Below are 62,254 nucleotides of genomic sequence, written 5' to 3' on the forward strand. Positions count from 1 at the left end.
AAAATCTGTGTCTTCTGTAGACGTGTGTGCGTGGGTCTCCAGGAGTCCAGAGTGTGTGATAACACACAAGCTTTGTAGCTCATTGCAGCGAAACGTACGTTGGGGTTGTTTCTAGGTTTGGTTATTTACTTTTGAGCACTGATGTACCATTGCTGTATGTTATTTCATTTGTTCATTTTTACTTTATTGCTGTGGTCATCCTTGTGTTTCTTATTTGTGCCTTTATATACATACGTATTTCCATCCTAGTTCCTGTAGTCCTGTGCCCTTGTTCATAGGTACCTTCCTATATGTGTCTTGGTGCCGAGATGCTATTTTATTATATATATATATATATATATATATATATATATATATATATATTATATGTATTTAAATCATATTGTCAAATAAAGATTTTGTATATACCTTTTTTCCTTACGTGCTCTCCTTACATTAGGTTTTGGTGTTTATAACACACAAGCTTTGTCTAAAGAAATGTAATAAAATGTGTGTATTTAAATGTAAAATCTGCCTTTTTTTAGACTGTAGTGAAGTTAAAATAGGTTCATGCACTTTTCTTGGCGATACAGTCCGTTTAATGAAATAATTGGTTAGCATTCTCAAAGATAGCCCCAACTGATGACAATTGCTTCCTTTTGATCATAATAGTTAGGACAGCAGTACCTGTTCCATTGGCCATCACAATAGTCCAACAAGATCATGTAAAGCCTGTTTCCAAGAAAAATAAAATGTTGGCAGGTAGTGATGTGGCATCACACCTTCCTCTCATATTTAGCATGTATAGGAAAATTTTCAGTAGAGACCTGCAAGGTCCGTATAGACCACAAGTGGATTATCGCCATATGAAACGTGTGTATCTGTGTAATATATTACAATAGCAAAATATATTCGGAGTCCCTCAAGAAATGCCTATATCATGAATGAACTTTCCTACACTACATACATGCATTATTTAAAAAAAAAAAAGTCATCTTTCATTCGCAGTGATAGGCACCATAAAAAAAATCCTAACCATTACAGAAACCCCTGGTTCAACATGATACCTTCCCTTTCTGGGCTCTCCCGACACTTGCCTTGTGGCAGCCCATGGTTGTGGTGTCATAATTAGTAAATGAGAACACTATATTCCAAGTAAACAAAATACCCCCATCGTTAGGGAATGATACACCTGTGCAATAAATTTAATTACGGTTTGCTATCAGTAATAGGTTTACGTTAACCATAATCCTATTCTGCCCATTGTTTGCTTGAAGGTCAGTCCATCTGATATCTGGCAGTCTGCACTGCTGCGTTAACTATCATACTAGCTACAGGAAGGAAAACACTGCATGAGTTGCTATGGGAACAACCTATGCCCACCTCATTGTAGTAATGGGAAATGTTCATAATTGGATGATTAACAGGGGCAGCCCTGAATCCGGGCCGGTGGGCCGGCCGGATGGGCGGCAAACGGATATTCAACGCAGCCGCTTAGTTTGCGGCTGGATTGAATGCGGCCTTCGTGCCGGTAGCGTACCTGGCGCTCATCTGAGGGGTGCCAGCGCGGCACTGTGGCTGTGCGTCAGGACTTGTGCGCCGAGATTTGAGAAAAAAACTGAAGCCACGCCCACCATCTTCCGCACCGGAAGAACAGGACACAGAAGAGAAGAACGAAGAGGAGGAGGAAAAGTGACAGTGACAGAAGAAAGGTAGGACAAGATTCAGGGAGAGTGGATATTGTGTGAGAGTGATGGGTGTTATGCTGAATGTTTGTGAATGAGAGTTTCAGATAGCATGAATGTGTAAGTGTTGGGTGATAGCATGGCATAGGGAGGCTGTAATCACATTCCTTTCATGCCCAGATTCCAGCATATACTGGCTGCCTAGGCATGATAGGAGTGTGATTGCTGTTATCAATTTTTTTTTTGGTCCAACTTTGGTGTGTTAACAACACTTTTATTGGACAGAATAATTATATATAAATTGCAAACAGCAATCACACTCCTATCATGCTAAGTGAGCCAGCACATGCTAGAACCTGGGCATGATAGGATTGTGATTGCTGTTAATTATATATATATATATATATATATATATATATAAATTAATATTGTTGTTGATTTTTTTTTAGTCTAATTTTGGTGAGTTACTTTTAATAAAGTATTTTAAAGTTTTTTTTTTTGTTTTTTTTTTGGTTTTGACCAAGTGAATGCTGAATTTTCAGTTTAGGTCCAGAATTTTCATTTCGGTGCATCCCTACTATATACTAAGCCAGTCACTGACGTGGTAGGCCTACACCACATCAATGTTTGGCTTAGTATATAGTGATAGGGGTTGTAGTGCAGTATTGTCAGTGTCTGGCTCAATGTATAGTGATAGGCACGCATTGACGTCAATGTGTGCCTCGGTATATAATAGTTATGCTGTACCCCTGTCAATGTTTGCCTAACCATAGAAACTTTGCAGTTTTAAAGTGTGTGTGTGGGGGTGCCACATACAGTATATGCCACAGTTGCCAAATACTCTCGGTACGCCCCTGCATCATGCGGCAGTCAGACCCAATGGCTGTGCCTCAGCTCTTTGTCCCACGTCTTAAAAGGGGTGGGATGAAGAGCTGAGACACAGCCATTGTGAGGTGCGTGCACGCCGGCCGCTTTGATTTCATTAGGCGCCGGTGGAGTGACTGCCGCACGACAGCCGCTTTCAATGTCGCTCGCAGCCGCTTTGGTGGCGCAATGGGCTAGTTGACTAGACTTGCCCCCCAGGCCTTGGGCTGCCAGCCCTCCCCATATGATTAAAATGTACTAATCAGCAGATATATTCTATTTGCAGATATTTGTATTATCATTGCTTTCTATTGGTGTTAGAAAGAAATAGCATTATGACTCAATGTTTTTTTGTTTTTAAATATGTTCAGAACGTAAAAGACAAATTAATCTCTGGGTGTGAATTAAAATAGTGTAATGGCTACTAGAGCCTTAACTATTTTCCACCTCGTTAAAGATAAAACAGTGCATAATGAAGATTACTAGTCAGTAATATACTAAAGTACTTGACTCAAAACAATTGTTTTTGTTAAATGTAATCATAAAATACTTTGTATTTAGTAATTGGTTTCCCTTTAACTAGATGGATCAATATAATGTTGAGAATACTAAAACAATGTCCAGTTTTTGCTGAAGTACAAAATTATTATATATTTTTTTGTTGTTGTAGAGAATTCTTTATTCTCACACTACGGACAACCTCTCCCATGCACCATGATGGCCACAAAATCAACCTGGTTTTCTTTTAGCTCTGTGCTTCCTGCCATTTCACAAACTTCCCCTTCTTTTTGTCTAACTACCACCTCCTAACTTGTACCATACCCCAAACCTTCCGCTATCACAACCTACTGGAGCCTGCATGAGTTAAAGTTCCTTTCCAACATATCTACCTCCTGCTGCCCAGATATTACAACCACACACTAGGCTGTTATGAGTTCAGTTAGAGGACAGGTGGCATGTAAGAGTTAAGATGCCTTTTTGTGGTGATTATTTTGGCTATTTGACGAACACTCACCCTCTGTGCAGTGCTTGGTTATTGAAGCTGCAGTGATAACCTCTCTGTTTCACCTGACCTTTAAACTTTATGGACTGTATATTTTGATTTCAACTTCGGCTTGTACTGTATTTCGACTGGATTATTTGATTATTCTTTGTATTAACCTGCTGTCACATCACCTGGAGGAGCCGGCTGCATTTTTCTGAAAGTAGCCTGGATCACACACCGTTACACCGGTTAAGACGAGTTTTGGAACGATAACAAAGGTTAGATATACATTTTCTTTGCTCAAAACCTTACTATTACTTACTGAGACATGATTGCCCTCTCAGCCAGTGACATTTAATTACCTGTTAAAGAGAAACTGCATTTCACATTCTCAAGTACTTTTACCTGGCTATGTTCCAAAATTGCAAACCAAACAGGTTACACTTACACAACGCTTGAATTTCTCACCTACGGCATACATGAGTTAGTCTCATCAAGCACAAATGCAGTCGGGGTTGCAGAAATTATAGATAGACACAGAACTGACTTCTCCTTGATTCAGTTACTACTTTTCACCCTTACCCTAAGGTTCCTTTCCCAGGCAAATCATTCTGAAAGAGGTTCTTCATAAATACATGTCAATTACTTTTCACACAAAAACCTCTGAAGTACAGTATCATTTTAAAATGCTGAACTTCCTTAAGGGGTTGACTATGGCGTGGACCCATTCATTGCTAGAAAGGGAGGATCCCGCTATTGACTTTGGTAGTTTTTATTGAGCTTATGAACCTATTATATGAGGATTCACATTGTGAACTGAAAACCCAATTTCATTAAAGACACCTAGTACAAGTGAAGAGTCCTGTAGAGGATTATAACTAGGAATTTAAAAAAAAGTTCAATTCTGTACTCTATTACATGGTAATATAAAGGACAAACTCTCCAGGGATGGTTTACTAAGAACTCTAGAAGCCCTCATAAAACTCTCCATAATGTTAGACTGACATATAAGAGAAAGGAGGGCTACAAAACAAAAATTCTACCTTAAGACCTGTCATAGGTTACTGACAAATAAAGTTGCTATTAAACATAGGTATCAACCATTCCAATAGTTTGTGAAGAAGTGGAAGTTAAGGGGTGCTACAGCATTTCTCAAGCTTGACTTAAGAGGTGCCTATAACCTAGTACGTATAAGAACAGGTGAGTGTACAAAATACGGACACAATGAATATCTGGTGATGCCGTTTTGAACATAACACACCGATCAAGTGTGAGAGTTACCTGATTGCACAGTGGTTTTGGACATCCATTGTATACATTTCTATTCTTAATCTTTGGAACCACATAGGAAGAGTGTTGGTAGGCTAAGAATATATGGTTTTTACACAAAAGCAGAGAAATGTGTTTTGAAAGGAGAACTACACCCTTTCTAGGAGACATACCACCATCTAGGATAAAATTGAAAGAACAAAAAAAGTTACAGTGCTGTGGAATTATTTGTCCTTTCCCAATTTCTTCTATGTTTAATTATTTGTTATTTAACGGTTTCAGATCATCCAATTAACTGTAATATAAGACAAAGAGCAACATGAGTAAACACAAAATGCAGCTTTTAATTGATCACCCATGTGAAAAATGAATTCCCCCTAAATCTAATAACTGTAACGGCCGAAGATAGTCGGGGTCAGTAGCCGAGGATCCACAGCGCAGAACCCCTGCACGAACCAGAGGCAGGCGAAATGGTACTGGAGAAGTTCGGATAAACGTGAGACAAAGCCGAGGTCAAGGATTGGAGAAGTCAGGATAGCCGAGAGACGAAGCCGAAGTCAAGGGTTGGAGAAGTCAGGATAACCGTGGTACAAAGCCGGAGTCAGAACTGGAGCAAACACAAAACCGCAACTGAGCCCAGAGAAACAAAGCATGAAACTCTTTGACAGGCAGTGAGTGGACAGCTAAGGAGCCCTCAAATAGCCCCAGGCAGATAACCCCGCCTACAAACTATTAGCATAAATAAACAGAGAAAATGTCCGGCTATCTTAGTTGTGGCGTGCGCATGCGTGAGGGTCTCGTCCGGCAGTGTCTGCGGGAGGCTGCTATGGCTGTAGCAGCTGCAGGTAAGTTGTTACACCATCCCCCGCCACAAGGGTGCGCTCCGAGCGCCCAGGACCAGGCTTGGAAGGCCAGCGCAATCCTGGCCGGGGCATGGATATTGGAGACAGGCTCCCAGGATCTCTCCTCTGGACCATAACCTTTCCAATCAATGAGATATTGTAACTGACCCCTCCGAATGCGAGAATCAACGATCCGACGAACCGCATACTCCTCCTGGCTCTGAATCGCCACGGCCTTGGGAATACAAAACGGACCTGAGAATCTATTGGTAACTGCCGGCTTAAGCTGGGAAACATGAAAAGAATCAGATATCTTCATGGACACAGGTAGGTCCAGCTTGTACGATACTGCATTGATCCTAGAGCGAACCATGTAGGGACCTATGTATTTGGGACCTAGAGTTCTGGAATTCTGGCGTAAATGTAAATTCTTGGTAGAAAGCCATACTTTATCACCAGGCTGGAGACATGGAGCAGGAGAGCAATGCAGATTAGCCGCCTTCTGTTGTTTCTGTTTGGCAGCCGCGAGAAGTCGTCGAGTAGTCTGCCATCTAGTGACAATGTCTCGTGCAAAAGCGTCTGCTTCAGGTAAATCAGACGGTGTCTGAGCAGAGGGCCACATGGAAGGGTTAAATCCATATGAGACAAAGAACGGAGAATTCTGTAGGGATTCATGAAATGAATCGTTATATGAGAATTCGGCCAAATGAAGCAACTGGGACCAATTGGAGTGATCTTCGGAGACATAGGAACGAAGGTAGTGTTTGAGCACCTTGTTGGTTCTTTCGGTTTGACCATTGGATTGAAGATGATACGCAGAGGCGAGGTGCGTAGCTATGCCGAGATGAGTGCATAAGCTCCTCCAGAAACGAGATATAAATTGAGGACCACGGTCAGAGATAATTCTTTGCGGCACGCCGTGGAGTCGAACAATATCCCGCAGAAAAACGTTGGAGAGTTCCCTGGCGGAGGGCAACTTGGGCAACGCGATAAAGTGAGCCATTTTGGAAAAGAAATCGACTACCACTAAAATTGCGGTATTGCCCTGGGATTTAGGTAAGTCTGCAATAAAGTCCATAGCTATGTGGCTCCACGGTCTGTCAGGAATAGGCAGGGGGCACAACAACTCAGACTTCTTGGAACGTGGAACTTTGTGGCGAGCACATACGGAGCAAGCCCGGATGAAGTCTTTGATGTCTTGGCGCATGTTGGGCCACCAATAAGTCCGTCGCAGAAGGAACAGGGTGTTGCGAATTCCACGATGACCTGCCACAGGAGAAGCATGGAACCGGACGAACAATGGTTTATTAAATTGAGGCTGGACGATCAGACGTTGGCTAGGAACTTGGAGAGAAATGGGTCGCGGATATTGAGAGCTGGCAATCAGTTGAGTAAGATTGGTGCTGATGGTGCCAATAACGAGATTCCCGGGGATGATGGGATCATAGGTGGTCTCTGCATCTGAGTCCTCAAAATGTCGAGAAAGGGCATCGGCCTTTATATTTTTTGACCCAGGACGGTACGTGATACGGAAGTTAAATCGAGTGAAGAATAATGCCCACCGAGCTTGTCTAGGATTAAGGCGTTTGGCGTTCGAGATAAGTGAGGTTCTTATGGTCGATGTAGACCAGGATCGGAGTTTCGGAGCCTTCCAAGACGTGACGCCATTCTTCGAATGCCAATTTGATGGCTAACAGTTCCCTGTTGCCGATGTCGTAATTGCGTTCTGCAGGAGTGAAACGTCTGGAGAAAAAGGCGCAGGGGTGGATCTTATTGGAAGATGGGTGTCTCTGAGAAAGCACAGCCCCAACACCTAGTTCAGAAGCGTCCACTTCTAAGATAAATGGTTTAGTAGGATCCGGACGTTTCAGGATAGGAGCAGACGCAAATGCGGCTTTGAGACGGTGGAAAGCTGCGAGAGCTTCTGGAGACCATTTCCGGGGATTAGAGCCTTTCTTAGTAAGGGCGGTGATGGGCGCAATGATTTGGGAGAAGTTCCTGATAAATCGTCGGTAGTAGTTGGCGAACCCAATGAATCTCTGGATCCCTTTAAGGTCAGCAGGAAGAGGCCATTGAGTAACTGCGGCCAGCTTATTGGGGTCCATCTCCAGATGACCTTCAGAAATGACATAACCCAAGAAGGTGGTGCGAGATTTTTCAAATTCACACTTCTCTGCTTTGGCAAATAAGTTGTTCTCTCTGAGCCGTTGGAGCACTGACCGGACATGAGCACGATGTTCCTGTAAAGTCTTGGAGTAAACCAATATGTCGTCAAGATAGACTATAACATGAGACAACAGCATATCACGAAATATATCGTTAATAAAGCTCTGGAATACAGCGGGGGCGTTACATAGCCCGAACGGCATCACAAGGTATTCATAGTGGCCGTAACGGGTATTAAACGCAGTCATCCATTCGTCTCCCTGGCGAATGCGGATTAAATTGTAGGCCCCACGGAGGTCTAATTTGGAGAATATGGTGGAGTCTTTGAGTTGATCATATAATTCAGAAATCAGAGCTATAGGATATTTATTCTTTATTGTGATGTTATTCAGGCCTCTGTAGTCAATGCATGGGTGGAGGGAACCGTCCTTCTTTTTAACAAAAAAAAATCCTGCACCAGCTGGAGAACTAGACGCCCGAATAAATCCCTTGTTGAGGTTCTCCTCGATATACTGAGAGAGGGCGCTATTTTCAGGTTCTGAGAGAGGATAAGTTCTTCCAGAAGGTGGCGCCGTTCCCGGGAGTAGTTGAATGGTGCAGTCATAAGGACGGTGGGGAGGAAGTTTCTCTGCCCTCTGTTTAGAGAAGACTTCTAGAAACTCATGATACTGTGGAGGGACAAGAGCACAAGGGTCCTCTACAGGATGTTCGAGTACTGCATGAATTGTAGGATTATTCTGCAGACAGGAGACTCGGCAAGAGGCACTCCAAGCAGAAATCTGTCTTGCTTCCCAATCAATAGTGGGGTTATGAAGAGATAGCCAAGGTAATCCTAAAATCAATGGTATGTGGGGACTGTGAAGGACATCAAGGGAAATGGACTCCACATGAAGAACTCCTATAGTCATCTGGATGTGTATAGTGGAGTGAGACACAACTCCAGTTCCGAGAGGAGAGCCATCCAGTGCAGAAATTAGCGGAATACCCATGCTCTTAGCCCAGGCGGAGTCAATAAAGTTCCTGGCAGCACCCAAATCTATGAAAGCTTGTGTGGCCACTTTGTGGCCTGTCCACTGGAGAGTAGCTGGAACTAAAAGTCTGTTTTGGACAGGAGGTGTGATAGAAGAAATGCTCAGTGGACCACCTCCGAATTCCACTAAGCCCTGGCGTTTCCCTGCTTCCGGGGGCAGGATACTACTCTGTGACCCTTTTGACCACAGTATAGACAAAGTCCTAGAACTCTTTGACAGGCAGTGAGTGGACAGCTAAGGAGCCCTCAAATAGCGCAAGGCAGATAACCCCGCCTACAAACTATTAGCATAAATAAACAAAGAAAATGTCCGGCTATCTTAGTTGTGGCGTGCGCATGCGTGAGGGTCTCGTCCGGCAGTGTCTGCGGGAGGCTGCTATGGCTGTAGCAGCTGCAGGTAAGTTGTTAGCTGTTACAATAACTGGTTGTGCCACCCTTGGGGGCAACAACTGCAATCAAATGTTTGTGATAACTGGCATTGCTGTGGAGGAATTCTGGCCCTCTGAGGAAGTCTCACTTTTTGGGCAAAATGTGTAAGGTTCCAAATATTTTAACATAATCATTAGAGAGCAAAAAAAACTCTCAGAACATATAAATAATTCAGATACTTTTCTGAGACATGTACATTTTATGTGAAAATGTTTCACATTGCATACCCCATGTTATGTTTCCATGTTACATCACATTTAATGTACTCAGTTTTATGGGATTTGAGTATTGACTGTAGCACATACCTGGGACAGTAACCCTAAACGTGCTTTAGTGGTATAAGTTGTTTTAAGCGTTTTTTTTGTTATTTTAAGTTGTTCAATGGGCTGACTGAGGACCACAATTCTGTTTGGTGACAGCAGCCTCTATGCTTCACAGCCTAGGCCTAGATTATCACAAGGCTGTTTGATGCCATCTAGTGTTTGTTTGTGTAAGTACATAGAACATAAGTTGTGAAGTCAGATGTACTACCGTTGTGCCACAAGGTCAAATAACATAAGTTGTGGTGGAGTAAAGGTGATAGGAAAACCCCTCCACTTAACCTTAAGTGGGAAGAAGGAAGGGGCAATATTAAACATTTATCTGCAACCACCAGACTTGCTGTTCCCACAGAAATCTTGTAGTGCTGCCGCCGCTGCAAGGTATTCTCGGTAGGTCTGTTGGTGAAATTCTTTATATATCATACTGATTCTTGGCTTGGTCTGGCAGGACTATACCCTGTTAAGTCAATCAAGAAGGATAAAACCCTTTTATGTTTTTAACAAAAAAAATCTCAAATATCAAGATTTTGCACTATGGCATTTATTTGCAATGTAAGTCTTACATGGTGTCACATACGGGTTGGTCCTATGTTTTATTGGGATTAATAATTTAGAGGAAGCCATGCACATATAAGTGCACCCCTATCATGTACTATAAAGATGTTTTACAGCAGACTTAAATATAGCTTTAACATAGCATACATTAACATTTATCTCTGCTACCCCAGCTGCTGCTTGGTCTTAAAACTGGGGTAGCAGAGATATCCTGCAATTTAAGAGTGAAGTAGGCACTGTATAGAGCAGTGATGGCGAACGCGTGGCACGCCGAGCCGTCTCTGTGGGCACGCCGTGACTACAGTCATACACTGTAGTCACGGCGTCGGCTCCCGCGCAGGGCCGGCCTTTGGGGTGTGCGACCTGTGTGACCGCACAGGGTGCCACACTCCAGGGGGCGCCGCCGCGGGGTCCGACGCCGCCGCTCATCAGGGGGGTGCCAACTTGCGGCACCCGGCACCCCTCCAGAGACGGACAGTAATGTCCGCCGCTGGAGGAGCAGACTCGCAAGGGAGCGGTATCGAAGGTCTTTAACAGATCTCCGGCTCCCTTGAGTGATTTTAAGTCGTTTATCATCCCGACAGGAAAGACACGACCAGATCTTGGCCTCCCACGCCTCGCACCTGTTAACCCTGGAACAGAAGCTGCTGTGCCCCGGGGTTTGTTGTCAGATCCCGGCGCACAGCACTGAAGCCGCGCCCACCGCTGTCCGTGCCCTCTGACCCGGAAGAAGACAGAGAAGACAGAAGAACTGAAGAAGAGGAGCGAAGAGGAGGAAATGAAGCTGAAAGAAGAAAGGAAAGGTAGGAAAGAATTAAGTGAGAGTGGATTGGTATATGTGTGGATGGGTATATGTGTGGATTAGTATATATGCGTGGATTGGTATATGTGTGGATTAGTATATATGTGTGGTTTGGTGTAAATGTGTGGATTGGTGTATATGTGTGGATTGGTGTATATGTGTGGATTGGTGTATATGTGTGGTTTGGTGTATATGTGTGGTTTGGTGTATATGTGTGGATTAGTATATATGTGTGGATTGGTATGCGTGGGAATTGGTGTATATGTGTGGATTGGTATATATGTGTGGTTTGGTGTATATGTGTGGATTAGTATATATGTGTGGATTGGTGTATATGTGTGGATTGGTATATATGTGTGGTTTGTATATATGTGTGGATTGGTGTATATGTGTGGATTGGTGTATATGTGTGGATTGGTGTATATGTGTGGATTGGTATATATGTGTGGTTTGGTATATATGTGTGGATTGGTGTACATGTGTGGATTAGTATATATGTGTGGTTTGGTGTATGTGTGTGGATTGGTATATGTGTGGATTGGTAAGTGTGTGGATTGGTAAGTGTGTGAGAGTGATGGGTGTTATGCTGTACCATTTCCAATGTCTTTTTCATGATCTAATTATGCTCTAAAAGTACATCATAACTCCCATCACTCTATACCGTTCCATACAGTGGCAGATCTGGGAGGCAGAGGCCTTGCACCCCCACCGCAGGACTCCTGAAAGGTAAGTGAACTTCAAAGAGGGAGAGGGTAGATAGTTAGGAGGGGGTAGATAGGGAGAAGGGAGTGAGACAGGGGAAAGGGGGTAGATAGGGGAGAAGGGAGGGAGAAGGGGTAGATAGGGCAGAAGGGAGTGAGAAGGGGTAGATAGGGCAATCATACTCCTATCATGCCAAGTCTGCGAGTACATCCTGGAATCTGGATATGCCTGGGCATGATAGGAATGTGATTGCTGTTCCGGCGCTCAGCTGTGAAGCGTGCACCACGGGAAGACGGACGCCTCCCGCTCCCACCGCAGATATTGGAAAGAGCTAATACTTAATTCTCTGTTGTTATTATTTAAGCTCAATAGTTTGCATCTCTTGTTTCCCACAGTCCTCTGAAATGTCCCCTGGGTCCCACTGCCTTTCCTAAAATAATCTCTTTCTATTAATATGTTATATTGATGCATACTGTTGTGTATAGTCATTTTGTACCGAAAAAACGTCCTCTCCATGTTTAATATGCAGTGTTGGCACTTTGAGGTCTGCAACTTGTTTTGATGCACAAAAATGGGCACTCAGGCCCAAAAACGTTCGCCATCACTGGTATAGAGCCTGCTGAATAATGTTGCACTGCTGGCACATACTTACTTTATAGAAGCAGTCTGATCAAAAGGCAGGCTTTGCATTGCTTAGAGACCAGAAGCTTCCTCCGAGGGCTGGGTTACCAGTAGAGGTGGCTGTGCAGCAGTATCATGTCACACAAGGTCAGCCCCACCAACTAATATGGACGGTGCCAGGTGAGTTCTTTGGTTTGCATCAAACACTAGGTTAGCTGTCAAATGTTAGCATACTGGTGACAGACGTCTGTGTGATAGAAAAGTTGGCTTCCAAACCTTACCCCCTTATGTTCACTTCCATGACTTTTCACTACTCTTCTAGAACAGTTTATTTTTCAGCTTTTTAAACAATTTTAGCATAACATTTGTTCAACTCATGCTGTACATGATGAATGTGAATAGCAGGGCTAATGTATCCCTGCACACCCCAATCCATACACTGGCATATATACTAGTATAGGGAATCTGTTTGTTAATACACAATATTTGTAAGAAGAAAGAGAAAAATAGGGTGGGAGTACCAGAGGGCTTCCTAACTGACTACTTATCATTAGGTACGAACTATACATTATATTTCACTAGTACTTATATGGAGCCTTTTTCCCCAGTAGGACTCAAGGTGCTTTTAGCGCTGTCATACAGAGCCTCTGTTGGGCTACCACAGGGGGTTGGCATTGGAAGGGTTAACCTAGCCAGATATGTTTTACAACCAACAACCCTCTTAAGCCACCCAGACTGACCTATACCTTGTACCAGAGGCGTATCTAGGGTATGGCACCTATGGCTCGTGCCATAATCGCCATTTGAAAGGGGGGCGCCAGTGAGCGGCTTTCAAACGTTGTCTTTTTTTTTTATGCGGAGGAGAGAGAGGGGCGCCTAGCAATTAGTGAGTGACTGTAAAAGGGTTTGTGTGTATCATAGATGTATAATTGTGGAAGGGCAAAGATGGCACTAGCAGGAGGTTTGAGCCTTGGGGACCAAGATGGCACAGGCAGGGTGCATATGGGACAAAGATGGCACAGGCCGGACTGTTTGGGGACAAAGTTGACTTGTGCTGGGCTATTTGGGGACAAAGATGGCAAATCTTATGTGTGTTATCTGGGTGCTGGTCAGGTTCTATGTGGGCAGTGTGGACGCCAGTGCTGGCTTTGGGGTGTGCAACCTGTGATCTATGCCTGTACTTTAGGGGTTTTAAATATACCTTTTAATGCCGTGTTTTATGTGAATTCCAATTGATCTATACCTGCAAAGCTGGGTTTTTGTGTTATTCTGTAGATCCATATCTGCTATTCTATGTTTCCATACATTATTTATGTATACCTGCAAATACAGGGTTAATATGTCTTATTCAGTTGATTAATACCTGCAATGCGGTTTCCATGTATTTATTTGATCTATACCTGCAATGCTACGTTTCATATGTTATTATTGTATGTCTGATTCTGTTTATTTGATATATACCTTCAGTGCTGAGATCACAGGGGCTGATAAATGGGTTTTAGATATTTGGACAGGGGCGCAATTTCAGTGCTTGCCATAGGCGCTATTTTCAGTAGATACGCCTCTGCCTTGTACATACCAGAGCACTGCCATAAATTAATTGAGGTTCAGCCTCAGTGACCATCAGTGGTAGCTCACCTATGATATGGAATTTAGGGTGATGGTCTTCTATGTTTGGGTCATCTTGAGGACACATTCGGATCTGTCATTCTTAACAAATGTTAAGATGTAGTTTGATATGTGTGCGATACTAAGTGCTAGGCCTGGGATGTCTCTCTGTGACACTGGAGGGGCGGAACATCTTACCAGGGGATAAAATTAAATGTTTTTTGGAAAATCAGAGAACCTCTCCTGGAACTTTCTATGGATTTAGAATATCATTGAAAACCCTCAAACTCAACAAGGACATTGAGATTCCCGCAGATGACCTCTATGGCTTTTGTATAATTAGAATTTTCTATGTTCCTCCTTGCTTTATTTTTACATACTGTACCGTATACTGTGTGTCTAAATTATCAATTTTTTTCATCAAATTACACTACTTATTAATCCAGCTTCCGTCTGTGCTGTAACCAAACTCTGTCTTCTGAGAAAGCCAGCATAAACTACGTTATTTAATCGTTTTCCTTAAATTGAGTGTTATTCATTTTTTACCAGTTAAGTGTGGTACTGGGCGTTACCGAAGCGTCCATAAACTGTAGTCCAGCTTAAAACATAACTTAGTGGTGACAGTGTATTACCAGTCTGATGTGGTTTTTGTGGTGTGTTTAAGGGTTAAGTGAGTGAAACCCTATGTGTCCAGTTATCTGATAGCTAACTGTGACAAGTGCATAGGCAGTTGAATAATAGAAGTTATTTTTCTTCCACCCTTGCTAAGAAAAGCTACTTTACCTCTCTCATATCTTCCCTTTCCCTGTCTCATAACCCTAAACACTTCTTCAGTAAATTCAATTCCCTTCTTGCATTCCCTATTAGAACTACCCCTTCCACTAACCTTAATGCCTCTGACTTTGCCACATAATGTAAGGCCAGCAACCCTGCCTTTGGTACTATATCTAACCATTAGACCAGTAGGTGGCTTTAGGGTTGCGGGACTTTGTCTCCCCATTGACATTCGCTATATGCCTGCCTCTGCCTCACCTGAGGCTTCCTAGGTTATCATCCCTTCCTGGGTATGCTCCTAGCGAGTGCATTTTTTCTAGCCCTATTTGTCTAACCCTAAACACTTCTTCAGTAAATTCAATTCCCTTCTTGCATTCCCTATTAGAACTACCCCTTCCACTAACCTTAATGCCTCTGACTTTGCCACATAATGTAAGGCCAGCAACCCTGCCTTTGGTACTATATCTAACCATTAGACCAGTAGGTGGCTTTAGGGTTGCGGGACTTTGTCTCCCCATTGACATTCGCTATATGCCTGCCTCTGCCTCACCTGAGGCTTCCTAGGTTATCATCCCTTCCTGGGTATGCTCCTAGCGAGTGCATTTTTTCTAGCCCTATTTGCATCCATCTTACTTGATATTTCTGCTTGTTATTTTGGATTTGACCCTTGGCGTGGACTTTGAGACTGAACTAGCTTTGCCTCTTTGTATTGCATTGGATTTTGATCACCAGGATTTTGACCAGTTTGGCATGGACTTTGACTCTTCTCCTGGATCATCCCCGGGTACATTGCTACAAACCCCACCTGCAACCTGCATATACCTGCCTGGTCTGCAGACCCCTTGGTGCCTCAAAGCTAGTGTCCAGAGATGGACTAACCCAGAACCTGGGCCCCTGACAATACATAAAATCCAAACTATCATATATTATATATCTACACAGTCTCCCCCACCTTTTCCCTCCAACTATGCGCCCTCTCTCTAACTATGCACCATCCCATTCACGTAACCTTTCTTCCTTTTCTACATTAAACCAATTCTCTTCTGTCACTGATGGGAGATTCATGCTCTACTACTTTCCTCTTGTCCAACCACACATCCCCTCTACTTGATCCTTTCTCGTCTTACCCAGTGTCTTTTATCTACTCTTGTGCCTACTCTAGTTCATATCTACAACCTCTCCCTCTCTACTGGACGTGCCCCATCCTCCTCCAAGCATGCTACTATAACTCCTATCCTGAAAAAGCCCTCTGTGGGCCAGACTGATCTGACCATTTACCGTTATCTCTCTACTTCCTCTCGCCTCTAAGCTTCTTGAAAAACTTGTTTATACTCAACTAAGGTTCTTGATTCCAACGCCTTACTTGACCCTGGTTTCCACCCTCAACATTCTACCGAGACCGCCCTTATTAAAGTTACTAATGACCTACTCACTGATAAATCCAAAGGCCGCTACTATGCTAATCCTACTGGACCTTAGTGCTGCTTTCGATGCTGTGGACCACCACGTTAAACCCTTCATGATTTGGTCTCCTTGACACCGGTGTCTCCCGGTTAACATCCTACCTTTCTGATCAGACCTTCAGCATCTCCTTTTCCAGTAACACATCCTCTCCCTCTCAGTTGGGGTACCCCAAGGCTACCCCTTCTGTTCTTTACACTACCTCACTTGGCAAACTAATCTCATCCTTTGGCTTTCAATACCACCTGTATGCTGATGACACCCAGGAGAGACTTACACATTCTGCCTCTTATGACCTCAGGTAACCCCTCTTGACCTGCTACCGCCTTGTTCTCAGCCTACGTTAACTCAGAACTTTTACTTTACTGCTACCTAATCCTTGTCTCCTGATTTGGCTACCAAAATATCGTCCAATCTGACCCGGCTTCATCTGACCTTGCTTCTCTCATCTATATGTCTGGATTTGTCACCTCGTGTTACAGTTTTTAGCCTCTGTGCTGGCCCTACTCGGGGTCTGTCTTTACAGTGACATTACAAATGTAAAGCTATGAGTTATAAACCTAAAACATTTCTTTAAACAGGATTACAATTTGGTAACCTATTAGACTCATACATATTTCACACTCCTCTAGCACATAATTTTAGAAGATATGCCAGATGTCATATATGTGCATGTGGGTTGGGAAATAAGAATATTCCATACTATTGTGTGTCCATTTATCAAATCATATAATATACAGTTTATTATATACAGTACACAATTTACTCATCCAAAACATAACAGGTGTTTGTTTTATTACTGATACTGTTTTTACAAACACTACTAACAGTTTCTTTCTGGTGTAGTAAATCTCAGGGTCTGCGACGTGAATACCATTTTGTGGCGCAGTGTGAGTTTAATAAGTACAATACATTTCTTACTCAAAAGTATGCTACTTTCATCTTGGGACGCTACGTCAGTAAATTCAACATAACAATCTAGGCTGGTGTTGACCTAATGTCATCTGTAAGATGCTGGCTCATCTAAACTATATATAGCTTTTAGACAGGTTTCTTAGAGCTTTCAGTACATAGCAGATACGTAATAATTTATAAACCACACATTTCTATTTTATGTATTTTTACATGACATTTTCAATCCTGCCTACCCATCCTCCATTGCCATTCCTCAAATGATCTAATGAGATATTATGTAATACCATAGTGAAGTGAAACTAGATCTACTTCAAAATATCCACACTGACAATGCTGAACAATGTATGCAATTAATCTTTTAGTGTGCACATCTTCAATAAGGGCATGTTAGATTCACAACATATAAACCACATAGCAAGTGCAAGAATTCTCACACATTAAAATATGAGATGCTGTATCAATTCTTCATCCTACCATACCTTTATTAATGCCGATTTCACATTAAGAGTAAGCAAACATTTTTTATTCTATGAGGATTACTATTCTGCTATAGGAGAGACTGACAGAAGAAGATTAGTCTCCTGAGCAGAAAATATTAACATATCCTACTTCAAAATACAGTTATTTTTACTTTACGTAAGGACAGAGATTCCATATGTCAAAAGTAACTATGCACCTTAAAAAAAACAACATATGTGGACTCCTAAAATGCAAGATTATCTAAATATCATGATGATGTTGGCTTTAAGTACACTTTATAATCATATTGAAACCTTAATAACTAGAAATGGTTCATCACTTGTGATATTTTATACAGACATTTCCTCTCTTTAGAAGCGGTCTTTATACAATCTGTAGCTTTCACACAAATTCTGGTGACAGAAACATGATGAAGAGGGAATATTTGGTGTGAAATCCTTTTTCATAAAAGTTTATTTTTTTGGTAACATGAAGAATACATTTCCTTCATTTGTGATCTATACTAATCCCATCTAAATGTATCAAGTACCAAGGGAGATGACATTGAAACTACGGTATGAACAAACTGATTCAATATTTCCCAGACCTGATAACGGAAGGCTATAAAGGACTTATTTTTGGTGATAACCCAGAGCATACAGCTTCAAGGTGTTTCGTAAGAATGCTTTTTGTGATATATATATTTAAATAGTCGAAGCAATGTATAAAACTACATTAAAAAGGAAGATCTACTAAATCTATCATGTTTCTGTCCTAATACTGTGGATGAGAAATGATTAATATATCATAGTTTTAGTGAACTGACATTGTGTGTAAAAACTTTGACTAAATTGATTGGATACATGATGCATTTTGAAAAAATATTTTATACCATCAATGGTACATGATAATATTAAGGATATTTTTGTATGTATCTATGGACCTAACAATATAACCAACACTAACTTTACGTGTTCTGTTCTTTACGAGCTATTATACATATATAATTTTGCCAGAATCCTTTAAAAAAATTAAATATGAAATTAACCTATTTATTACACATCAAACACAACTTTATAAAGACCCACTAGTTTGAGGTACCCATGAATATAATTATAGTAATACAAAATAGTTCTGTTGAGATGGCATACATGTCAGTTGGAAAAGCATTATTTGTGTCTTCTTAACTCATTTTACAAGTTAACTTTAAAAACACTGCCACAGTTCAGAATTGTCTTTGTACATTGAAGTCTTCTTAACACTTAATGATGATGTACAAAAATGTTTGTATCCGGTATACTTGCTTTTCTGAATATTAACTCAGCAGAGCTGTAAAAACAGAGAAAAGAAAGTTAGCTGTAGACAAAATGAATAGAAACACTGTGACACATTAAACAAAGTCATGCTTTAACTTAAGTTCAGATCGGTTAGATAGATACCTTTTTATTTAATTTATTAATTATCTGGTAAGCGACCAGGATTTTAAGGATTGGCTGAGAACAATCAAAATTCAGCTTTCATTTTATCTGTGCTTCTTTTTATTCTTCTGTATTTTTCTGCCACTCAATGTGCACTTTCTTTCTTAAAAATTGGGGCTTTTTTTTACTATTTAAAGGACCAGAACCTCTGCATAATTATTCAAACTCAATGTGCTTGTTATACAAAATCCATTATACTACAAATAAATGCTTTAAACACATATGGCAAATCACACTGAACTGATTATTCTAAGATAACACAAAGTGCAACAAAAATATTGTTTTCACAAACAGGTAAGTTTGAAATTCACACATGCCAAGTACCATCAGCCATTTACTGTTAGTTCTACAGTGCCTTCCAAAAGTATCCACCCCATTGGTATTTTTCCTATTAGGTTGCATTACAACCTGGAATTAAAATGGATTTTTATTTGGATTTCATGTAATGGATATACACGAAATAGTCCAAATTGGTGAAGTAAAATGAACAAAATAACTTTTTTTTTTTTTACAACATTCTAAAAAAATAAGAAAAAAAACTTAAAAGTGGTGCATGCATATGTATTCACCGCTTTGCTATGAAACCCCTAACTAAGACCTGGTGCAACCAATTACCTTCAAACGTCACATAATTAGTTAAATAAAATCCAACTGTGTGCAATCTAGGTGTCACATGATCTGCCACATAACCATTATATATAATTCCAATGATAGTTACCGGCACTCCTGGGACTTGTATTAAATGATTGCACAAAACTCCAGGGGCACTGCTGCTTCTGCCTGCCCAGGAGTCTGGGCAGACAGCACAGCCACTCCGAGCCCGCCCCCAAGCCTGAGATCACTCCCACGGAGTGATTCTGTAGACTGAAAACGCGGTTGCAGGAAAACCTGCAATCGTGTTTTCCGCTGCCACAGGCAGCTTCAAGGAAGGGGGTGATGTGTTGATTGGGTCCCCACACAAGTGTGGGGACCTGACCCAACACCCCCCAGCTGCCTGATCGCTCCATGGGAGCGACAGTGCAGCGTTAACCCCTTCAATGCCGCGATCGCCCAGGCAGACCAGCAACAGCAAAAACGAGCCCCCACAAGCCCTTCGATGACTCCTGTAGGCATGGAAGCCTACAGCAGTCATCAAAGAGACTCCCCCCCCCTGCAATGGCTGGTCTGTAGACCAGCAATTGCGTCCCAGCTGCCAGAGGCAGCTTCAGGAACAGGGGGAGAGGGTTCTTTGGTCTCCACATGAGTGTGGAGGCCAGCCCCAACACCCCCCTGCTGCCTGATCGCTCCATGAGAGTGACAGTGCAGCGTTAACCCCTTCAATGCCGCAATTGTGTATGACACATTCGTGGCATTGCAGGGGTTAACATTTGTCCCCACAAGCTTGTGGGGACTAAATATCAGGCAATGCTGTGCTCCAATGGAACATCAGCATTGAAAGAGTAAAAATATATATATATATATTTTTAAAAAACAGCACTGACCTGAAAGTCCAGGGTGCTTCCAAGTCAAATGCTGTGATTTTAGTAAGTGGGCTGATGATCAGATCACTCCTGACCAACTGTTAATTTAAAAAAAATATCCTGGCTCCTAACTTTTTTAGCTGGCGCCTAGATTCACAACAAATTTGTCAAGCCCTGATATATATATATATACACCTGTTCTGAAAGGCCTCAGAGTCTACAACACCATGAAGCTCTCCAAACAGGTCGGGGACAAAGTTGTGGAGAAGTACAGGTCAAGGTTGGTTATAAAAAAAAAAATATTCAAAATTTTGAACATTCTACTGGAGCAACATTAAATCCATTATTAAAAAAAATAGAAAGAATATGGCACCACAACAAACCTGCCAAGAGAGGGCCGCCCATCAAAACTCACGGACCAGGCAAGGAGACCAACGATAACCCTGAAGGAGTTATTATATTATATGATGAGCAGGCTGTTGTCCTCATCACATCATCGCATATTTTCTGATTGATGTATTGTCATAATATGGAGCTTGCCAATGAAAGAAATTTGTGCAACGATAAATACAGCTAATATATAACTTAACTAACATACAAAGACGTGAGAAGACATTTGAAACAGAATGACCTGTCATACAGGAGCCCAAGGTAGTCAGAGATGGCTCCAGCCTGGCTGCCAAACAAAGATAGCACAGGCAGGAACTCCATTGTTTAATTAATCCCATCAATAGGTTTGCTGATTGGGGATTAAAGGTTGGGTTGAATGCATGTATCTGTTAATTTATGTTAATGCAGTTCTGTGGATATATATGAGTCTATGTTTTACATCAATAAACTGTTCATTCCTGCTGTACTCAGTTCAAGGTAGTTGTGTCTACTTATTGGGTACACATAGCAGGGTTCCAAGGTGCACATGCTGGCTGGTGCTGGAAGTGATTCCGGAGTGATCTCTGGGAATTACTACAGCTCTCTTGGTGAACCCGTTACAACATTCATAAAACGTAGGGATCTAGTCACCAAACTTAATTGTGTGTCCTTGTGAGTTGGCTAGAAATACTAGTTTGTCCAACTCGTGTGAGTTTGCTACTCCAAAAGTCCAACTTGCAGATTCAATAAAGACAACTCGCATTTTGACTTGCAAAGAATAATGTATACACTCGCCTCCTAGTAAACTGTAGGTAAAAAGCAGGCAACTCACAGATTCATTAACCTGCAAGTTGCAGGTGTCTTTTAATGGTGTCCTTTAATGGTGTCCTTTAATGGTGTCCACAGACTTGAATCGTCTAAAGACTTACAGATAAAAGGGTAGGGAAGCCCCCCCAGGGCCGAATGAAGGGGGGAGAGGCATGAGATCGGGTGCCCATCTGTGCCCCTCTAAAGGGACTTTAATGCCTTTTGACCCGAACAGCCCTGTTTGCAGAAATGAGGAAGTGAAGCTAAAGAGCTTTAACATTAATTTAAACCCCCACCCCACTAGGAAAGGAAGGGGATAAGTAAAGGGCAAGCACAGTGTGGGGTCCCTGCCTCCTAATTAAAATATTTATTTTTAGATATTTAATCCCCTGTCCCTCTGAGTACACTCTATACACCCTCAAGTTGATTTGCTGCCCAGCGTGCACTGGGTAGTCCCCCACTGCAATATAGATATATATATAGATACACAAACACTATATATAGTCTGGGGCTAGCTCAACATGCAACATCATCCAGACTGCCTACCCACATCCCGCAATGGGTAGCCAGAGCCTGAAAATTCCCAGGTATGAATATATCTTATTCCTAATTTGTAGTTTTACACGTGTGCTATGATTTTGTCAAAATGCTTTTAAGAGGAATTTTACTATTGAAAATAATATTCCTGTATTTTATGATTGTTTAGGTGGCCACTGTGTATTTGTGAATATTAGCCAAGTACTGTAGTTAGCATAAAGGGTTAGGATACATATATATTATATGTCATATTTTATATCTGATTTAGGTCTTGGTAACCTTTTGACTTCTTACCAAACTGAGCATTCAGTTAAAATTGGCCTAATATCGAATAACCCCTTAACATCATTATAGGCATGCTATTAAAGCCACAAAAAAGGTTTCAAAATGAAAAAGTGATAATTCTAGGGTCCCCAGTGATTTTACCATGATACATTAGAGATTCACAGAGATCTCTATACAAGTTGCACTGGATGCAATGCAAAAAATAGTAAAAACCTATTCAAAAAATCTGCGTTAATATTCTACCAAGAGAATTGGAAAATCACAACAACAAAAAACCCTCTAAAACATTAAAAACATATTGATATAGGTTATTACTTTAGGGGAGGTTGTTGAACATACATTGAGTTATTGTTCAGCATTGACACCTACTCTGTAGAAGGAATCTTAAGCAAAATTGTGTTCATTTCTATTTCTGCATACATTTTTACATATTAGCATTGATAATTGTACATTATAAATGTATTAATACTGTTTCAAAAGAAGACCCTACTTGTCCTGAAAAAAACAACGTATAGTTTGTGTGGGTAGAGCAAACATGCTAAACAGGAATCACTGTTTAATAAAACATATGGTAAAATTAGCTCTGGACTTTAGGGTATGGAAATCCCTTGACCTTGAAGGGATAAGCTTTATTTTATAACCTAAACAAAGAAAATAGAAAAACAAACTGGTAATGCAATTTTCAATTTTGTCTCCATTGGGTAAAAAATAACCTTCTATTATATTATTATTACCCTGGCAATATGTAGCTGGCTTAACTATTTATACCGTGTTTTTCCACTTCTTTTTTGTGAAGCCTTTTCCCAAAACTGTACTTACGGTTTGTCGCTGTTCCATAAGGGTTTTTCATGAACTTGTGATCAAAGTTGTAATGCATTACCAATGTTTAAGAAATATGTATTGTTGTGCTTAAGAGCTGACCTTTTTATATATGTTAAACATTAGAGCATTTTTTTGAAATTCTATACACCTGAAAAAACATAACATATACAATAAGATCTAAAAGTCTACCATCACCAAGTGGTTTTAGTTGATAATTTATTCAAAGTAGTATAATACTGTAATCGGTTTATACTTGATTATTTAGGAATATGTTATTTAACACTGAGACAAATCAATTCTTATCTCTTTGTTAAATATTTACGTAAAATATTCTATTCACACAACTGTGACACAATATATTTCCTTCAAAGGGTAATCCTAGCACACATCAATTGTATTTGTCTTTTAACAATTAACACCTGATATTAATTACATTAGTATGGTCCTTCTAGTGCTTCTACTAGTGATCCTGTTAGGGTCTTTAAAGAAAGACATCAGTTGAAATACCTTTAGTAAACTTGTCAAAGGAGCTTAGCGAAAGAATTTGCTGAAAACTCTCCTACTCCTAGTGCCAAATTGCAGCTAAACTAAAAATTGTAATTCAAAGGAAGACCACACTATCAGAAGTAAGTTTATCAAGCGAATATCATTACAGAATAGAATAGCCTCTCCGTACACAATTCATGGCCAGATGAACCAGGAATGAGGTCCTGCCCCAATAAGCAAAAGTACAGTCAAAAGACAACTGGCAAAGTACAGCTTCTGTGGGAAATAGAGAACCACTTCTAAACTTTTAAAATATGGAAATTTCACAGTATTACTGGAAAAAGGTCCTGCTTACTGATAAATCAAAATGTGACTTTTGTTCATGTAAGGAGATGGCATCATGAGAGGCCCACATCACAGTGTGTACAACCCATAAAGAAATATTGAGATGTGTGGATGTTTTGCCTATTCTGGAGTTGGTGACTTGCACCTGATCAACTTCACTTCGACCAAAGAGAAGTGTCACTCCATTTTGTAGAGGCATGCCATCCATTCTGGCGTACAATTTTGTGGCAGAAAATCCAGTTTCCAACATGACAACAATATTGCATCTGCCAGGCATATCTGAAATCCAAGGAACAGGAAGAAGTACTAATTTGCATGGCTTTCCTATCGCAATCACCAAACCTCAACCCTATTAAATATTTTTGGGAACCTTTGAAAAGTGAAAGCACACTGAAACATCTTTAAATGATACACTAAAGGAGTGTTGAAATAATGTGGATTGCTAAATTCTACACAAACTCGTATAATCAATTAATTTTTTATTTTTCCAAGTGCACTAACAAATTATTTTCTACTTTTTTGAAAAACAATATACAGCACTTCTAAAACAACAATACATATTTGTTTTTCTAACAAATTAGAAAAACTGAAATGCTGAAATAAAAGCAGATTGTGGTAGGTGACTAAGACATTTGGACCATATTGTAAATAGCATGGTATGTAATTGGAATGCACTCTCGGTTAACACTGTTTTTAATGTTAACATCTGCATCCAATTTCTTCTCCAGAGAAAAACATCCTGTTTAGTAGCTTGTATATCATTGCATTAAGTCAGTGCTTCTATTTCAATAATTGATGATATGCAAAGTAAACTGTGTCCTGTATGTGAGGAATCATAGAAACATAGAGTCTGACGGCAGATAAGAACCATTCGGCCCATCTAGTCTGCCCACTTTTCCTGATGTAAGACTCATGTCTAAATCCTTAGATTCAGGATACCTTTTTGCCTACTCCATGCAAAAAGCACACTATTCTGTAACTGACTTCTCAACCTAGTTGGTTTTTTATTATTTTATATGTATAATATATACAGCATAACACATACCAAAAACTGTAATCACAACAGAAAACATCTAAATAAAACCATGGAATTATGTCTTTATTCCCAATCTAAACAATCATGTGGACAAAACTAGAGTAAATCTATTGCTGGAGTAAGCCCCAAACTCCACCTACACTAATTAACAAAGGAGAACATCATGTTCTCAATTTGATCGTACACAGGGAAAAACCCAAAACAAAATAAAAAATGGGTAAATTCTTCACCAATTCTTCACCTAAATTTTAGTGTGCTTGTAATTGAAAATAAGCATAAAGTTTGGAGGTCGCTTTTACTGGACATAAAAGGCATAGCCTACGGAAGGGCAAATGACGCAACACATGGATTGCCTAAACATCACATTTTGGCAGCAAGAAGCCATGCAACAAGTTAAGACAAAAGCACAAATAGAAATGCCCACCTAAGTAACGGCCAACCTAAGTAACATGCGCACACACTAAGCAGCTTTACGCTGTACATACCTTATAATTATTAGGCATTTCCATCATCTGTAGAGAAGGGAAAATATGCTGGTTAAGGAAATTGTCAAAATATGAATAGACAACAAGATAATGGGAAACTAGATTTAAAATATGAGCAGAACTATGATTGTGTGCAAATGTTGGAAAAGATGTCTTTGTATTATACTGCCATTTCCTGCAACTAAGTATAGTCAGTTGCCATATATGTAGTAAATTATTTATGAACTAAAACCTGAAAACATTAAGTATAATACAAATATTGAATCAATACTATACAAAGATTTTTAAATAGCTAGGACATGATTAGGCTGTCTAACATTAAAATGAGAAACTAAAAGCAGAACTCCAATACCTAACATCTACCACTTGGTGTCATGTTCTAGGCCTAAAGTGGCAGGTCCAGCGAGTGGTGGTTCATCCGCCGCATGACAGAGGGCCAATCACTCTCTTGAGAGATCAGGCTCCCTGTAGCACCACTGTTCAATGGGAACTTTCAAAGAGAGATCTCCCCAACTGGAGCTTAGCAGTAAGGACGTTGGCCCCACCCTGGTCAATGCTAACACCATCACTATGCACTAATGGTACCCAAACACTACCTCTTATGCTATTTCCTCACCTAACCACTAGAGATAATGACTAAATTATTTTGTTAATTATTTATGTACTAATTGTTTTTGATTTATTTTTTTCAATCGTATTGCTGTTTTTTTATTTTTGGTTTAGTTATTTTCCTAGTAATGTCAAGTTGTTGATATAAGTTAGCTGTTTTTTTTTGATTGATTGATTGGTTTAGTTTGCAGCGTATTGCTTAAACTTTTACTGAAAATCGAGAGTAGGACATATGTGCAGATGAAGGCTATGAGTATTGTGTAGAATATGATTCGGACTCAAGACAAGTTTTAATTCACATTGTTCCATTGGCTAAATAAATAAAAACAGGTAAAAAAATTCAAAGTTGTTTCCGCCTCACTGCATTAATAAAAAAAAAATAGGTTGTGCTATTTGTAATTGCCTTCCATGTGAGTTTGCTGGAAATACATACAGTGCTGAGAAAAATTATTTGCCCTCTTCTCGATTCCGTCTCTTTTGCATATTTGTCACCCTGTTGATGTTTTAAATAAAACTAATTTTAATACCAGACATTTTTAATATAAGATAGCCCAGTTTTTAAATGATGATATCATGTATAGAGGGAAATAACTATCCATTCCTACCTGACCCTATGTGAAAAAGTACCGTATATTCCGGCGTATAAGACGACTGGGCGTATAAGACGACCCCCAACTTTTACAGTCCAAATATAGAGTTTGGACTATACTCGCCGTATAAGACTACCCCTCTACCCAGCGTACAACAACCAGCCAATCACGGCAAGCGATGTACCTTACCGGTGATTTGCTGGTTGATTTGCTGACATATACATACATGCACTGCCCTTACACACACACACACATATATAATATATATATCTATATATATATCTACACATATGCCTGTCCATACATACACATTTATACACTGCCCTCACCACAAACCCCTGCCTTTACACACACATGTATATGTATATGTATATATATATATATATATACACACACACACACACACACACACGTATGTATATATATATATATATATATATATATATATACACACACCAGTATATATATATATATACACACCAGTGTGTGTGTGTGTGTATATATATATATATATATATATATATATATATATATATATATTTCTCCCCCCTTTGTGCCTTTCTCCCCATCTCTTACCTTATCTTACCTGTCTTCTTTCTTCCATGCAGTTGTGGGAGCCCGATGTCTGGCACTTCAGACCTCGGCTTCCCTGCTCTCTAATCACTACGCGCCGGCTATTGATGCCGAGCGCCGGGACATGACGTCATCCCTGCGCTCGGCATCAATAGCCGGCGCCTAGTGATTAGAGAGCAGGGAAGCCGAGGTCTCAAGTGCCAGACCTCGGGCTTCCCTGCTCCCTCATCACTACGCGCCGGCAATTGATGCCGGGCGCCGGGACATGACGGCATCCCTGCGCTCGGCATCAATAGCCGGCGCGTAGTGATTAGAGAGATTGGTGGCTTCGTGGGAACCTCCGGCTTGGTAAGTACCCGGCGTATAAGACGACCCCCCACTTTTAAGAAGATTTTTTTTGGTTAAAAAGTCGTCTTATACGCCGGAATATACGGTATTTGCTAAGTTACTAAGTCAACCAAATGTAATTCATAATTGGGTTCAATTTCACTAGACATAGCAGGCATGATTACTGCCATTTTTGGAAGACACATTTTTTTCCATTTTGGTCAGTCTGTGCCTATGCCCTATCTTTGAACCTGGCGTTGGCGGCCCAAGGAGGGGCCAGACATGGCTCATGATGCCGATCTCAGTGTTGCTGAATGCCTCAGCAACAAGGCATTACAGCAGCATAATTTAAGCTAAGAAAGTCACAGATATAACCTGGCGGGAATTTAGGTCAAAATGATGGCGCTTTCAGTGACGTCTTCTTCACCATTTGGAGGATTAGGTAGATTATGTCACCAGAAGCATTTTGGCGGATGTTCCCGATGGGTTATGCCCAGGGAGATGCGGATGAAGATAGAATATAAAAGATAGAAGAGGAAGAAGGAAAAGATGGTAAAGTGGTCGGCAGAGAAGGTAGGGAAACATTTAGCGAGCATAAGGGAGAGCGTGAACCAGATAGAAAGTGTGAATGAAAGTAAACCCCCCCCTTGAATTATTGGCTGAACCAAATGGGTAGGGAAACAATTTGTTTGCCAAAAACAAACCAAGAAATATATCAGTCATTTTTGGCCATTTGCACGTCTAAAAATTGTCCTGGCCTTCAACACTTTTGTTAACAGCTTTCCTATAGATCAAAACTACAAGGTGGAGGAATAGTAACCACAATATCACAATGTAAAGTATGGTAGCTAATTTTTATTCTTGTAAATGCAGACACAGGCAGAACAGGCTATAAAGCGTAGTTAAACATCAAAGTTTATCTTAGTGTCAGCCAAATTCTGGCAGCTATTTTGCTGCTCCAGTTGCCACATGCTCTCTTCTTTTTAACATGTTCAGGACAAAGGCATTTTTACACTTATGAACAATAGCATTTTACAACATTTTTGCTATGTCCGTGTTTAACTGTAATTTCCCTCTTTTATTAAGTGTACCCACACATATTATATATACATATTATTTTTCAGGACAAGTAGGGCTTTCTTTCTAAACAATATTAACCATACAAAATCCATCATATAGCATAAAATATATTAACTTTTAATTTTGAGAAAAGCATTGTTTTACTTCTTAAAAATCAGGTAATGCAACTGAGAAATAAAATATATTCACATACCTTTCAATTTGGACACGCCTTATATGCCAAAGATTTTTATTTATTTTGGCAGTTATAGGGCAAATATTACAAGATGCACACATTTGTATCCAAATTGTTAATTTTTTCAAATTTGGACATATTGTGTGCAACCATTTCCTCAGCAACATTATCCAAAATAAGCGGTATTTTTTATTTCAAAACAAACTTAGTAATGTCTAGGGTTGCCACCATTTCCTCAAGAAAATACCAGCCATAGTTGTGGGGTTGGCGGGGGTGGCGCTACAAAAGGGCAGGACCACAAAGGGTGGAGCCATAATGCAACACGTTAAAAATAGTGAAGGTTTGCCTGGAAGACTGTAACACTGTGACACTGACTCTCACACTTCTGGAGACATCAGTTTTGGGGTCCCTTACAAAGCAAATGGTCTGTGCCCTCCTACTTAGCACCACCACCCATACTCATCTTTTTTGGTGGCTCAGACAAGCCGTTTGGGTGCAAATATGAAGCAGACTGAATGGGGGCATAGACATCATAAAAGCATTGCTAGAGACTATCGTCATATCTACCGGTGAGGGTTAGGGACTGATGAGATTACACATCCTGGCATTTATTATATTTCGGACCAATTTTTCATTCGTTTTTGTCCCATTCTTTTTTCAGACAACAAATTCTGTTTCCTAAGCCTTGTGAAACAGGTTTGGTTTCTATTTGCAAATGAAATTGGTTGCCCAAAAAATTCCTCTCTCGCTCTCTCTCACTTCCCCTCAGTCCTGTCTGTGCACCAATACACTGGCACCCTGCCTTGAATATGCCCCCCACCTGCTCACTTACCTTCTCCAGCCATTTTCTGGTCTCCTCTGATTCCTCTTTGCAGAAGCAGAGACCATGCTGACAGAAGAGGTGGGAGAAGTAAGTAAGAAGAGGGGAGGAGGGGAGTCAGTATGTGAGATAGTGTCCTGCTGCAGGGAAATAGACAACAGGAGAAAACTGTGTGTGTGTGTGGGGGGGCACAAATGGTTTTAATGTTCATTTGTGGGGCGTGGATGAACTGGTTAAGGGGTTGGTTAGCCTTCTGGTTTTAGGGGCGGACGGCTTTGTTAAAAAATACTTTATTTATATGGAAGTGAGACTCTGTGTTTGGGCCAAGAGTTTTGTTACAATTTGTTATTGTTTGAGCAATAATTGTTATGTGAAACTAAATTAAGGTCCACGACCTGAGAATCTGCCCAATCGCAGGAACATCTGCTAAAAAAAAATCCAGTTTGTAGCTCTTGTCAATTCTGCATCAAACTAGGGAAAAAAATCCTTCTTGACCCCAGAATGGCAGTCACATCGATCCTTGGATGAAGAAGCTATAAAAATGATATCCCTGAACATTATGTTTTTGCAAGTATTCATCCAGTTGCTGTTTAAATGTCTGTACAGACTCTGATAAAACTACCTCTGCAGGCAGAGAATTCCACATCCTTATAGTCCTTACGGTAATAATCAGCGCTGCGGAATCTGTTGGCGCATTATAAATAAAGTATAATAATAATAATAATAAAAAACCCTTTCCTTTGCCTTAGACTAAATCACCTGTCCTCCAGTCTAAATGCGTGACCACGTGTCCTATGCATAGTCCTGTTTATGAATATATTTCCAGACAATGGTTTGTATTGGCCCCAAATATATTTATATAATGCTATCATAACCCCTCTGAGGCACCATTTTTTCTAAACTAAACCGATTTAAATTTGTTAACCTTACTTCATAACTAAAGTGTTCCATTCCTTTTATTAATTTTGTAGCCTGCCTCTGTACCTTTTCCAGTGCTCAGGGGCGGGCTGGGCCTGGGGCAATTGTTCAATTATTCAAAGGGGGGGCTGCATTGGGACAACAATTAAATGCAAAATGGGGGTGGCTAAGGGGTATAAGTACACAACAGGGTGGTTGGGGCACCACATAAATCAATACACAAAGGTGGGTGGCTGGGTTCAATATACATGGGTCAATCATTAACAATGCAAAGGGGGGCATCAATACACAAGGGAGGGGGCTGGCTGGGGACATCACATAAATCAATACACAAGGGTGTTGGGGCATAATGAACAAAGAAGGCTGGCTGGGGGGCACAAATCCACATGGGGCAATACACAAGGGTGTGGGAGGAAATACATTAAAAACAAAGGGGGGGCTGGCTGGGACATCAATACACAAGGGGAAAAACAAACAAACAGCAAACCAGTGTGGAAAGCATTTTGGATGTGGGTGTCAGTGTCGCAGAGCCTGGTGTGTAGGTGTGGCAGAGCCTGTCCTGGTTTGTGTGTGTGTTTGGATATCGGTGTGGCAGAGCCTGTCCTGGTGTGTGTTTGGGTCTCGGTGTGGCAGAGCCTGTCCTGGTGTGTGTTTGAGTGTTGATGTGGCAGAGCCTGTCCTGGTGTCTGTGTGTGTTTGGCTGTCTGTGTGGCAGGGCCTGTCATGGTGTGTGTGTATGTGTGTGTTTGGGTGTCGGTGTGGCAGAGCCTGTCCTAGTGTATGTGTTTGGGTGTCGGTGTGGCAGAGCTTGTACTGGTGTGTGTGTTTGGGTGTCGGTGTTGCAGAGCTTGTACTGGTGTCAGGGCGGGCTGTTTGGGGACAAAGTTGCTCACTCTGGACTGTAATTTGTTAATGTTATCTTGGTGCTGGTCGGGTTCTATGTGGGCAATGTGGACAGCAGGGCTGGCTTTGGGGGTGTGCATCCTGTGATCTATGCCTGTAATTTAGGGGGTTTTATTTATACCTTTAATGCTTAGTTGTTATGTGATTTCCAGTTCATCTGTACCTGCAAAGCTGGGTTTGTGTGTTATTTTGCTATGCTATGTTTCCATATTTATGTACACCTGCAAATACAGTGTTTGTATTTCTTATTCAGTTGATCTATACATGCACGTGCTGTTTACATGTGTTGTTTATTTGATCTATACCTGAACTCCAGGGAGTAAGTAAAACAGAGGTGTGGCTTAGTGAATGAGGGACAAAGGAACTCTGGGGATAATTACAGACAGGGGCCCAAGGAAATGCCTAGGGTCCATTTTTTCCATATTTAAATTTTATTTTGTTACAAAGATTAGCTGTCCCATCACATTACATCAATATGCGTTAGAAAATCAGGAAAAGATGGGCATGGATGGTGTGCTGCTTTGGTGGCGCAACGGGCCACTTGACTAGACTTGCCCCCCAGGCCTTAGGCTGCCAGCCCTCCCCTGCCAGTGCTATAATATCCTTCTTTAGAATAGGTGTCCAAAACTGCACTGTATATTCAAGGCGTGGTCTTACCATTGATTTATAAAGGGGCAAAATTATATTTTTAATTATCCCACGAATTGATGCCCCTTTTTATACATGACAATACCTTACTGGTCTGAGCAACTGCTGACTGACATCGCACATTGTTGCCTAGTTTGTTGTCTATAGCAATTCCCAAATCGTTCTCATTTGTTGTTATCCCTAACTCACTACCATTTAGGGTGTAAGTTGCTTGTGTATTCCTTACCCCGAAGTGCATAACTTTGCATTTATCTACATTAAATTCCATCTGCCATTTGTGTGCCCAGTCTATCTAAATTCCTCTGCAGCAAAGTGATATCCTGCTCACACTGTATTACTTTACAGAGTCTAGTGTCATCTGCAAACACAGAAACATGACTTTCAACGCTTATTTCAAGATAATTTATAAATATGTTGAATAAAATTGGTCCCGGAACAGAACCCTAAGGGGCACCCCTAACACTTTTGTCAGGCTTGAAACTTTTATTAGGTACACCTGTTCAATTGCTTCTTAACACAAATAGCTAATCAGCCAATCACATGGCAGCAATTTAATGCATTTCGGCATGTAGACGTGGTCAAGACAACTTCCTGAAGTTTAAACCGAGCATCAGAATGGGGAAGAAAGGGGATTCAAGTGACTTTGAACGTGGAATGGTTGTTGGTACCAGGCTGGTCTTTTACAGAGAATGGTCCGAAAAAGAGAAAATATCCAGTGAGCGGCAGTTGTGTGGACGTAAATGCCTTGTTGATGTCAAAGGATAACATGGCAGTAACTGCATCTCACGTGAATGTCCTAATCTTGATTAGTATACCCTTGCAATCTACTTATTGTTTATTTGTTTTCAAGTGCACATATGGCTTTCTTTTATATGCATAGTCCAACAAACAGTGTCACATCATGTGATATTATAATAATAATGCTACAAAAGCTTTCCCTGTACATGGCAAACAAAATTATAAATAAAGACTAAGTTGTTTTATTTTTTTAATGCAAAAAAACCCAAACCACTTAGTAAATGTGCCATATGCTTTATGGCCAAAGTTATGTGGACACCTGACCATCGTGCATATGAGCTTGTTGGATATCCTATATATCCCTTTCCAAAACTATGGGCATTAATACGGAGTTGCCCACTCCCCAGCAGCTAGCCTCCACTCTTCTGGGAAGGATTTCCACAAGATTTGGGGAATTTTTCCCCATTCATCCAGTAGAGCATTTGTGAGATCAGTCACTGATTTTGGACTTGAAGACCTGGCTCGCTATCAGCATTTCAATTCATCCCAAGGGTGTTGTGACAGGGCCAGGTTAACAAAGTTGGCCTGGACCTCCTGTCCCCGGCAGACACAGACATTTTCGTGGAACTCTGAGTCGGGTTTTCAGGGGGCAGTTTGCACAAAGTGTTTTGTTGTGTGAGTGTGTTTTGGAGATCTTTGTTGGGGATTTGTGTGCGGTTTAGCCGGGTCATCGAGCGCGTCTGTGTCCTGTTTCTGATCCCAAGGCCCGGTAATATTTTATAGGATGTTTTTAGGATAAGTTATAGCCGGACTGAATGTGGCTGTAGCTCCAGCCCTTCAAAAGGGACAATCATGTAACCTGGCTGAAGCTCTTAATCGGCCAGCACAGACCTGTTTGTCCGGGCAGCAGCCTCACTACAGGGGGGATAACACAGGTGGGATTGTATCCCTTAATCCCCTCACTTTATCCATTCCCTGTGTACTCCCCAAGCTGATGGGATTTGGAGTTGGGTTCTGTCTAGTAAAGGAATGTTGATAAAATTAAGGATCTATATAAATTCTATGTTTTTGTAATAAAAGTGGTTCTCGTTTTACTGCACTAATTGTGGTCGGACTGTTCCTTGGATAGTAGGAGCTATCCGTATAACAGGTGTTCAATGGGGTTAATGTTAGTGCTCTGTGTAGGCCACTCGAGTTTCTCTTGCTTTGTACACAGTCATGCTGGAACAGAAATGGGCATTCCTCAGACCAGTGCCACAAAGTTGGAACCATACAATTGTCTAAGATGTCTTTGTATGGTGTCACATTAACATTACTATTAACTGGAACTAAGGGACATAGCCAAGCACCGAAAAACAGCCCCAGCCCATTATCCCTCCTCTTCCACCAAACTTTACAGTAGGCACTATGTGTTCTGGTAGGTAGCGTTCTCCTGGCCTACATATGGCATTGCACATAGTAACCTTTGGCTTGTGTGTAGCTGATCGTCCGGGGAAATATATATATATATATATATATATAAATGGCATAGTTTGGATGGCATATTAAACTGCCTACTCTATACACTGATTGTTGCCTTTATATTTGGCCCTGAAATATGCCAACACAAACTATAGCTTAATCTCCACATACTTTGCATTCAAACAAAGCATTCTAACATTTTTCTTGGTGGTAGCCGGATGATTAGTAGAGGAGCCAGTAGTCTTTTTGCTAAAGAGCTTGAATGGAAATGTTGACACATACACATATTAATATTTAATTATAACAATTAAACTGGTCTGGATATGACATCTAACAGCATTTTGAGTTTGTTCTTTGTCACTCCATCTGTTACAATGTTTGTTGACACAAAGTGATTAGAGTGAAACATAAAACGCCTATATATTAATTTGTATTGCCCAGCTGTGAATTATCTACCACCGTCTGGGAGGAATGCACATTCTTGCATTCAAGCATATCAAATCATTTTTAACATGTTTATAATGAGAATGAACTCAAATTCAAGGAAATAAAAAACATAATACCAGCCGGTTTCTGAAGACCTGTTCATTAATAGGATTATGCAAAGAACAAGAGGTCATCCATTCAGATTGAAGAAAGGAATTTTCACTTAAAACACTGAAATGGGTTCTTGACAGTAAGAACAATAAAGATGTGGAATTCACTACTGTTGAATTCAATAGATGTTTTTAAAAATGGGCTGGGTGGTTTCACAAATAAGAATATACAGGGGTATAATCGGTTATAGGATTAGTTACAGTTTGTCGATCCAGTGAAAAATCAGATTATGTTTTGGAGTCAAGAAGGATTCCCCCTCAGAAATAGAAATCACTTTTATATGATTTTTTGCCTTCTTCTGGATCTACAGCAAGATTAAACTTGGACTTGTGTATCTTTTTAACCTAAATTACCATAATATGTTACTATGAGTGTCCCTTTTTTTTTTTTTTTTTTTTTAAATAAGATTTATTGTTCACGTATAGAAACAAATACATAGTACATGTGTACATTTCAGAAATCACAAACGTTCAATAAAGCACAGTACTGGTCAAAGGAACATCTTGTCTGAAATCATTCTTATAATATAGATAGAGTGATATCTTTACCAAACGGAGAAGGCTGTGTAGGTAACGTATCATATGAGTGTCCCTTTAATGTTTTAGCAAGTAAATGAACAATTCCTCAGTCTTACACTGCAGCATATAATAAAGCAAGCATTAAGGAAAAATAAATACTATTTTTCTGCTGTTTACATTCTTCTTCTTTGCAGCGTCCCCTTCAGCTCCTACTGCTTCCGAAAAGTGTGGACAGAACCAGAATGCCCTTGACCTTCAACATTTTGTGACATCACTCACTAAATTACCCATGGAGGGGATGTGATCTGAATTTAAATCATACCTTTGTCATTATCTGTCATTTCCAACACCAAGCCTGGGCTAATGGATTGATCCATAGCTCTGCCCTTGAAATTTGGCAAGATTGAGAACATAACGGTGGCAAGTGCAATAGGGCTATATATTAGTTCTGGGATTAATAGCTACTATATTTTTCCATATTCTTACTTCATACGTTGGGACCTTTATATGAAGCTTCTTTCAATAATGGCCTATTGGGCAACAGTATACGTATTACTGCATAATTCTACTGTATAAATGAAGAAAATGACTGTGTAGTTAAAGATGACAAAATAACAAAAAAAATAAAACCTGTTTAAAACCCAAATTTTATTAGGAATCAACTAGAATAGAAGGATTTATATTATCCAAAGACCATGGATATGCAACATTTGTATCAGATAAACATCCCATTTGTATAAATCATTCCATCAATTTGGAATGAGGTCCCCTTTTCATAGACAAACTGATATTGTATTGTGCTAGCTTTTCCTGTATTTTAATGTATTTTCCTAGCTAAAAATCACAAAGGAAATAGTCTCAGTTTCGTCTTCTATTTCTTCCTTTTATGTCACTAAACATAACCATCTCAGGACATTACGAAGGTTGATAAAGCTATGTATGTAATATGAAGCAATATTAAAAAAAATACTACCTAAATTAAATTAGACCTTTACTGTGCTAATAAGTCAATGTTTAAATGCAGAAGTCTTTATAAAAATGCTGCTACTCTAAAACACTGGATGTCAGGTCTTGCAGGGGGGGGTGTGTGTCATGGGGGCTCTGGTAACATTCAGCCAATGGCGCAAGTCTAAAAAAGTTGCCTAATTATAAAGCAACACCTGTAGAGCTACCCAAAACACAAGTTAATAAAAAAGAAGTCCTACCTTTACTTTCCAGCTTGAGTTGCTCAGCCATTAAGCTGTCCAATCTGTTACCAAGAACAAAGGCTAGAAATGAGAGGATGAGGGCATCCAGAATCCCAATGATTGCCAGAATGTATGCCCAGCGCACCGAACATGCACCCAGAGAGTACTTGTCTGTCTTTTCACCACACATACGCCGAACCTCATCTGCATCCCAACCATCAGGGAAGATCATACATCCTAGTACAAGACAGGCAGCTGCAGGAAAATAAAATGGACAATGTATAAAACGCTCAGACGACATATATAAAAATAAATTGTTAGCGGAGCAAATAAACGTGTCAAATACAGTAGTTAAAATACTCATTATAGGAATTGCATTTCAGTGTACAATCATGGACATATCATCCACTAACTCATGATTTAAGCATGCAATTTTATACAAAATGAGAACGCATGAGATCTATGACCATTTACAGACGCCTGCGACTTTATACATAGCTTTGCACAGAACATATGCTAGAAATTAAAAGGTCAGAGAGTTCTCTTCGGCCCAGGATCTGCTGCCAGACACAAATTAAGGGCATTTATGGTGAGAAGAAAAGTGACAAAAGCTATCCATAGTCAAAATGTAGCAGTCCATAAAGAAAACACCATAGCACCTAATAAGGCAGCTTATACATTAACACACACAGGGGAGAGAGATAGAAGAGAAAGGGGGATGGCAGATCTATAATAAAAATCTTCTTCATCTGGTATTAATCATATTTTACTCAGCAGGTACAATTTAACTGAATCAAATTTCCTGATACATTATACTTCTGGGTTTGTATTTCCATTTAAGATGCTACTACTACTCTTAAATAAATAAAAAGAAATTAGCACAGTATAAGCACTTCCCATATACACTATATGGACAAAACTTTTATGACATTGCATTCTAAATACATAGACACTGATATATAGTTGGTCCATCTTTGCAGCTATAACAGCGTCCACTCTCGGAGGAAGGTATTCCACAAGATTTCCACAGTAGAGCATTTGAGGTCAGGCACTGATGTTGGACGAGAAGGCGTGGCTTGCAGTCTCCGTTCGAGTTCATCCCAAAGGTGTTTGATGGTGTTGAGATAAGGCCCTTTTCCGGGCCAGCCAAATTCTTCCACACAAAACTCATCCAACCATGTCTTTATGGGACTTGCTTTGTGCACTGGGGCACAGTGGTGCTTCCCCAAACTGTCCCCACAAAGTTGGAAGCATAGCATTGTCCAAAATGTCTTGGTATGCTGGAGCATTAAGATTTCCCTTCAATGGAAGTAAGGGGCCTAGCCCACCCCCTGAAAAACAGCCCCATACAATTACCCCTCATCCACCAAACTTTATAGTTGGCACAATGCAGTCAAAAAGGTAACGTTCTCCTGGCATCCGCCAAACCCAGACTCGCCCATCAGACTGCCAAGCAGAGAAGCGCGATATGCCACTCCACAGAAAATGTTTCCTCTGCTCCAGTGGCGGTGCGCTTTACGCCACTCGATCGGACACTTGGCATTGTACGTGGTGATGTAAGGCTTGAATGCAACTGCTTAGCCATGGAAACCAATTCCATGAAGCTCCAGCTACACAGCTGCTGATATTAATGCCAGTGGAAATTTGATACTCCTCAGCTATGAAATCAGCAGAGCGTTAGCGACTTTTACGTCCCATGTGCTGCAGCACATGGTGACCCACTCAGTGACTTTACGCGGTCTTCCACGTGGAGCTGCTGCTGCTGCTGTTGGTAAATGCTTCCACTTTCCAGGAATACAACTTGCAGTTGACTGTGGAATATCTAGCAGGGATGAATTTTCACGAACTGACTTTTTGCAAAGGTGGTATCCTATCACAGCACAACGTTTGAATTCTCTGAGCTCTTCAGAATGACCCATTATTTTCATAAATGTCTGTAAATGCAGACTGCATGGTTGAGTTTTTACAATTGTGGAAATGGGCCAATTAAAACTATTTGGGTGTGTCCCAATACTTCTGTGTATTTATACAGTATATACAGAAAAAAACAGGAGGTGTAGGTTTATTTGTATTTATACTTTTTAAATTCATGTATTCATTAAAAACAATCTGTATTAAATCATATACAGTTTGTAATTCAGTAGCATAGTAGTTTTGCAGTTTTGTTAAAATACTGTGCTTCAGGCAGTATATTTCTAAGAAACAAGACAAACCCTCATTATGTTAACGTTACAAAACCAAATAAATACATTTAAAACATGTCAAAACTTTTTCAGTGATTTAATGCTAGGTCATCTATGACTTTATTCTGCATTTCCAGTTTCGTACACCATCTAAAAATCTCAGACCAAAGAGATTATTTCCATCTGCCAAGTATTAGGTATGTAAATTACTTCATTTTTTAACTTCACCTGTCTGGGATTAAGGGGTGTGTGTGTGAAATAATATTTGTCATTGGCAAAGAGGGGAAATATTTATCCAAAGTAGTTTATCTTCCTAAAATAATCCAATTAAGATTTCATGTGTTGATCATATATAACGTAAAATATTTTCTTAATTTGAAGAATTAAAACTGTACATGAACAATTCAGTTAGCAATTGTTTCCACTGAGTTTGATGTAGCCAGTGGTTTCACCATCAGTCTTTGCAGAGATTCTGACTGTATTCCCTTAAAAAACTAAACTATTTAACATTATTAAAAAACAAACATATTTTCTAGCTGGTTTATTTGCGAAAATGAAATGAGGCCCTTAGGACCTAGGGTACCATCTCATTTGAGTATTCTGGAGTCTTTATGCCTTAAAAAGGAGGTTTGTTGTTTGATTGTAAGTGTTATAATGGTCAGGTTTGAATTCAGATGAGCATGTGATAGTGACATGTTCTCTACTTTCTTGATTCTCTACTGAAAATGAAATGGAGCATGTTAACATTTGTGATGTTTCTCCACAAGGTTCCTAACTCCGTCTTTTCAAATAGAGCCTTCATATTAAATGTTGTTAATAGCATGAATCTGTACTCTATTACCTTAAGTATTCAAGCATGCTATAATTACAAAATTAGATGCCAACAGAATACTCACTTAAGTAAAAGATTCTGCCAAGCACAACAAAGTGGCATGTTATGTAAAACTTTTTTTTTGGTACCTCTGTTGCCCATTAAATTCTAGAGGAAATGCCAATGCTATCAACCTGTTAGAAACATGGTAACCCACATTATAGTTAGAACAGGGTTTAGGCAATCATCACAAATTTTGAAAGGCTATAGCATAACGTGGATCTCCCTAACTCAAGGTTTCCGTAGTAGTAAACCGTATACAAACTGGGCCACAGGGTTATTATAAATGTGTGTGCCTTTACACAGTGTATATCTATCTATCTATCTATCTATCTATCTATCTAACTATCTATATACAGAGGCGTATCTAGGGTATGGCACCTATGGCTCCTGCCATAGGCGCCATTTGAAGGGGGCGCCAGTGAGCGGCTTTCAAATGCCGTCTTTTTTTTTTTTTTTGATGTGGAGGAGAGAGAGAGGCGCCTAGCAACCGCTCGGCGCCCTTCATTCTCCTCCACGAGGCACTACCTCCGTCCCGGTGCCGGCATTTCACGCTGTCTTTTTTTGATGCAGAGGAGAGAGAGGGGCGCCTAGCTACCACTCGGCGCCCCTCGTTCTCCTCCGCATCAAAAAAAGACAGTGTTTAAAAGCCGCTCGCTGGTTCCCGCTGCTTCACTGCTGAGCGCCGAAATACGACGTCATATTACGGCGCTCAGCAGCAGTGAAGCAGCGGGCAGTGCAGGAAGACAGAAGCCTCGTGCTTCCGTCGTTGGACCTCAAGGTGAGAGAACTACAAAGGGGGAGAGGGATTAGACAGTGATAAGGGAGGGAGAGGGGTTAGACAGTGATAAGGGAGGGAGAGGGGTTAGAAAGTGATAAGGGAGGGAGAGGGGTTAGAAAGTGATAAGGGAGGGAGAGGGGGTAGATATAAGTAAAGAGTGTGAAATAATGTGTGGATGCATTGAGTGAATGAGGGAGAGCATGAGTTAATATGTGAATGTATTGTCTGAATGAGGGAGAGCATTAGTTGTCTGAATGAGGGACAGCATGAGTTAATATGGGGATGAGTTGTCTGAATGAGGGAGAGCATGAGTTAATATGTGGATGAATTGTCTGAATGAGGGAGAGCATGAGTTAATGTGTGGATGAGTTGTCTGAATTAAAAAGTGTATTAGTGACTGTAAAAGTGTTTGTGTATCATAGATGTATAATTGTGGAAGGGCAAAGATGGCACTAGCAGGAGGTTTGAGCCTTGGGGACCAAAATGGCATAGGCAGGGTGTATATGGGACAAAGATGGCACAGGTCGGATTGTTTGGGGACAAAGTTGACTTGTGCTGGGGTATTTGGGGACAAAGATTGCAAATCTTATGTGTGTTATCTGGGTGCTGGTCAGGTTCTATGTGGGCAGTGAGGACGCCAGGACTGACTTTGGGGTGTGCAACCTGTGATCTATGCCTGTAATTTAGGGGGGTTTTAAATATACCTTTAATGACGTGTTTTAATGTGAATTCCAATTGATCTTTACCTGCAAAGCTGGGTTTTTGTGTTATTTTGTAGATCCATATGTGCTATGCTATGTTTCCATACATTATTTATGTGTACCTGCAAATACAGGGTTAATATGTCTTGATTAATACCTGCAATGCTGTTTCCATGTATGTATTTGATCTATACCTGCGATGCTATGTTTCATATATTATTGTATACCTGCAAATACAGGATTTGTATGTCTGATTTAGTTTATTTGATATATACCTTCAGTGCTGAGATCACAAGTGAATTTCAATTGATCTGGGTTTGTGTGTTGATCTATACCTGCTATCAGCAGCAGGGACTAATATTTATATATATATGGGCAGCAGGGGCTAGTAAATGGGTTTTAGATATTTGGACAGGGGCGCAATTTCAGTGCTTGCCATAGGCGCTATTTTCAGTAGATACGCCTCTGTATATATACATACATACATACATGTCATTGAAATGATGTGCTCAAAAGTCTATTTTTCCTTTTCTCTCCGCCTCCTTTCCTTTTTCTCTATTTCCCTTCTCTACCCCTCTGTCCCCACCTCCTCTCTTTCCTGCTCCTCTTTCTCTCCCATTTTTCACTTTCACTCTTCTCTTGCTTTTCTCCCTTGACTCTCTTTGTCTTCCATCCCTCTGCCAGGCTCCATGTTTTGCATGCTTACACAATAGTGTGCATTCAGTTCCCTGCATGTCTGTGGTGTAGTAGCTTCTCTGTTCTTTGGATTTAACCTTCCCCATCCTGTTCTCCTGTTTTCCTTAACTGCTATATGGTAAGCACCTTGGTTTCGGTTCCTGGTTTAGTTTTTAGAATTTTGCTTTTTAGTTTAAGGTTAGTGTTGCCTGATGTGAAGTACCTCTAAAGTGGTGGTAAGCTTACATTCTATGGCCATATAATTAACTGAACCATCATAAATTTTGAATTGTTAGATCATGGTGCTAGTTCTATTTTTGTTTGGTGCTTTCTTGTAACCCTGATCTTTTCTTTTATTTGCCATGCCTCCTGAAGACATGGTCGGATGGGTTTGTTGTGGATGAACTTGACTGGCCCACCACAGAGCCCTGACCATCAACACCTTTGGGATGAACTGGATCGGAGTTTGTAAGCCAGGCCTTCTTGTTCAATATCAGTGCCTTCACAGTTCAAATACAGATGAATGGACAAACATTCCCACAGAAAACACTCAAAAAGTGGAAGCTGTTATAGCTGCAAAAGGGGGAGCAACTGCATATTAATGTCTACATATTTAGAATGCAATGTCATAAAAATCCCTGTTGGTGTTATTGTCAGATGTCCCAATACTTGTATCCATACTCTGTGTGTGATATATATATATATATATATATATATATATATATATATATATATATATATAATTCTCTCTCATTTTTTCCCTATTTTTCTTTTTCCCCCTCTTTTCATTCTCTTCTTTTACGCTCTTTCTTTTTACTCCCCCTTTCTTTGTCTATTCTCTTTCTTTGCGTGTCACATCTCTCCTCATCACACATCGCTTCCATCCCACCTATCACATGGCACACCTCACTACCATGCTATATCTCTCCCATCACAAATCAATATCGTTACACCTTTCAATCATCACACATCACAAACCATCACACATCACAACTCAGAGACAAAGGCAGACATGAGGGTCACGTCCGCCTACTCATGTAAAGAATACGTTAGGCAGAGGGGGGGGGCAAAAAGGAAGGAGGGGATAGCGGAGGAGTAGTGGAAGCCACAGTAAGACAGAAACCTTGGGAGCATCATGGCACCATCGGGAAGCGGCGGGCAGCAGAAGACACAGTATGCAGATGCAAACAGTGGAGGACAGCACTGAGACCTGAGGTATGTAAATGGTCATGTTTTCAGCGATGGCAGAGTAAGCTTCCTACTTCCTCTCATATGATGCCTATATCAGCCTGTGACAAGCTCCTTTTTAGTCACATGTTGCAGTCAGCGAGTGGAAGCTGAATTGATCTCTGCTTGTACTGAAAATGCAGGAATCATGGTTACTGTGTGAGGGCCCCCAGCTACAGGAAGATACCGTATTTGCTCGATTATAAGACGACCCTGATTATAAGACGACCCCCCCAAAATCTGAATATTAACTTAGGAAAAAAAGAAAAAGACTGAATATAAGACGACCCTAAAGGAAAAAAGTTTTACCAGTAAATGTTAATTCATGTAAACTATTTTTTTAATAAAAGCTATGATTGAGAAAAAATTTTTTTTTGTTTTTATTTCCTTGTATTTTCCAACCTGTCCCCCAGTTACGCACATCTGCCCCCAGGCTTGCCACACCAATATGGCACTGTGGCACTGTGGTATGCCTTTTGACCCCCTATGTGGCACTCTGCCTCCAGAAATGCCTTATACCTCTATATCCCATTCTGGCATTTAGGGGGTTAAAATGCATATTATGGGGCAGAGTGGCATATAGCGAGGTATAAGGCATTCCAGGAGGCAGAGTGGCATTAAGGGAGTTAAAAGGCATTGTATAGAGCACTCTGCCTCCAGAAATGCCTTATACCCCTATATGCCACTCTGTGTGTGTTACATAGGGCATTTCTGGAATGCCTTATACCCCTATATGCCACTCTGGCACTTAGGTGGTTAAAAGGCATATTATGGGGCAGATTGGCATATAGGGAGGTATAAGGCATTTCAGGAGGCAGAGTGCTCTATTAAATGCCCCCTTAACGCCACTCTGCCTCCTGAAATGCCTTATACCTCCCTATATGCCACTCTGCCCCATAATATGCCTTTTAACCACCTAAGTGCCAGAGTGGCATATAGGGGTATAAGGCATTCCAGAAATGCCCTATGTAACACACACACACACACACACACACACACTTACTTACCGGTGCTTCAAATTTCCTGCTGTATTGCCGGGGCAGCGGGTTGACGTCTCCTTCCGCTGCAGCCGGAAGGAGGTGGAGTTGGCAGCGGGGGTTTGTCTGCGTCCGTCGCGGATACCTTCCCCGGCTGTCAGAGATCAGAGGAACTCTGATCTCTGACAGTCGGGGAAGGATTTGCGCGATGGACGCAGACAACCCCCGCTGCTAGCCACACCTCCTTCCGGCTGCAGCGGACGTTGTCTACGCGGATCGCGTAGACGTTAACCCGCTGACCCGGCAATACAGCAGGAAGCACCGGTAAGTGTGTGTGTGGGGGGGTGTTAAATGGAGGGGGGGAGACAGGAGGATCCAGGTCCCCTGCAGCAGCGCGGGGGATCTGGATCTTAGTCTCATAATCAGACCTCTATTTGAGGTCTGATTAGAAGACGACCCCGATTAGAAGACGAGGGGTATTTTTCAGAGCATTTGCTCTGAAAAAAACCTCGTCTTATAATCGAGCAAATACGGTATATACTCTGGGTGTTTACGGCAGTCAGTGTGTATGCAGGTGTGTGTGTGTGTGTAGGTATGTGGGGATATCTTTGTAGGTATTCATGAGGTTGTACTTCTTGTTAGTGTGATGTTATGCACTGCTTGTTATGTCTCGTTTATCCATTGTACATTTCTGCGGAATATGATGGCGCTATATAAAACAATAATATGTCTATGTGTGTTTATGTATGTATGTGCACACACTGATACACAGACACACACAAAGGCATAATGCCTTTGTGTGTCTCGGTGTATCAGTGTAGGACAGAAGCAGCTTCCATGACATATGCAAAGATTTATTTTTATACTATCTTGCCTGATGGCTGGTTGGTTACGGGAAGACATTCAGTAAGCTGTCATGCAGTTTTGTAGGGGAAAACCAAAAACAAAACAAAACTTGTTTTGGATGGTGCCCCCACAAGCTTTGTCTGTGGCCTCTGTCCTCTTGAATATGATTCCTGGACACCATACTGTCTGGAGCTTTCCAGACCCAGGCTAATACACAATGCGTATGTATAGGACGTATATAACAAAAGATATAGACTGGAAGCAGTTGCAATATGCCCGGGGTGCTAAAAAAAACAAAAAGTATATACCGCAAATAAAGTTGATGCACTCAGTGAGAGGTGCCAATGTATTATGTGCATACGGAGTCATTTAAGCCCCACCTTAACAGGGCTATTATAGAAATATATATAATAATACACACATAATTGCCCAATTTATTTGTGGTAATGTGTGCCACCAACAATGATACCATTACGTTCTATGCCTCGCTAAGGGTTTAGACTTTTATTCTACACCTCAGAGCTTGAGACAGCAGTAAAAATATCACATTTCATAAAAAATGTAAAAGAACCATTTCACAGCATGTGGCATTACGTAAATACATTGAACATAGGGTAGTTCTCAGCACATTATATTCAAGCAATCCCTCACACCTCATACAGCTCGAAGCCTCAAACCCAGAATCTCTGTGGTCATCTCATTAAGTAAAATCTTGCAAGCTAAAACTGCAGACGTCAAGCTCCTTAATAATCTCCTAGAGGGAACACCTGCAGTCCTAATTAGAGCTGCACTCAATGAACTTATGACAATGGATTGCTTGGCTGGCTTAGGAAAGCCTAATATTTAAACTTATTCTGGCTTTCAACTGTAAACTTCAGCAAAATCTGGTTAAATGACTGAAAGAGTTTTGTTTTCCAGTATTACAGTAAATATAAATTGCATTACTTTAGGTTTTATTTATCTGGAATCCCCAATCCCTACATTTATTGCAGTGGAATGAGGATGTAAAACAGATACTAGCATACTGCATATACAAAAAATATCCTTCTTGCGACCTGTCATTTGGCTGCTTTCTGAAAAGCCCTAATTAGCTAATTTGTAGGTATGTAACTGAAGGCTACTTCTAGCTAATCTAGAGCAATTGATTTGGATATATTTTGACTATAAATCCTAACAGCTAAAACAAGTGCAATACGACTGAACTAGGATTTCACAAGAGTTCATAATGTAACCCAACAAAACGAGGAAACGTCAAAAGGGTATATTAATAATTAGTTTAATATTATTAAACTTTACAATAAAACAGTAACTTAAAGGTACACTTCAGTCCTCACTTTCCCCAATAGTGGAGAGTAGTCTTATAATAAAAAGGGACAAATAAGAAGGGACACACTTGCATCATGTCCATTTTAATGAATATAATAGGTGTGTCACCTTTACATTTTTGTGTCGTTCCCTTAGTAAATGCATGGAAAGATTCTGTAGAATTTTCTCATAAGCATCCCACAGCTGCTTAGTTGTTTTTTTTTTTTTTTATCACGTTGAACAATACATATTAAAGTGTCAAGAGGCGGAGACTTTGATTGGTCACATTTCTCCAATAGGATAATAAATTGGTCTTCCTTCAGTTGGTTTCCCAGGAGACGGGACGCAAGGCTCCCAGAAGTTGCTCACTATTCTGCCTCTACTGGTTGCTTTGTGTAAATCCTTCTGTTTATTGGTTTACATTGTTATGTATTGTTTTATTCCCTTCCTCCAGTTTATTGGGTGGAAGAAGCTAATGAGCTATAATTCCACTCTATTACTCTCCAGAAGATTGTTACATCACAGAGAACCTGTGAAAGACATCAACAAGATGGCCAGGGACACCAGCTAAAGATCCCAGGTGTCCAGTCTGTGCCCAGATGTGTCCATGATCATGTAGTGGAAAAAAATAACATCCACATGATTGTATAAATGAGCTCTAAAGTACACTGTGCTCTCTCATTCACACGTACGGAGATCAATATATAACAGCAAGGAGCTCCAATGATTTTTTAAATATATTTTAAAGTCATTTAAAAATCCTGTATTGGTACATTTCAATAATTTATGTGGATGTTATTATGGAGATGGGCTGTGTTTCAGAAGACCACAAAAATAGCAATGTGATGTTCTACATTTTCATTGCACAAAATACTTAATAAAGTCTCAATTTTAACAAATGCAAGCGGAATTATGCTAGATGATAATTACTCTTATCTTTTGGATTGACCAGTATTTATTACCACTTTCTGCTATGCATACTATAGTCTACTATACTATGCATTTAGTTCTACCAACATGAAGTTCAGTGAGTATTATATTGCTTTCGAAGAGATGACAAATGATGCACTATAAAGTGCACAGGAAAACTAGATCAGTCCACTCTGATATAGCCCCACACTGTATCATATAAAAAGTGAGACATTTTATAGAAACATGCCTACCTTGTTTCATTGAAGACATAGAAATATTTATCAACAAGTTACATTAAGAGGGGTTTTAATCAATACAATGTAACGTATAACATATGTGGGTTTCAACTTTAATTAAGTATACACTCTTGTATAGTAAAGTATGTTTCTGAGGTTGGTTATTAATTGGATCATATGGTTTCCCAATAACTTGCAGCCAACATCCCTCTTTTCATTAGGAGCATTGATGAATTGAGCTCTATGTATACACTTACCAACACTCCATACATCTTTGTATGTTTAAGCCCGGATAAAAAACATTGAAAACAATGTACTTGAAAGCTTACATTTTCAGCTAAAAGGTCATACACACAAAAATATCAGATCCACGTCGCATTCAGCACACACACAGTGCTGAATTAAGTTATTCTCATCTGCATTTTGATCACTAAAAGATATTTCAAATGAAAGAAATTAGCTAAAATTGGAAAGCTTAAACTTCTCTTAGTGTTATGTTTGCTATAAAACCCATGTAAAGTAAATTATGACACCCTAAAGAAGTGTTCAATTTATGACCTCTATGGCTTATGGCACATGCAAGGAAAAAAAAAATCTAATTTCTAAATAATTCTAGCCTCAACAAAGCTAGAGATATTTAAGTGTAATCTAAAAGTCTAAATCTAAAACCTCATCCCTTTTCAAAAAATAGGTGCAAAATTAAAGGAGCCACTGCTTTGCCCATTCTTATTTTACGATGTGAGCCCTGTTATTCTTACTCAGGATTTCCATCTTTTTAAGATTGAGGCTGAGTGCAGCTTTATTACAGCCAAATGCCCTAAAGGACATGTCAACGCATCAAGTCTACAGAGTACGCAATGTCTCACCCTACCACGGAAATAATTCCACAAATCCTGCATAATAATAATCGATCACTTCCATTCACTCGTGGTGAACTGTCTTTCTTTATTCTAGATACTTTCCAAGGGACAGTTATGTAAACAGTGTTTTGGATTTCCATTTTATTCTTTCAGGTATTGTACAAACAAAGTGAGGAAACATAATGTAAAATGATAAACCCAATGGTACATTAGAGGAACAGATGCTAAAATAACAATACAGGTAAAATATATTTTTATTTTGTTTGCAATTTTCTTTCTACTTTTCTATAATGTGTGCACTTATTTTCATCTTTATATTTATAATAATTTTTACCCAACTACACTCATGCATTGTCACGAACACGCAGGTTATGAATATGATTGCATTCTAAATGAACGGCTTAACTTCCAAAGGTAATTGGATTCATTTTGGTAGGCCACTGAATGATTGAGCTTTACCGGCTCATGGAATCTGAGTATTATCAGCATTTTGCAGAGTCTCTATTGGAATGATAAACAGAAGCAACGAAGGCCAGATGAAAATAACAAGATATTTGTTCTACTTGATTTTTTTTATAATTATGAAATAGACATGGTACACAGGGGAGGATTTTGGGAAAGCCAGTCTACAGATTCCAGTTGAATAAAAGCACTTTTGATAAGGATCTGACACTAATGTTATTATCAGATTGTTTTAAGTTAACCTGTTAACCTACAGAGAGCTACCTGCAAGAGTAAAAACAGCAACATTACCTCTGTTAGGCTAGGTTTCCACTTGGGTTTTTGTCCTGCGTTTTTTTCTTGATGAAAAACGCCAGGAAAACTGCCAAGAAAACTGCCACTGCATTTACCTGCGTTTTGGCGTTTTTTCTGGCGTTTTAGCCTTTCTGTGGAAATTGCTTTTTTTGACCTTAGGCAGTTTTTCCAGCCTTTACAAGTTAGAAGTTTCACCCAGCTAAAAGGGATTAGGATAAATGGCAAGTATCTGCCCTCTCCTGATGTCATTTACTTGGTAGACCCTTTTGTCTCTTTTCTGTGGTTTGTAAGGCATGCTTTATTTCAAATGTCTGCTCCTCTGGGAAGATTGGCCCCAAATGATGGTGCAAATTGTTTGCTGTTGCTTTTGGCACGCAGGATCCGGTCGCGTATGTTTGTTTGTAATGGCATGTTTGTTCCAAATGGTGTAAAATTCAATATGAACCAGTCCAGGACTTTGTTTTGTGTGAAACTGTTTGTTTTCAGCCTATTTCTCGTAGGACACACAGATACTGGGTCCATCCTCTGCATTGTAACTGTGGAAAAAACGCCATAAAAAACGCCAAGGCAATAAACCCACATGGCTTTTTCATGGCGTTTTTTCTCTCCCATAGACTTCTATTGGAGAAAAAAAGCCAAGATTTCTTGCAAAAAACGCCAGTGTCAACATGCTGCAGTTTTGAAAAACTGCCACAGAGCCCAAAAAAGCAGAAAAACGCCAAAGAGGACTGAAAAAAACGCCAAACAGAAAAATGCCAAGTGGAAATGGCATTTTGCGATTTCCTATTGAAGAACAGCTAACATCTGACTGCAGCCGTTTTTCACAAAAAAACGCCAGGTGGCGCTATTGGCGTTTTTATAGGCGTTTTTAGCAAAAAAAACCCAAATGGAAACCAAGCCTTAAACCTAGAGTATTTGGGGAAAACTCCTATATATGTTAATACTTAATTAAGGTTTGCTTTCTGATGTTGTTACACACACACCAAATAAAAAAAATTGTGGCGTACGCTCGATGATTAGGATGGAAAGCCAACCGTATTTTCTTTCTAGGTGTGCTGATCATTATCTTTAGCTTATCTACCAAATTGTTTAAGTGCCAATGCTGTACTTATCATAAAATACTTAATCCACAAATGGCACCAACATCCTTACACAGGCCACGTATTGTAAAAGATAGCAAAATGCATCATTTATGACAATGTTTTTGCTTCATATATGGAGTGTTAGAAGTCCAGCCAGGAAAGGCCAGGGCATATTTTAAGCTATATGGTGAAAATTAATTTAGAAAAAAATTTACTGTAGCTGCAGCCTCAGATCTGTAGTGCACGACCAGGGGAGGGCTGGCAGCCTAAGGCCTGGGGGGCAAGTCTAGTCAAGTGGCCCTTTGCGCCACCGAATCAGCCCACCATCCATGCCCATCTTTTTTAACGCATGTTAATGTAATGTGATGGGATTGGGAGTAATCAGTACACTTAAAAAAATCATAGACGGGATGCCTGAAACCACAATTTACTGCCACTAATTGAAACAGAGTAAATAACACAAACCCTTTACTTTTCTTCTCACTGATTTCTGGGCCTAGAAAGTGTTGTCCTCTGGAGTGACTACAAATTCATGAGGGCCAGGAAACAGATGACCAAACACACACACCAGGACAGGCTCTGCCACACCGACACCCAAACACCCACATCAGGACAGGCTCTGGCACACCGACACCCAAACACACACACCAGGACAGGCTCTGCCACACCGACAGCCAAACACACACACACCAGGACAGGCTCTGGCACACCGACACCCAAACACACACACCAGGACAGGCTCTGCCACACCAACACCCGCATCAGTACGGGTTAATCTACACAAAGCATAAAAATGGGTTCCACACTGGTTTATTTTGTGTGTGTTTCCCCCCTTGTGTATTGATGCCCCAGCTAGGCCAGCCTTTAGTTTTAATGTATTCCCCCCCACACCCTTGTGTATTGCCCCATGTGCATTTGTGCCCCCAGCCAGCCCCTTTTATGCATTTATGCCCCAAGACCCTTGCGTATTGATTTATTAATGTCCCCAGCCAGCCCCCCTGCCTTGTGTATTGATGCTCAATTTCGTACTAGTTAATGTACCCATGTGTATTGCCCCCAGCCACACCCCCCCTTTGTGTATTGATTTATGTGATGCCCATATCACCCTGTTGTGTACTTAAACCCCCAGCCTGTCCCAAGGCAGCCCCCCTTTGAATATGGGCCCCCTTCCACCTATCACAACACTTTTTTTTTAATACTTCTTATGCTGCCTTCCTTCCCTGCAGGCTGTTCTCCTCCGACGTGCTCTTCTCCCTGTCACGAGGAGCTGTTCCGTGTGGCCCGCCCCCTTGAGCGGCACGTAGCGTCTTGAAAGCTTCAAGCGTCACTGAGGCACCGGGCGGCATGGTGCAGACACACCGGCCGCTTAATGATTTTAAAACGGCCGGTGTGTCTTGCGGCCGCTATAAAACGCTGCTGTATCGGCTGAAATGGCATCTTTGCGGGCCCACCGCAGGTGCTGCAGGCTTTAACCCCGCATTAAAGACGGCCCTGGCGCGGCCGAATCTGTCAGTGGGTGGCCACGCGGCTGTTTAATTTAGATTCAGTTTGGAGGAACACACCTCTTGCAAGGTTAGGAGATGGCAAGAAGGGAAATAGGCAAATATGCAAAAGGAAGAAAATGAGAATTTAAAAAAGGACACAACTATCATATGCATTATAGTGCAAATGATGGCTGGAATTTCCCTTTAAGCTATAGGTTTACATATAATTTAAATTATCCTTAAGATAACTTATTAAAATCTAACAATATGAATTCACACTGTCAATTTTGAGGCTTTACTCACCTTAAAGGGGTCTTTAAATTTATCTGTAGTAATTATACTCACCTGGGTAGACTAAGGGCCCAACTCACTTTTCCCTATGAACATGAGCACAAAAATCTTTTTAATTACTGTACACATAATTTTCAACAGTAGGTCTTTGCTTACTACAATTTTATTATTATTACAATTAATCATTCAGCATTTATTTTTTTCATATCCAGGCTCCACATTTTGTACAATATACGTTATATAGCATTTAATCATAAAGATACATTCACATTTAAAGGTTAGCAACTGCTAAAACTAAAATAATATTCCAACTGCTGACCATCTGCTTCATTACAATATTAAATAAATGCCAAGATAATCTGGCATTAAATAATTTAAGTTATAGATCAGAAATATGTTCTAACTTCTTTAAATAATTTTGAACATTTCTGCTGTTCCTTTCTTGCAGATGTCACATTCTTACTCCAGAATTCAGAATAATAATAATATGATTTAGAGATAGTCAGCAACATTGATTGCAATGTTATTTCTGCATTGAATAATTATCTTAGTAAATGTCCCTCTATTGCATGTCTGGTACAAATAGGTAATGAATAAATAAAAAATAAAAAAAAACTTATGCAAATGTTTTAACTTATTGCTACTCACTTTAATGCTTCCTACATTAAAAAACATAATTTGAGCCAACAGGAATGACTTAACCATGCTCCTACTAAGTATGAGTAAAGCTCAATGTTTTAACTTACACTTACACTTAACAAGAGAAAGTTAGCTACAGGTATACAGCTGCAAGAAAAAGTAAATGAACCCTTTGGGATGAACTGGTTTTCTGCATTAATTGTTCATAAAATGTGATCTCATTTATACATCACAAGTATATACAAACACAATATGTTTAAGCTTATAACACAATGATAATCATACATGGCTTAATTGAATATACCTGTTATATTCACTGTGCTGGTGGAAAAAGTGAGCAAACCCTTGTATTTAATATCTGGTTGAACCTCCTTTGGCTGCAATAAGATCAAACAATCCCTTCGGGTAGCTGATGAACAGTTCTGTAAGGTCTGAATGGTAAGAATGGTCTAAAAATTCTTCAGGTCTGTTTAATCTCAACCATATTCTTAGGATGTCTGGTGTGAGCGGCTCATCTTGAGGAAATTCCACAGCATCTCTAACGGGTTAAGGTCTGGACTGTGACTGGGCCACTCCAAAAGGCAGAATTTCTTTTTAAAGCCATTCTGTAGCAGTATTACTTTGATGCTTAGGGTCATTGTCCTGCTGCATCACCCAAATTCTAATGAGCTTCATCTGGAGGACATTATCCTACATGATACCTTGATAAAATTGTGAACTTATTGTCCCCTCAATGAGAAAGCTGGGCAGCTCCAAATCATGATGGTTCCTTGCCCGTACTTCACCATTGAGATTATTTTTTCATGTTGATATGCAGTTCCCTTTTTAAGCCATATGTTGTGCTGCATGTTCTTCCTGAGACATTCAACCTTAGTTTCATCAGTCCACAAAACATTTTATTTTGGAGAGAAGTGGCTTTCTCTGTGGTGTCACGCCATGGGATCCATGCCTGTTCAATGTTTGCTTATGGTAGACTCATGAACAGAGATGTTAACTAGGCCCAATGATTCCTTCAAACATTTAGCTGTTGCTCTAGGATTCTTTTTTGCCTCATTAAACATTTTGCGTTGTGCTTTTGGAGTCATCTGGGCTTCTCAACTAAGGAGAGCAGCCACAGTGCTAAATCATCTCTCATGGATGGATGAATATGTAAACTCTTTGAGATTACTTTGTAACCCTTTTCAGCTTTATGCAAATCAGCAATTTCTGATTTTAGGTCTTCTGAGCTTTTTTTGTGAGGCATGGTTCACATCAGCAGATGCTTCTTGAGAAAAAATGTTAGTGTGTTTTTTATGCCAAAGTAGCTCTAAAACACACCTCCAATCCCTTTTAATTGATTGGACTCCATTTGGCTTTTGCTGAAGTTATTAGCCAAGGGGTTCACATACTTTTCCCAACCCACACTGTGAATGTTTGAATGACGAATTAAATATGGACAAGAATAATTCAATAATTTTTATTAGTTAAAACAGATTGTGTTTGTTCATTATTGTGACTTAGAGGAAGATGATATGATATTTCAATACAAATTTATATATAAATCCTGGAATTTCCAAAGGGTTCACGTACTTTTTCCTGTCACTGTATGTTATGGTTCCCCAAGGTTTCATCAGATACATTCAACTGTTTTCTTTACTAAACTGTAAGGGGTGTTAACTATTAGGCAATATCAATGAACAAGCCTATAGAGTTTCTTCTGCAAAAAAACATGGATGCATTGGCAATCAAGATATTTTGCTGCATAATATCTGATAACCTAGTATCTTGGCATGTGTTGTATCCCTGATTAAACTGTAGCCTACACCTTGGTCTCAATTCGTTTGGCAATGAGCCACCCAAAATCTGTAAAGTAAAAACTATTCCCACTAGTACACAATCAATGAAGATGAGCTAACTGCTCCATTATATGTACATGTTTGGTTACAATGAATGCTATTTTCAATATAAAATGATCACTTGTCTAATACAGATCAAAGCAAACCCCAAAGCAGCCAACTGAGAATTAGGTTCAATGAAGCTAAACTAGCCATAAAACCGTACAAATTACAATCGTATTTATGTTACAACTGTTTTACATATGTGTGTGAGTCGTAATTAAGTGTAAATAAAATTTAAAGGGATACTCCAATCTTCTAGTGAGTCCACTAAATGATCAATTCATATGAAAGTATTTTATAAGTACTTTTATATGCATTGTTCACATTTGGGTTCAAAACAGAAAGATATACATACCTTAGAGAGAAGTTATGGCTGCAAAGCTGCAGTTTCCCACATCCTCAATGTTCTTATGTTTTGTGAAACAGATTGGTTGCTTGAAGCAGCCAATATGTAGCAGGAAAATACATCCATTGAAATTATTGGGAGTGCGTTCTGTCTTGTTAGATGCCCGCCGCACACTTTCACAGAGACCTTGCTGAACCTGACTGTAAGTAAGTATATCATGTGCAAGGATATGTGTTCAGATGAATTAATTTTGTGCACAGAAAATAGCTGTTGGCAGGGAAAGAGGCAAATGCATTTGGGGGATTCTGCAGAATCCTCCTATATATTTACAAGAAGGGCATCATGTAAATATGTCTGGGCTTTATGCCAGCAGAAATCTGTCAATCTTAATTTGGGAAATTATCTCTATTTTAAATTTGCAACATGATAGGAAGATGTGCAATATAATCAACTTCATAGGGATTCCACCAATAAGATTAACGGACCTGTGCTGGCATGAAATCAAGACGAAAAGACCCTCGTAGCTAACAGTAAATATGATTTTTTTTAAATAAACCTTTCCATTTGCTAGTTGTTTTAACTTTTAAGCGTGTTAAATTAGTTAATACCCGTCTTTACATTTCTAGACATGGTTTTTGATCATGTTGAAAACTTGACTAAAATGCATCTATGTATGCACAGTTTGTCTACGGTCCCCATTGAATCACTTCAGCGCAGATGTTTCCAAAAGCTTTCATTGAGGCGACATCTAGTTTCTACACCTGCGGATTTGATTTCAGACAGATTATTAAATCACAAACCACGCATTATTCACCTGCATTAAAACTAAATAAGGTTTAGATGGGTTATTGCATCTAGTACTATTGGTAAACAGTGCTCAACAAATAAATGGTGCTTTTCATCACATGGGTTAAAAGTAGCGTTTCTCAACAACTACAAGTTAGTAGCGCTAGTAAAACAAATGTTTCCCCCCGTTACACATAATAGCAACTCTTCACTATAAAAGAACATATTTTGGAAACCTAATCGGAATTTAAATTACCAAATTGCTTACATTATTTTTTTTTTTTACTTTATTTTGCTTTAACATGTTTACATATTGTGCAAAGCACTAAAAGGTTTTTCCATTACAACTAGTTATTTGTTTATGTTCAAAAATGGCACAATACAAATGTCAGACTTGGTACAACACACACACACACACTACATTTGAGACAGGAAAAAGTAAAATAACATTTAAAGGATGATGCAATTGATTCTCTTGCACAGAGTATATACAAAAAGACAAATCACAAAAAGCAAGCGATTCATGTGTATGGGGCGGTAACAGAACCAAAATGTTAGCTTGCACATCACAGTTTCACAAAACAGGATTTCCAGGAGGCATCTCTACATAACACCTAACATAAATTTTATATGGGGCCTTTTATAGACAACTAGGAGCTTCTTATGTAACATCTGGTGACATCATTGGAGACTCGCCTTGTGTTAATGAAGGGCACAAAGATCTACGAGCATTTGCCCTCATTTGTCTAAGTGGGAAAACACAAGTTCCTCGCACTTCTTTGCTCCTTTACACTGTCAGAATGGATTCAGTTACCCCTACTCACACTATTTTCAGTAGACTGATCTGAATGGATCTTGACTTCCAGAGATAAAAAGGCACATAGTATAGTCTACACTGAAGGACAAAAACAATGTACAAGACAAAAAATCTGTCATTCTACTTGACAAACATTTTCCAACAAATTACTGATTTACTAAAAAACAGGATATAGGACATGAGACTTTTACAAGGGTCCCACTTACTATACCTTTTTTGAGGAGAGCATTCCAAAAGCCAGTGCCCACATCACTATGCTTCACTAAGTAGCACACTTGTCCTACAATAGTTCTAAACCCTAGGTGAATTGCATATCATGCCCCTCCCTGTTAATAATGTAAGAGGACAACTCTTTGGGAAGTATACAATTATAAATACATGGTTCTACCCCAGACTCCCAGCCACCTTGGTCCTAGATGGACCATGACCACACAGGACCTTTCCAACAGTGTATACTGTATGTGACTGTTGCATAGATACAATAAGCCCATAGTCTTCATTACTACTAACAACAACTAGATATTGTGTTGCTTAATACAGTACATTTCAGCCTCAGAATGATTATAAAGTTACATTTCTACAATTTTCAAATCTCTGGACCCATGTATACACCATGTACTGGTCAACCAAAGGAACACGTAACATACTAAAGACACCATCTACAAATTGGTTAACCAGAAAAATGTCATATTAAAACGAAAATATCATGGGGGTCACCTACACAATAAGTCTTGAACTGGTGGAAAGTTTTTCCCTTTTTAATGATGTTGTAATCTTGCAGTTATCAGTAGTTCCCACCTTGCTAGATACAGGTTACCTGCACAGCTTGAGAGAGTGGACAGCTGCAGGACTTCTTGAAGAACACGCCTGTTCTGTCAGGCTCCATTCAGAAGACCTATGGGCTCTGCTGAAGGTGAAGCAGCAGGTGCAGATGAGACCCCCTCTTGCCATCCTTAATTTAAATGGTTTTAAATCCCACCGTTCAGCCTCCCACCAGCCCGGCCCCAACTCACCAGAGGAGAGCTGCATCCAGGCGCAGATCTTGTACACCGTGGCCGTGTTACAGAAGAAGAATAGCACGAAGGACACTATACAGGAGATGATGAGCGTCATGGACAGGCCGATGAAGAAAGAGGCAGCTTTGAAAGCCCCCGAGGGGATAGAGGAGAAGTCCGTGAAGCTGCCGGTGCAGGTAAACTCCTTATTGAAGCCGCTGCCGATGCAGTAGTGGAAGAGCCCGAAGTAACCAGCCTGGGGGGTGTCCACCCCATCCCCAATCCAATAGGGTTGTATGAAGCACACGATGTTCACTATTGCGAACAAGATGGTGAAGATCGCCCACAGCACCCCGATGGCCCTCGAGTTTCTGATGTAATTTGCGTGGTATATCTTGGCCGCTTCCTGCGGGGACAACATCGCTAAGTCACCCTGTGGCATCTCTCCGCCGAATGAAAATGGAGCTTGGGGTTAAGGGCTGGTACAAAAAAAATAAAAAATCACAGCACCGCTGAAGGGAAGGGGTCCGCTCCTGGGCTACGACGCGTCATTGAGGTGCACCGTTAACCCACTCCTCTGTTGGCTGGATGGCGCAGCTGGATTATAGTGCCCTACCGTCTCCCTACCGACCCTCGATGATCAGTGCGAGCCGCCGCAGCGCTGCATCTGAATGTGGCAGGAATGGAATGCACCACCGCTAGGGGCACAGGAGGTTGACACAATGCGGGCTCGATGGCTCGATAAAATTGAAAACAGGATGATACCAAGAAAATTGTGTACGCCCCTATGTACATCCCCCTATTAAATCGTAAGGGTGGGCTCATCCAGCATGCGTGTGATGAAGAGGGGGCGCGGGAAGTGTGAGGTGTTAACTTGCGCTATGCCTAAATATAGCGGTGCTATGGTGTTATGGTGGCTGGGAGCAGTGCGGTGTTATCTCATATTAAGTGCTTCTGTTTGCATTTGAAAGAGACCCATCTTAAGTTAGATACTTCCTTTTTCAGGTTTCAAAACTCAACGTATGTCAATGGAGACACATATGTATCAAAATAAGCCATAACAAATAGACTTTGTCACTTGGTCATATGTGTCTACTGATGCTCCTGAAAAATGCCAATGACATCCATATTGGCACCCTAAAAAGGGATGCCACCACTTAATGGGTGCACAAAACACTGCCCCTATCCATGTATCATAGATAATAATTCGTTATTTATTCTCGTAATCCACATCTGTTCGTTAAAAAGTAGACTTTGTGTCACTTAATGGGGGCTCGAACATACCCTCCCTATCCATGTATCATCTAAAATAATGATGAAGGTTGTTACTAAACCCACACCCGGCCCCCAGAAACTAGATTTTGTGCCACTTAGGAACTGGTACCCAGTAATGAAAGATACCAGAAACCCTATCCAATGACAACAATGAATAGCTTAACTTTTTTTGGGGGGGGATAACTCTCGAAAGCTTCTCTTTTAAATAATATGTTAGTCCAATAAAAAAAGGTATCACCGCATACAATTTTTTGACATTGTGTCTGTCACGCCCAGGCCCGGACTGGGACAAAAAATAGGCCCGGGCATTTAAGCCTGAGCAGCCCATATTTATTTATTTATTTATTTATTTATTGTTAAAGCCCACCCTTCATGTGCCACCTTTGCATTTAATCATTCACACAAATCATTAACACATTCATTAATGCAGTCTCACAAATCATTCAAGCAATTCATCCTCACATGAATTCATTAATTGTCATACGCATTCACACATTTCATTCACACATTTATTCATTCTCATACGCATTCACACTACCCCCTCTCTTCATCTTATCTGCCCCTTTTCACTATGTAACCCCCTTCCCCACTTCTCAATATGTAGCGCCTTTATCTATCCCCTCCCCCTTTCTCACTATCTAACCCCCCTCTGCCCCTTCTCACTGCACCCACCTCCCTCACCCTACTTACCTTGTTGCCGAAGCAAGCAGCAACTGCGACCGCGCCTGTGGCAGGGCAGGATTGACTTAGGGGCTAATGGAGCTGCAGCTCCAGGCCCCCACCTTAAAATAGGCCCACTCAGGACCGGACTGACTGGTACTATATGGCCGCATTAACACAGAGCCCCTTAAGCCCGCCGCAACTACCCCCTCCTAACTATCTACCCTCTCCCTCTTTGAAGTTCACTTACCTTTCAGGAGTCCTGTGGTGGGGGTGCAAGGCCTCTGTCTCCCAGCTCTGCCACTGTATGGAACAGTATAGAGTGATGGGAGTTATGATGTACTTTTAGAGCATAATTAGATCATGAAAAAAGACATTGGAAATGGTACAGCATAACACCCATCACTCTCACGCATTTATCAATCCACACATATACCAATCCACACACATATACACCAATCCACACATATATCCCAATCCACACACATATACCAATCCACACATATACACCAATCCTCACATATATACCAATCCACACACATATACCAATCCACACACATACACTAATCCACACGTATATACCAATCCACACGTATACACCAATCCTCACATATATACCAATCCACACACATATACCAATCCACACACATATACCAATCCACACACATATCAATCCACACATATATACCAATCCACACATATACACCAATCCTCACATATATACCAATCCACACATATATACCAATCCACACATATGTACCAATCCACACATATATACCAATCCATACACATATACCAATCCACACATATATACCAAGCCACACATATATACCAAGCCACACATATACACCAAGCCACACATATACACCAAGCCACATATATACACCAAGCCACACATATATACCAATCCACACATATATACCAATCCACACATATATACCAATCCACACATATACACCAAGCCACACATATACACCAATCCACTCTCACTTAATGCTTTCCTACCTTTCCTTTCTTCTTTCAGCTTCTTTTCCTCTTCTTCAGTTCTTCTGTCTTCTCTGTCTTCTTCCGGGTCAGAGGGCACGGACAGCGGTGGGCGCGGCTTCAGTGTTGTGCGCCGGGATCTGACAACAAACCCCGGCGCACAGCAGCTGTTGCCGCGTGGATCACAAGGGAGCGGTATCGGAGGTCTTTAACAGACCTCCGGCTCCCTTGAGTGATTTTAAGCCGGGTTGAACCCGGCTTAAAATCACTCAAGGGAACCGGAGGTCTGTCAAAGACCTCCGATACCGCTCCCTTGCGAGCCTGCTCCTCCAGCGGCGGACATTACTGTCCGTCTCTGGAGGGGTGCCGGGTGCCGCAGTGCGGACCGCCCCTCGCCGCCGCCCCCTGGAGGGTGGTCGCACACCCCAAAGGTCGGCCCTGCCCTAAGGGGCCGGGAAGCCCCCACCAGGGCCGGCCTTAGGGGTCTGCGGCCGTACAGGGTTTAAATTAAAACATCGGGGTTTTTTTTTTCAACTTAAAAAAACTTTATTTAACATAGAGGATGTTAAATAAAGTTAAAAAAAACCCCGATGTTTTAATTTAAACTCTGTGCGGCCGCAGACCCGTAAGGCCGGCCTTGGTGGGGACCTCCCGGCCCCTTAGAGTGGCGGACCCGGTCGCAGTTGCGGCGGGCTTAAGGGGCAGGTGCCCCTTATGCCCTGCGTTAATGCGGCCGTAGGTAGGGTAGGGGCCTGGAGCTACAGCTCCATCAGCCCCTAAGTCAGTGCGGCCCTGCCGTGGCCCGGCCCACCGGGCAAATGCCCGGTGTGCCCGATGGCCAGTCCGGGCCTGGTCACGCCAACTTGTGTAGTAACTCTCGAAAGCTTTTCTTTTAAATAATATGTTAGTCCAATAAAAAAAAGGTATCACCGCATACAATTTTTTGACATTGTGTCTGTCACGCCAACTTGTGTAGTACGTACATGGACTTGCTACCCAGTAGAGATGGTATGGCCAATTTCAGTATGAGAGGGGTTAATTTGATTGTATAGGCATGTGGTGCCAAAAGGTCTTTTAAGATAATATATATTTTTTTTTGAAGCTCGGACTTCAACCAGGGCCCTCTGCAAGGTGTGGAATCTTACAGTTGAGGTGCCTCTATGTCTACTTGATCCACCATATGCCTGTATCCCCTCATAGATACTGGATTCTTTGATATGCTAAGTGACCACTAGCAGTCAGGAAAACCATTTCATATCCAGGTCATATCCAACACATACGTCAATAATAACCCATAGATTCATTATCATACCTCCTTTTGTGCATATCTAGAACGGGGAAAGCGCACCCTACAAAAAGTTAATACAAATATGGCGGCACAACTTAAACTGTTTGGAAGGAATTGTGAAGTCTGTGATATTCAGTCATAAATAGCAAGTGTGACATATCTATGGACTTCATAATTTAGAAGAAATTCATAAATGCATGAATTCTTGCTGTGGCGAGCACAGGAGGGACGATACAATGAAAATAAGTTATTTTGACTGATATGTTTACACAACATAAAGGGGGGGGTCACTTATGGTTCCTATAGGTACACCTTCCCTCCGCTTATACCACCTCTGGGCCGACTTGGAAACTCGAGATGAACTGGAAAAAGTATAAAGTTAATGGGAGGAACTTGGTCAGTGTGCTTACTAGGGGCCAAGATCTAATTTCGAGTAAGTCGCCATCTTTCCTTGCCGGAGCCCTACAGACAGAAACCATTCAAGTGAGTAGTTAGGTTTTCTGTAATTTCTCCTTTTTATTTTATCTATTTAGTGTAAATAATCTGTTTATCATCTGCTTTTTTTGTATGCACTGTGACTATTTTTTGTTCATAATAAATATTCCTTTATTAAGTTCTGCCTTTGTCTGGTAAAGACTCACGTTACCTGATTACATGGGCGTAGGAACCGGGGGGGACAG

The 62,254-nt window shown here is 40.5% G+C and overlaps 1 protein-coding gene across 2 annotated transcripts; it reads right to left on the minus strand.

The window, feature by feature from the left end:
* Positions 1–16,797: 16,797 nt before the first annotated feature.
* LHFPL3 (LHFPL tetraspan subfamily member 3) lies at positions 16,798–57,809 on the minus strand. 2 transcript variants are annotated; one of them, XM_053464267.1, is made up of 4 exons: positions 57,386–57,809; positions 36,739–36,975; positions 25,577–25,603; positions 16,798–18,795 (listed from the first exon to the last, which is right to left on the minus strand). In XM_053464267.1, exons 1-3 carry the CDS (start codon positions 57,807–57,809, stop codon positions 25,587–25,589), a joined length of 678 nt encoding a protein of 225 aa, XP_053320242.1. In that variant the 3' UTR covers positions 16,798–18,795; positions 25,577–25,586. The 2 variants fall into 2 exon arrangements, with proteins under 2 accessions (XP_053320242.1, XP_053320243.1); XM_053464268.1 differs by lacking the exon at positions 25,577–25,603.
* Positions 57,810–62,254: the final 4,445 nt, after the last annotated feature.

This window comes from Spea bombifrons, chromosome 4 (genome assembly GCF_027358695.1).
Source record: "Spea bombifrons isolate aSpeBom1 chromosome 4, aSpeBom1.2.pri, whole genome shotgun sequence".
Lineage (NCBI taxonomy): Eukaryota > Metazoa > Chordata > Amphibia > Anura > Pelobatidae > Spea > Spea bombifrons.

Coding starts and splice junctions, on each gene's coding strand:
- LHFPL3 (XM_053464267.1), bottom strand. CDS start 57,809: ATGCCACAGGGTGACTTAGCGATGTTGTCCCCGCAGGAAGCGGCCAAG. Junction 36,976..57,385: donor CTGGATGCAGCTCTCCTCTG/GTGAGTTGGGGC, acceptor ATTTTCCTGCAG/CTGCCTGTCTTGTACTAGGA.